This window comes from Lathyrus oleraceus, chromosome 6 (genome assembly GCF_024323335.1).
Source record: "Lathyrus oleraceus cultivar Zhongwan6 chromosome 6, CAAS_Psat_ZW6_1.0, whole genome shotgun sequence".
In the NCBI taxonomy this organism is placed as follows: Eukaryota; Viridiplantae; Streptophyta; class Magnoliopsida; order Fabales; family Fabaceae; genus Lathyrus; species Lathyrus oleraceus.
The window spans coordinates 351,308,540-351,380,628 of record NC_066584.1 but is presented as its reverse complement, the minus strand read 5'-3'; the positions used below and the strand labels follow the sequence as shown (position 1 = coordinate 351,380,628).

Here is a 72,089-nt window from a genome sequence, read left to right as displayed (position 1 = left end):
ACTTCAAAAGGCCATATCTCTCAAACCATTTGGCCAATTTGGGTGGGGTTTTTTGCAACAAGTCATATTTGACCCCCTCTTTCCAAATATGTCATCATCATTCACCAAAACATCATGAATCAAAATGGCATTTTTGGAATGGCATTGAATTATTTCAAGTGTGGTACAAAAATGAATTTTTGAATTAAACACTTCCAACCAATCCTACCAATTAAAAAGGGTCTGAAATGATATTTTAAACATGTTTGAAGCCCAAATTCGCAGCTACCACTCATGCACCTCACCACTTAAGTGAACTTGACCAAATTAGCAAAACATGTCATTTTTCCAAATTCCAATTACCACCTTGCTTAATCATGCTTAACACACTAAACAACATACATATAGATCATTTCACTCTGTATCAAACCCTAGCAGCCACAATTCCAAAAACAGAAAAAATCACTCTCTCTCAAATTCTCATTTTCCATCCATTTGAACTGTCTGCTAAGAAACCTAAAAGAAATCGAGCCTGGTTTGTTTTGCCATCATCCACCAACTTCTGTTAAGCCTTTGCAAGCCTTAAACACCAACTGTAAAGCCATTCCATGTTGCTGTTTCATCAGAGCTCCATCAATGGCAGAGTTTGATTTAAGCAAAACCAAGCATTCCTGAGCTAAAGTCTTTCCCCCATTCATCATTTGAAGCTTGAAGCAACAACTGTTTCGAGCATTTGACACCTAATCATCACTGAATCACCATTGCCTTGCAGATTTGGTAAGTTTTTGCGTATCACCATTTGCTAAATCTTGACATGTATTAGTTAGGTCTTTGTATGCTGAGTTCAATAGTGGTTATGGTTTTGAAAATGATTGAGTATTTGCAAAGATATGTTGATCTGAAGTTTGGTGTTCATATATGTTTTTGCTCGAATCTTCCATGTTAAGTTGATTTAATGAAAATGGAGTTTGGATTATGCATGTGTGTTGTTTGCTGGTCATAATGGTATGCTCAATTTGATTTTCTGGGCCAAAATATTTTTCACGAATTTGGATGAAGAAGAAGATACACTGTAGACACAAACCCTAGTTCTTCATGGCTGCCCAGAATTGTTCACGTGTTTTGCATGCTGTATGTCACTGTTCCATTGCCTGGCCAATCACAACATTTCATTCGCCTTGCCTTGTACGCTGCGTTTCATTAAGTTCTCACCATATTTACTAAACTGCCACTCTGTGTCCAATTATTTAATTAAATCATGTTTATTTTATTTTTTTCTTCAATAATTATTTCACTTTGATGCTCAATCTTACAAAAATCATAGCTCATCCATTTTTAATCCAAATTTCATGAGAATTTTTGCATTTTGTTCATCTGGATCTCTAGTATTTAATCATGATTTTTCCTGATTTTTTGCATGAGTAGATTTTAATTGGTGCTAGGGTTTGTGACATGTGCTCATATTTTGTACACTTTGCCAAAACATTTGTGAAATGATGATGCTTTGTCCAATGGCTTTGAAATTTTTTGTGCTTAAGCTAGACACATTCATGGTGATTTTGGTATAGAGTTTGTGAATTTATCATCTCTGGTTTGTGAGTTATGATTTTTTGAATTAGGGTGTGACAATTTGTGTCACACCATTGATGTGCAACTTCATGATTTTCTTTACCATGCTTCTTGACCTCAAATTGCTTTGAATTTTTGCATGATTGAACTTATGAATGTCTATTTTACATGTGATTTTTTGTGGAATTATTTGTGGCATTTCCTAATTGTTTGAGATTTTTCTCCCCTGTTTGGTCATATGTTGACTTTTTGTGATACATGTTCCCATTTCATTTGTGAAATTCTCATACTTTATGGGATGGTCATGAAATTTGATATGTGATTAGTAGACATCTTAAGCTTTGCCATGGTTTTGATCCCATTCATTTCTCATATGCTATCACTGATTTATGATTTTTTCAAGTTGATGCATGTTTGGTTGACTTCTTTGAGCATGTTTGGAATTGCCTTGCCTTTCTGATTTTCATTGACCACCTTCTACTTGTCCAAATGAGTTGAAATTTGACATGCATATCGTGCTATGGATTATGTTTGACCATGATTTATTTGATGATTTTTGGAAATGTTTGAGATTGGTTTTGAGCTAAGTCTTGCTGTTGACTTCTATGAGCTTCCATATGCCATGCTTTGACTTCTTTTGCTTATAAAATGATGATAATGATTGATATGAATGTGAACCCAATTGAGTTTGTTTCTTGATTGTTTGAATATGATTTTGATTGGATTTCATTTGCTGTTTTGACTTTCTCATCCCCTTTTGACCCTAGGCTTGTCCTAGTGGTCCTGTTGCTCATGTTTGAGTTCATTTTTTCAGGATAAGAAGCAGTTGCCTTAGAGAGATCAATACAAATTGATTGATGCTTGATTTGATTATCATGACTAACTTGTTTGTTTTGCAGCTTGCTTGGCTCACATGCTTTGAGCCTTATGCATTGCACATTTAACTGACTATGTTGTCTGTTGACTTTTGCTGTTTTGTTTTAACTTTATGTCTGGTATACTAACTGTGCTTGACTGATTTCAGGTACTTTAGTTGCTTTCAGTTCCTTGTGAACTTTGCTTTGCTTTGCTTAATAGCAATTTGCATTGAGGTATATTTTCTTATCTTCATGTAGTCTGGAAGACCTGGCCTGTTACTTGGCCAGGCAACTGTCTGAAGTCCTCCTTAAGAGGCAATGTTTGTGACTGTTTACATTTGTCCTTGTATAGAGTCAAAGACCTCCTAAGTGAAGAGGCAATTGGCAGAACCCAAGGGATATGCAATCTATCCCCTGCTATTCTGTGTGTCATCTGCTTTGCTCACACCATTGTGTTGATGCATTGCAGATACAAACCCAAGATCTTGTACAATTGTACAGTTGAATCAGTTTCAAATGTGTAGAAGGGTTCCCCCTTTCTGAACCCACACATTCTTGTCTTAAGCTCTCCCAGGCCAGGGATAAGAGCTGTGAAGTCTTATCTTCACTCACCTTTCATCTGCTTCACCTTAGCCCCTCAATGGCAAGGTTAAGAGCTAACACTACCCAGTTCCAGTGGTTTGTTTGTTGAGGTTGATATGACCCCTCGACTAAAACCTAGCCTTGATGTTTGAGCCCCTTGTTGGTGTGTTTATTTCATGCTGTATGTGCTTGTGTGGTGTGATTGTATCCCCTAGGTTTGTTAGACTCCGTGTAGTCTCGTTTGCATGTCAATTAAGGTAGCACGGTTCCTTCGTATAGGACTTCCTTTCTTGCTTGAGCTTTCCTAAAACACAAACAAACATTATTCCCTCTTAAGGATACGTTAACTCCTTCTACTACAGGTGAGTAAGTCTCCAAAGGTCGAGCATCAGGTAGATTGCGCAGTGACGTTGTCCACTTAAAAAACACAAACCAACGGGAATAGTTTAGCCGAACTACGGCAACTCTGATTCTCATGTCCAGATGAGATACGTAGGCACGAGATGCGATGTCTTGTCGAGTTTGACTAACAACTAACACTAATTCTTTTCTCTCGCCCTCGTTGCGATTGAGACCTCCCCTTTCTCTTGCCCTAGTTGCAATCGAGACCCTTCTTCTTCCTGTGCAAGTTGGGTTAGGTGTGGTTTGCTTCCTGTGCAAGTCATGTTTAGGATAGGCTTGCTTCCTGTGCAAGTTAGCTAGAAACCTTAACTTAGGGACGATTTTGCATGACAACATCTAGGCTCGAGTCGTAGTCTCCCTAGTGTTGTGTCTCCCTCTGTTATCTGGTTAGGCTAGTCCTTTTTTCCCTGCGTAGGGGAACTACGTCGCCCTGATTCTCATACCAGATGAGATACGTAGGCAGGAGATGAGCTGGTCTCTCCGGGCACCTTTTTTCTTTTTGTGTGTGTTGTTTGACGATTGCTAGGCTCGAGTTCCTGACTCCTTAGCAATTTGTTGTCTGTTTGTTCTTGTTGTGTGCTTGGAAGCCGGTATAAGTCCATCGAGTGGCATCTGGGTTCCAGTGTGCGTGTGTTGGTTTGGATGCTGATGTAAGTCCAGTGATTGGCATTCGGGCTCCACGTTTGCCTTTGCCTGTTTTTGTGTGCGTGTCAGCCGAGCTACGAATGCTCTGATTCTCCTTCGTCCAAAGGAGATACGTATGCATAGGATGCGACATCCTAGCGAGCATGTGTCGTTTCCCCCGTCCGAACTACTTTGACTCTGATGTCTATGCTTGATAGACTAAGTAGGCCCAGGATGCGATATCCTGCCGAGTCAGTCTTGTTTGCTTCCTGTGTCTCTTTCAGCCGATGTTTGTGTGTGTGTGAGCAGTATTTTTAGCAACCATTTTCCCTTCCTATTGTGCGTGGATCCCGTCGAGTACGACGGATGCGTAGGGGTGCTAATACCTTCCCTTCGCATAATCGACTCCCGATCCCATTCTCTTTGGTCGCGAGACCATGTTCTTTCCAGGTTTACTCTGAGCGTTTCCTTTCCCTCTTTTGGGATAAATAACGCACGGTGGCGGCTCTGTTGTTCTTGTTTTCCCGCCGGTTTTTCGCGTAACGCGACACTTACATCATACAATCCATAACTTCACAATTCAAATAAGAAAAATATATCATAACCAATGCAATTTCATTTTCTTTTTAACAGTTAACATACATAGCATACCAATAATATTTAGCTCACTTTTTATTCTAACGGTTAGCATATCAATTAACATTCACTATCACAAATCAAACTAACACTATGTTCACTAAACTTCCAATTCAAATCCACCTATAACAGTCCACAATCCTAAAATAACTCACTAATCCTAATTCATTAACTTCAATTTTCAATTCATCAAACAATTACTAATAGCAAAAACTTAACATAGTCACATTCATTAACCACACCATTCTAACCAACTTAACTAACCTAGTTATAACAACTCCAATCTCAATTCAAACTAACTAGCTCATTTTATTTTTATTTTACTAACAGCCTGCATAATCTTTGTTAACAAACATAACATACTAACATAAAATCACTCTCTCTTTCCAAAATAATCAAGGTAGTCAAACTCGAGATCCTATGCAAGATCGGGTTGGGGTAATTAGATCGTGAATCGGGGGATCGTAACACGGATCGTAAGATCCTACCAAATTTAAAAATTCACATATATTTTGCATATAGATTAATAATATGCATATGACACTACATAATATAAAAATAAAATTCAAATAACACTAAAATTACTTTTAAAAGCTGAAATTTCATAGGATAATATTCATTAAAACTAATTCAAGACAACTCCAAAACACCACAACATTCAAAACAATAGCAAATAATAATTGAAAACTTATAAGAAAAACTTAATGATAACTCACTCAATTTCTAAACAATTCATGTTGGAGTTGGTCATAATCATTCAATGGATCATCGTTGTCTTCATTATCTCCTTCATCTTCATTTTCATCTTCAAAGTCATCATCAAATTCATTTTCATTTATCCATCCATCATGTTCATCTTCCAAATCATGAACAAAAATATCATCCTCTTGAATTTGTTCTTGATTCATTTGAATAAAGTCTTCATCCGAAATTTCAATGTCTCCATCTTCGTCCATAAGCCAGTCATCATCAGATCCAAGGTCATCGAACTATATCTCAAATGTTCTTCTCCCTTTCTTTTTTTTGGACAATCTTGAATTAGCCATGACAAATACAACATCATTCATCATTTTTTGTTTCAAGCGGTTCCTTCTTTTTGTATGGACCTTAATTACAGTAAATGAAAAAAATTAACATAAGCAAGATGAAAGCCTTATACAATTAATTATAAATTCTTAAAGTCTTACCATCTCAAAAGCACTCCAGTTTCACTCACAACCCGATGAAATGCATGTCAAGCTGAGTATGCAGATAGAAAATCTTTGCAGTTCTGTACACTCAAACCCAACTGAATCCCACCAATCTGCCGGAGTAGATTTTTCAAGTGTTCATTTGGCCAATTATGTGCCAAAATACCCTAATTGTTTCTTAAAGTCATGCATTTGGACTTCAATCTTAGCCTGTTCTTCAGGATCATCCACCATTTTAGTTAAACAGTCCATTTAAACCTTTTCTAACCTCAATATCAGCTTTGAATCTAGAGCCGTAATGTATTTGTGGGTTGAGATAATAGATTGCAGCATGTAGTGGTCTATGTAGCATTTTGTCCCATCTATCATCAATGATATTCCAAATAGACTTGTAACTACAAATTATAATAATTTGAGTTATTTTTAACATTTGATATCAAGTACAAACACAAATAATTCAATAAAATTAAATAAAACAAATATACCTTTTTTTTACACCATTAAAACTCTTTTGAATTTCCTCCTTTGCCTGGTCCATTGCCTCATAGATTAATCCAATGGTTGGTTTTTAATCTGAATAAACTAAACGAAGCACTTTAATGAGAGGTGTAGCACCCCTCAAACAAATAACAATATTCTTCCAAAAATATTTGTCCAAAACCACATCTTCAATGGCTTTTCCATCTCTTAACTTTGCACATTTGCTCGACTTCCATTCTTTGGAGGTGAACATTCTTATCAAAGCTTCCTTGTTCTCATACAAGCACCCTAAAGTAAGGTAAGACGTGGCAAATCGAGTAGTGCCTGGCCTCACCAAATCTTTGTTTTTTGTGTGATGATGCAAAATAGAAATGAGAGAAGTTCTTGAATAAATAAAAGTTGTAATTTTTTTACCCTTTGGAATTGTCTCTTCATGAACCGATATCTTCTTCTCCAAATCTTCAAGCATCAAATCAAGACAGTGTGCGGCAGAAGGTGTCCAAGATAATTTGTTCCTCTTTCGCATCAGCATCTCACCGGTAGCCTTGTAGTTTACCGTATCATCTATCACGATCTGAACGACATTATCTTCTCCAACCTCTTCAACAACAACATCAATCATTTCAAAGATTTTATCGGCTATTTTGTATATGTTGGATGCATCAACAAACTTCAAAAATACAGTACCCTTTGGACTGTTAACCAAAAAATTCAAAATTGTCCTCCTCTTCCGATCAATCCATCCATCGGTCATTATAGTGCATCCAATATTCCTCCATTCCTTTCTAGGTTCTTCCAAAGATTCATGTGTCAACTTCATTTCTTGATTTAACAACTTAATTCTCAAGTCATGATAAGATGGTGGTTTGAATCCATTACCATATCTTGAAATCATATCACACATGATAGTGAACTCCTCACTCCTTGCTACATTGAATGGTATGGCATTATTGTAAAAAAACCTTGCAATTGATTGACATGCATCATCTCTTAAACCCTTCTTTAGAACTGCATTGATGCTAGGTTGTGAGCTGAAACACCTTTTCTTAGATATTTTTCCAGAGTTGTTACTGGTCATTCTTTTTTAGCACGGCTCTGACATCTCTTCCTCCACCATTACCTCTGTTTTTTTATCAAACTTTCTTGCAATATTGAACAAACTTGCAGTATTTCTCTCTTGATTTCATCAGGGACAGCCTTACATGTTTCAACATCTTTTTGAGTTCCATCTAAGTGATGCTTTAGCCTGTAGACTCCTCCAGTTACCTTTTTTTGACAATACTTGCATTGGATTTTTCTTGGATTATCAGGATCAGCAATGCCATGTTTCCATGCCATATCAGTTTGGTTAACAGGAGCATTTTTTGGTAGTTTTTTCTGGCATGGTGGTGGTGCAATTGCAGCGGGAGCAGTGAAAGCACCAACAACTAAAGTTCCAATAGCAGAACTTGAAGCCATGGGAGAAAGGTCGAAATTGTTTTTAATAGAGAATGAAAGGTTATTTTAACCGTGAGAGAGAAGATAGAGAATGAAATATTGAGTGAGACAACGACTTTATTTAACGTGAAAGAGTTTAACGTGAATAAATTGGAATAAATAAATGTATTTTGGAAAGTTACCCTAATCATGATATATTTTAGGAAGTTGAATAAATTCTTAATTATTGGGTGACTGAGTATTGATTACTCCTAGCTATTATCATTTATCCTAGTTATTAGGCAGAAAAGAATCGTTTCAGATTTAAAAAATAATTTTTTTTTAGGTTTTTTCTGAATAGGGTCGCGGACCCGACCCACGAACCCGAATTCACGAGGGCTTTAAACAAAAATGGAATTTTTCAACAGAAACAGCGATTCTACCGTTTTCACGTGATATCACGGCGATTCTGGCCGTGCCTACCAAAAACGATTTTGATCATCCTCTAGCACGGTGGGGAGTTGCAAGATCGTAAAATCGTACGATCCTACGAGTAGGATCGTGATTTTGACTACCATGAAAATAACCTTCAACACTAGTCTCTCACAAATCAACTAACTTCAAACTCATTCATTAACATAACACAAATATTCAATTCTAACTACAACTAAGAGCCATTTCAATTTAACAACACAACTCTAACTTAGAATTCAAACTAATCACCCTAACACAATTCTAACATTCAACAAACAGTTGACTTAATCTCACGCATTATATCACAAGTTCATTAACACTAACACTAAATTCAATCCTAACTTCAGTTCACTAATAACTTGTAATAGAACTTAACAGAGTTAGCATTCAATAACTAACTTCCTCGTTGAGATTAACCAACATTTTACGGTGCCCTAACCTCTAACAATCACTGCCCAACCTTCCCTAAGTTGTTATAAATCATCTCTCTATAAATTCCTCATTTCTTCTTCAATCACGAAACAACAACCATTGTTGCAAAATTCACTCTCTCTCAATTCGACTCTCTGGGCATTTTCCCCTGCAATTCCACTCACCAACTCATCATTCCACTCTATTCCACTCTCAAAAGTACATCAACAACAACAACAACTATCACTAAGAGGGCTTGAGGAAAGAGAAAAATAGGAAGAAGATTCATACATAACTCTCAATTTGAGCAAGAAATCAGAGGCACGTTACCTGAAGAAGGAGATCTCTGGACTTTCTTTATCAACGCCAATTTTGAAGAGTCGTCGGAGCTACTCCGGCATGTAATCCCTCCTCCACACCTCTATGCCTTTTTGCATTTTCTCTTCACCATCATGTTGATCATGCCTTGTGGACCAGAAACCCTAAGCTTCTTCTTTAAGCTAAGCCACATTCTTTGTTTAATTTGAGATTTAGGTTTTTAGGTCTGGTGGCTCTAAATCCTTGATTTTGTGGTTTGAGGGAAGCTTAGGAGTGTTAGAGCAAGAAAAATGATGAGAGGACGGTGAGGCGAGTATTCTATTAGTTTATTTTCATGGATTGGAGGAGCTCTGCCACCAGAAGCGATTTTCAGCGCGGCGGGGCATTTTTTTTCTAGTGACGAGAGGCATTTGAGAGGAGAGAGTGAAGTGGAACAAATTGAATTGAAAATGAAGTGCTGCTGAATCTTCACTCAGCCTTGCCTTTACAATATTGGGCCTCTCAACCATCTAAGCCCATAGAAATTACTACTCACACACCCCTGGTTTCTTAGAAACCCCCTTTGGATAACAATAGCCAACATTGCTTTTGGCCTTCTATTTGGGCCCCTGCACCAATTTCCAGGCCACACACCCCCTAGCCATTCACACCTCCCTACATAAACCTTGTTTACTAATTAATTGTTGCTTTATTTTTCTTTACTTTTTGTCTCACTTTAATGCATTTAATTCTTGAGAAATACATAAAAAAAGGCTCATTAATACACTTTTTACTTGAAAAATAATAATAGTTCAGATTATATTTTGATTAGGTTTTCATTAGAATTAATTTTATATTAGTTCTTTTTATTTTCATTTTATTCATTAGAAATTAGGGTTTCATGTTAGTTCCAATTTTTAATGTGTTTAGTCTTTGAATAAATTCATATGCTTAGAATGACCTTAACAGGATCATCACCCCTTAATTGGTTGATCGAGTTCATGCTTGATCAATTGGTTACACTTGATAGTGGACCCTGTCTTAGACCGGTCATGAATAACTTGTATGTTTTCTTTATCCAGTCAAGTGATCATAAGTATATTCTAATATTTCTTGCTTCTCCCTCATCTAGTGGAAGTTTGCTCGACTATAGATAATGTAGTCTGGGTGACATCCAACTGGGTTCGGGTACGAGTTCTAAGGTGTATGTTTCATCTGCCTCAATGTTGGGGGAGGAAAGAGTCTCTTGTATTACTATCCTATTAAACCCCCATGACCTTTGAGGTGTCTAGCTTGGACAAGAGATCTACCCTAAGGTTATATTCGTGGGGGATGTGTTCTACTTCAAAAGAGAGGAAACACAAGGATAAAATTCGTACCTTCTGTAGATATTTTATCACCAACGACTCCTTAGCCTGATATTGCATCGAGACCTAATTAGCGACCAGATGAGAGTCACTTTTGGCCTTCAGTCTGGTAACTCCCATTTCTAAGGCGATAATGATACCGACGATGAAAGCCTCGTATTCTACCTGATTGTTGTTGGCGGTGAACCCAAACTTCAACGCCTCTAGATTACTATATTACCAGGTCCTTCGAGAACTATTCTTGCACTGCTTCCTTTTATGATGGAGGTGTCATCCACGGATAACGCCCAATCTAAAGGAGGGTCCTCGTCTATGGGTGGGTTGAGTTCAGCTATGAAGTCGACTAGGGATTAAGATTTTATGCTTCCCCTCGGGACGTACTGGATGTCATATTCTAAGAGCTCCACCATCCACGATACCATTCTTCCTTCCAAGTCGGGTTTTTTCAAAACTTGTCGAACAAGATATTTGGTTTTTATCAAGATGGTATGCCTTTGGATGTACGGCCCGAGTTTTCTCGTCGCAGAGACAACGACCAACACTAGTTTCTCAATCTTCTAATAGCGTATCTCGGTGCCTTTAAACACTTTGCTTACCAAGTACACATGTTTCTCTTCCATGTCCACTTCTTGGACGAGGACCGAGCTCATCAATCGCTCGGTGACCAAGAGGTAGAAGAGCAAAGGAGAATCTTCCTTCGGGCGAGTGAGGATCGGGGGCGATGTGAGGAATTACTTGACCTTGGTGAAAGCCTCATCACACTTGGAGGTCCATTTGAACTTCTCATTTTTCCTTAGGGCGACAAAGAAAAGGAATGCTTTGTCGCCTATACAGGAAAGGAAGTGAGACAGGGCGATAAGGCGTCCAATAAGTTGATGTACTTCGTTCACACTCATGGGAATCCTCATGTCGACGACCACTCGACAATTGTCTTGATTGGCTTCAATACCTCTCATTGTCAACATAAAGCCCAGAAATTTCTTTGTTTGAACTCTGAAAGAGCACTTGGTGGGATTTAGGTGCATATCATACCTTCTTATTGATTGTGGGATGTCCTCTAGGTCGTCCGTGTGACTATGTTTTTCCTCTGTTTTAACAATCATGTCGTTAACACATACCTCCAGGTTTCATCCTATCTGATGGGCAAAAATCACGTCCATGAGTCACTGGTATGTGGCGCAAGCGTTCTTGAGACTGAAGGGCATGACATTCTAGTAGTAATTGCCATGGTTCGACATGAAGGTAGTTATGGGCACATCTAGAGGATCCATTTAGATCTGATTGTATCCTAAGTAGGCATCCATGAAACTTAATGTATTGTAGCCTAATGACTCGTCGATTATACAATCGATGTCTGGCAGCGAATATGGATCCTTGAGGCAGGCATCATTTAGATATGTGAAGTCTGCACACATGCACCATTTATTATTGGCCTCTCGTACCAGGACTATGATAGCCAACCAGGTGAGGTATTTCGTTTTAGTGATGGATGTGATGTTGGATAGTTTTTCCACCTCTTCATCAATGGTGATCCTCTTTTCCTCGCCTACCTTTCGTTTCCTTTGCGCCACTTGTTTGGCGGATGGACGGATGGCAAGGCAATGGCTTACGACTTTTGTGCTTATACCTGGCATCTCTGATGGGCCAAAACGAGTTAACGTTCTTTTTAAGTCGATCGACTAACTCCCGCTTCTCCTCTGTAGACAAGGAAGTGCATATCTTCGTAACTTGATGGGTGTGGGGACCTATTTGGACTTCCTTCAAGTCTTCCATGGGCGTGATTCATTCTTCTTCCACGTCTAGTCTAGGGTCCTAAAACTCAAAGTGAGTGTTTGAAATTTCGAAAGGATGGGTATCAACGAGTGCAAACTCTTCTCCGATTGTCTCCAGGATGCTTCGGTAGCATACGGGAGCCACTTGTTGATCTCTTCGGATGGTGCACACCCTGGCATCTATGAGCGGATATTTTAGGGTCAAATATCGGGTGGACACGACCGCTCTAAGGGCATTGATGGTTGGGCTCCCCAGGATGATTTTGTAAGGTGACATGGTATCTACGATGAGGTAGCTGATGTCAATGGTCTTGGCATTCGCTCTTTCGATGCAGGTGGTACTTAGGGTCACATGACCCATTATTTGTACATGTTCGACCGATAATCTCATCAGAGAGCCATTGAACATATATATGTCATTTATCTTCAATTGTAATTTCTAGAAGACATCCCAAAATAGGACATCGACGGAGCTACCCGGATCTATCAGGACGCGCCTGATATCCAAATTGTCATGCTGGACGATGCTGACCAAGGGATCATTGTTTTGAGGGATGATGCCCATGGAATCCTCCTCGAAAAAACAATGTCAACCCTTGTTTTCCCTAGGGCGCTTCTGGGAAAGTCAATGGATATAACGTTTGTCGCAAACACCTGTTTCGCGTATCTCCTTTGGACGGATCTGGAGTTGGCCCTCCCGGAGATACCTCTGACAATGGTGTTTTATTCCTAACGTAGGTATCTTTTAAACATTTTTAGAAGGGAGATGGAAGGGTTGGAGTGGAGATGTGACTCAGGTTAGTTTCATTGGGAGCCCACGGTGGGCGCCATCATATTGGTCGAAAAGTACATGTGTATGTCCCCCCTGTAAGAGCAAGAAGACTCATAAGACTTAGTAGGTATATAACATATTTTGGCGATGAGAGCTTTCTCACGACGATGACAAGCCATGTACGGTTATGTTTGAGGCTATTTAAGGGTACAAATCACATGAGGTGAGAAACCCTGTTGGTGGTCGACGCTGCTAGGATTGTAGGTGTAACGAGGGTAGTGATCTTTGAGTTGTGAAAAATGTGTATGACTTCCATTTCCCCCTTGAGGGTTGACGTATATATATGGATCTCTAGGACGTAGAACTTTCTCAGAAAAGGTCATCACCCACCTAGTTAAATAGTGAACAATTAAATCCCAATTTCTAAGGGAGTAATGAGTCAGTAATGATCATAACTTTCTCTTTATCCAAGACATGTCTTATCCCAAGTTTTTTTCCCGTATGGACGAGGGAAGACTCAAGGGTGAGGTGATACCTAAGCGACATTTCGTCTCCGCCTCTCTAAGGGCGGTCTCAGAGCATTGCCATATACAAGGCCTTTTGCAAATATGACACTACAATAATACAAGTTACTTTTTATTAAATTAAATAAAGTGAAAATGAGAAAAAAAATTGTTCCCGTTGTGTCGTGCCATGATATTGAAGAGGCAATGGGAGATACATTGTTAAAGTGAAGTAAAAAATCTAACACTGAATGAAGGACACAAAACAAACTTGTATGATTGGTTCATTGGGTGGCTAAAGCTTCCATAAAAAACACGAAACGAATAAATGGAAACAAGATTGCAAGGATAAATAAGAGAAGACAAACATTTTTTCAGAGTTTTCCTAGTTGAGCAAGTGAAAAGAGGCTAACAATAAACGTTAGAATGGTTTTCATAGAAGAATGTAGCAGAGAAAGTGAAAACCACTTCCTAGTCATATTAATCAACAAGAACGTAGCAATACCTTACACACTTATTGTGTTTTCCTATATGAGAGGAAGATACAGAGATGTTAAGGCTAGTAAAGCGGTTTTCATAGAGATCATCAATAGTCATGAATTATCAAACTCATAATAGCCCAAATGGTTCAATGTCATTGGGAAGGTACTACATAAATAAGAATGTAATAAAGGAATATTTACATTATTTACAAGTGTAGAGAGTTTAATAATTATCATTATGTGTAGTATCCAAAGATTTTCTCAGTGCTATAATACATGTAAAGAAACACATCCTCGTCCTTGAATGATCTATAAACAGAGTCCATCACACTAGCTGCAAAACAATCATAAACACAACACAATTCAAAATAAAATAAAACACATTAGAACAAGATTAGGATAGTGCAAGTTTATTACCAGTTTGAGGTAAAGTATTCTTCACAAATACAAAAAGAGCTTTTCTGGCAGGTAAATCAAGTCTAGAACTCAAAATATGAATGAAATGCCCAAAAGAGGACATCGACGAAGCTACCCGGAACTATCAGGACGCGCTTGATATATCAATTGTCATGTTGAACGATGTTGACCAAGGGATCATTGTTGTGAGGGTTGATGCCCATGACATCCTCCTTGGAGAAAATGGTGTTAACCACTGTTTTCCCTAGGGAGCTTCTCGGAAAGTCAATGAATATAACATTTGTCGCGAACACCTGTTTCACATATCTCCTTCGAACAACTCTAGAGTTGCCTCTCCCGGAGATACCTTGGACGACAGTGTTTGCTTCCTAACATAGGACCATTTCAGACATTTTTAGAAGGGAGATGGAAGTGTTAGAGTGGAGATGTGGCCCAGGTTAGTTTCACTAGGCCCTATGGTGGGCGTCACTGTATTGGTCGAAAAGTAAATGTGTGTGTGTTCCTCATGCAAAGGCAGGGAGACTCATAGGCCTTCGTAGGTATATAACACGTTTTGGTGGCAATGACTTGCTCACGCCGACGATAAAGTGGTGTTTGAGGCTATTTAAGATAACAACTTACATGAGGTGAGAGGCTCTGTTGGTGGTCGGCGCTGCTAGGATTGTAGGCGGGTGGTTAAGTTGATCATGTATGTTAAGACACTAACAAGTGGGGTGATCTTTGAATTGTGAAAAGTGTGTATAACTTAGAGTCCATCCTTTTCCCCCTTGAAGGGTGGTGTATTTATATGGATCTCTAGAACCTAGAATTTTCTCAGAAAAGGTCATCGTCCACCTAGTTAAATATGGACAATTAAATTTATATTTCCAAGGGAGTAATGAGTCAGTAATAACTCTGACTTTCTCTTTATCCAAGACACGTCTTATCCTACGTTTTTTTTCGTACAGACGAGGGAAAACTCACGTTGAGGCGATACCTAAGCGGCCTTTCGTCTTGGGAAAAGATTCCGTTCCGTGGAAATTTAACTGGAGTGGGAGCAATTGAAATCTCCACCTTTCAATCTCCACTTTTTCATGTTTTTTAGATTTTCAATATTTTATTGTATGGTATATATTTTATTGGATGTTGAATTAACTGGAGACAATCCACACCCTTTCGTCTTCACCTCTCTTAGGGCGGTCCAAGAGCATCGCCATAGACAAGACCTTTTGTGAATATAACATTACTTTTTATTAAATTAGATAAAACTGAATGAAGGACACGAAAGGAAACTTGTATCATTGATGCATTGGGTGGCTAAAGTTTCTATAAAAGACACGAAACAAACAAATGGCAACAAGATTGCAAGGATAAATAAGAGAAGACAGACATTTGTTCGGAGTTTTCCTAGTTGAGCAAGTGAAAAGAGGCTAACAATAAATGATAGAATGGTTTTCCGTGAAGAATGCAGCAGAGAAAGTGAAATCCACTTCTTAGTCATAGTAATCAACAAGAACGTAGCAATACCTTACACACTTGTTGTGTTTTCCTATATGAGAGGAAGATACAGAGATGTTAAGGCTAGTAAGAGCGGTTTTCATATAGATTATCAACAGTCATGAATTCTCAAACTCATAGTAGCCCAAATGGTTCAATGTAATTGGGAAGGTACATAAATAAGAATGCAATAAAGGAATATTTACACTATTTACAAGTGTAGAGAGTTTAATAGTTGCCATTATGTGCAGTATCCAAAGGTTTTCTCAGTACTATAATACATGTAAAGAAACCCATCCTCATCCTTGAATGATCTATAAACAGAGTCCATCACACTAGCTGCAAAAACAATCACAAACACACCACAATTCAAAATTAAAAAGAAAAAAAACGCATTAGAACAAGATTAGGATAGTGCAAGTTTATTACCAGTTTGAGGTAAAGTATTCTTCACAAATACAAAAAGAGCTTTTCCAGCCGGTAAATTAAGTCTGGAACTCAAAATATGAATGAAATGCCCAACAGACAAGTCTCGTGGAACAAGATATCTATAACAAATAATACAACAAATTCTAAAATTACTACTAACATAGTTTTATGCATTTATCAAATCAAATTTAATCATATTGCCGTAATTTTTATTTATACAGCTATAGTGATTCTGGTCTTACTTTTTCTTCTCCAATTCAGGTAGATCGCATTTCGAATACCGTTCCACAATCAACTGAAAAAGAAAATGATTATTATTATTATTATTATTATCAACAGTGAGCAAAAACTGAAATTCAATTTGGGGAGAAACTAAAATCGATGAACGCTAGGGTTTATTTATGAGGAAAGGGACTTACAGGGATTCGATCTGGGAACTTTGCAATAATATCACGCGATTCTTCGAGCCTTTGATCTGCAGAACCCAAAACTGGCGTTAAAATTGATGATTAAATTGGATGATTTAAAAAGGAATTAAGAATTGAACGAACCGAAAGTATACTCATCCTGGAAACAAGAGGTTCTTCCCATTTTAGAAATTTCCTCTTCAAACTTGAGAGTTCAGATCTATTAATAGATCCAATGGTCAACATAAAAAATGTTATGTTATTATAGATGATGATTGTTATGGATAAGCACGACCTAGAAAGTTATGAGTCGTATATCTGACTATTAATATTTTCGAACAAGCGGGGATAGCTCAGTTGGGAGAGCGTCAGACTGAAGATCTGAAGGTCGCGTGTTCGATCCACGCTCACCGCAGTTTCCTTATTTTGACGTTTTGGGCTTGTATGAGATTGTGACGTGGGTAGAAATATGACAGATGAATGTTCGTCTAAAATCATGATAATGATATTGCTAATCCTCCTTATCTCCCATTGACACGTTCATACTATTTGTAGCACCACTAGAATCAAACATCCTTCAAATTATTTGAATGATTTGCTCCACTACAATCAAATATTTGAAAGATTTCTATCATAATCTTGTGCATCACAATCATTTTGTTGATGCTCAGAATCAAGGTAAAACATCACTCTTTACTTAATTTTCTTAGTTATAACAATATTTCTAATCTTTTTTACTTTTACAACTCTTCGGTGGAAGTTTTAAGGTAAAAAAGCTCATGTAGATAGCGATAACTGACTACATGTATTGTTATTCTCCTAAATAGTACTGTTTCAATATGTATTGGAGATTTAATTATTAATGAATTTGGTTAGACAAGTATTCTACTGATTATTCCATTCAAATATTACACTTAAATTACGAAGGATCTAACAAATTGAGTTTTAACAACAGAGTTTTTCACATTCATTTTACAAGTATGTCCATAGAAGGATAATAAATAGGAGTATGTAAATAATATTTGCACAATTTACTCAATACAAAGAAAAGAACCAGTCCTAAATCTCGGTCATTTAGTTTATGAACACATCCATACATGACCTATCAAGTTTTATTAGTTGCAAATCAATGAAACCTTAACTTGTCCCAAAATCCAATGATTCCCATCTGAAAGGACGGAACATGTATAGAACTTCAGGTGAGCTTTTGAATAGAAGAGCCACACAAACACAGACTGCTGCTATGGCCACCATAGAGAGCATTGCAGGTCTGTATACCATAGACCTCCCTACTGCAGTTCTACAAGAAATTTTAGTATCACAAAGTTTACAGTGCCCTTGGCCACGTTTTACTTCAGCTTTTCCAATCTCAAATCCAGTGAGAGACTCAATTTGCTTCTGTTTCTTATTTGTATTGCACTCTGTCTGATTGCTTGGAATCTCAACTACCACGTGAGCTCCTCCTTGTCTCTTGTTAATTTTTTTCTGCACTAAGTGAATATAAGTATAATGGCCGCGTAATCGTGCATAATCCTCAGGTGTGGAGCCTGTGCTGTCACGGGCATTCTTCCATGCTTCAATTCCCACCTGTAATGAAAAACACGTTACCAATGCTGCGCTCTGGAATGCATGATGTACTATATTTCTAAAAGGACGCAATTAGGGGGGAATGGGGTTGAGGGGTTCATAATTCTGCTCATTCACACAAAACACGGTACTGTATCAAACATGAGAAGTCAGACAATTTTAGTCATCAAAATAGTTTGGCAGGTCATCCAACGATACGATTGGTAGTCTCCATTAACTAAATCCAATCAAATTTAAAAACGATTCAAATGTCCCTAGCAGTAAATAAATGTGACAATAATTCAAGTAATTGAAGTTGTATAAGTTATAAGCAAGATTCAGATATGATAACTCACAGAATAAACCAAAGTTAAATGCAGCTTTGTAAATATAAAAAACAAAAAGAGTTGGATGCAGCGAAGGTCCAAATAAAACACACAAGTGTTAAACATATTCTTATAGTGATATAAGTTACAGTGGCAGAAATTTTACCATGCTAGGATCATTAGTAAGAGCATCCAGTACATCCTCAGAACCATCTTTTCCTGCCGCTATATGGAGTGGTGTCAAACCAGCAGGACCAACAGCATTAGGTCTAAACAAGAAGCTAAGAGTATCTCCATCACCTAGTGCCTTGACTTCGGGTCTTAGTTCTTCAGATGTATTTTTAGGAACATATCTCAAGAGCAACTCCACTAACTGCTTGCTATTTCTCCTTACGGCTCTGTGAAGGAGGCCCATTTCTGTAAGTGCTTGATACAGGGTAGGGTGATTTCCTTTGTTCACAGTTTCATCAAGCAGTACATTCAACAGTTTTTTCACCACTGCACACCAATCATGGTCCATGGAAAACTCCATAAGCCACGTGAACCGTTCTAATGGAAAGAGATCTACATCAGAGTTCAAGTGAACCATCCTATATTTCAATTGACTTCTGTGAAGAAGCCATCCCATTTCATGAATGAAATCCATAGCTTGACTTTTGGCTTTAATTTTTCCAGTCCCTTCAATATCTGGATCAGTTTCACTTAGTTCAAGTAAAGGCTCAAGCACACGAATCTCTGAGCAAACATCCTCCTCTGCCACTATGAAAGGAAAGAAGCTGCTACTCAAGCCCTGGTCCTCAATCTAACAAATCAAAAAATGAAGTGGAAAGCTTAGGCTCAGCCACATAGAATTGAGGCAGGAGTGCTTATCTTCGGTAAAAAATATGACACTCGAAAATGGATGCATTCAAATTTGAAGACAACTTATAAGTTAGGATATCACTGACACTCAACAGTAATCAACGTGTGTGAAAGTGTACCATAAAAGTTTAAAATGGGTAAAAGAGGAAATTATCCCCTCACTTAGTAACAACTAGCCTGTATTCCCTGCCTACTTTTTCTCGTTAGATAATTTGTGAGAGAAGAAAAGGCACCTCAATAAATCCTCTTCCATTCGTCACAGGGACCGAACATGAAAATTGAATGCACTGAAGTGCATCAAGCTCCTTGGAGTTTTGATCTGTTGACTCATGAGCATCTTCACACACCAGATAGTTTCCTTCTAAAGCACACATTAACCTAAGGACAAATTTAAGGGTCATATAAACACCAGTCCAACAAAAAATACATATATTAAAACAAAATCCTGGAACTCAGAGAGTAGGTTCAAGTCATTTTAAAAGATAGCATTAAGGGCCCGTTTGTTTTGGCTTTTCTTAAAAATGATTTTTAAGTGTAACATAATTTTGTGTAAAAAAAATTACAAAGAAACTTTTTATAAAAGCTTCAAATAAAAATTTTGTTTGAATAGTTATTCTTAAACTGTTATTTTAGATATTTCATCATTTTATTTAAACTTTTTTTGGATATCAAAATTTCAAATAGGTTTTTGTAAAAATCATTTTTGAGATACAACTTTTTGAGAAAATTGCGATTTCGACTATGTTTTGATTTTCAATAATGTAAGTTTATGTTATAGGATGTCAAAATTAATCCTTCAATTTAGAAAAACGAATATAAAAAAACTTGTAATATTTTGAAAAAGAGTTTTATAAAATCTATTTTTGAAAATACAAAGAAAAAATCCATTACTTTAAAGTTGAAACAAACTAGCCCTAAGGGCGCATTACAAAGCAACAGAGACTACCTTGTGGCAGGGCGCATTAGGTTTACACCTTTAACAGAAAATTGAGCTCTCTTTGATGCTGGTACAGCAATTGGACTAACAGTCAAAATCTTACTATAATTGTTGCTTCTAAAAGGTAGCGATGTATCTATTACAACTTGACCTGCACCATAAAAATAGAATAAACCTAGTCATATAAATAAATTTTGACTCATGTTAATTTGACCCCTAAGAACTACAACAGAGACATGAGAAGAGACCATTGAAAATGAATGCCATTTGATGCTGCACCCTGAAATGAACCCATCCAGTTCTCCAAAATGTATTATCTGAGACATCCAGCAGCTTACTCAAACTGGAAGTCAGATCACAGCACAGCTGCAAAAAAGTAATCAACTCATCTAAGGTGAGGATTGTTACATGTTAGCAGAAATAACTGCCAACGTATACAGGTTAATAGTCTTAGAAGGAAAAAAACTTACATCGTCCCACACAGCCTCAGCCTGACGCAAATAGATAGTCAAAACAATACAACCAGGTCGTATGTAGCTCTCGATGTCGCTAGGACTGTGGGATAACCAATCAAGAATCTGCCAATTGAAATCCTCAGTATGATTAAATTTCAAAAGAAAAAAAATGAGAAGTTAATCTTAGCTGCTGTAGAAAGTTTAAAGTACCTGTGCTCTAAGTACAAGAGGAAATTCATTTGGCTCTTTACCAAAGAGTTTAAAAACAATCCGGTCTGTACGACTCTGAATGGAGGAAACAAAAAACTAACAGTTAAATGATGGTAGTCTCAAATTCTCGGTTTATATAAATTTAATGTAAAAGTATTGTTCAACAGCGAAGGCTAGAAACGAGAAATAATCACCAATTCTTGTTGATTTAATCTGTGGTGTTTTCCACTAAATATCCTATTTTATTTACATATTTGGCAGGCACTTTAGGTTTGATCAAAACACTAAAAGGAGCAATGGCTGGAATTTTACAACAATAAAAGAAGGCATAGAGCAAGCAGTTGAGAAGAAAGCATAGGAATCATGCAAACAAACCAGTCAAAGGCCCTGAGCCATGTTACTTGTTACAGTCACGGCATCAAGGCAGCGCCTCAAAACATGTAAAGCATCACTACTACACTGGTAAGTTCAAGAACCAACCAACATCATAAATTGCCTTAATAAAACATCCTTAATTCTATAAATTAAGTCAAATAATCTTAATCATGGGGACATGTTCACTTTCATTTGAGTGCAAAGATGGTAGATAAAAGCATGAGTAAAATAGACGATTTGAAATAATGCTGCAAAACAAACACACCTGAGCTTCTCCACTAGAACTAGAAGGGGACTGGGCAGATGCAGAATCTGAATTTCCACTTGTTTGAGGTGGACTTGACTGATGAGAATCTTGTTGTGTCCATGGGTAATCAACAGAGCTAGTGCCAATATTTGTAGAGACTGGCAATATTTCTATATCTTCCATGCCATCATCTGAGTCAATGTATATGTCATTCAAATCAAAATTATTCATCTTTATTTGTGCACTACTATCTCTGATTTCTGAGTAAATAGGAGGACTGTTTGAAATGCTGGGCTTTATTGAAGATACGAGGTGATGATCAACGGTCCTAACATCATGAGTATGCATCATTTCTTGTTGCATTTTATTCCTAGATATTTGGTTTTGTGCTATAACAGTTGGAGAGCCTTGAGAACCATTGGAGAATAAAGCTGACACCATCTCTGACTTCCTAGAAGAATCCCCTTCTCTCAACAAAATCTCTTGTTCATGCAAAAGGTTTGACAAGTTCTTGCTCCCTTGCTCATCATTCTGACTAGCAAGACTCCTTAGAAGATGAGTTAGAAGATCCTGATCTGTAGGCTGATCTGACCTGTCAGCTGTAATTAATTTAAAATGTCAATATATATCCCAAGAAAACCTCAGTCATAACATAAATAGCAATCAGAGGAAGAGAAGATGTGAGAATATTCTTACTAAGTAAACATAGATATCATCATTCGATCCCAAATGTCATTCTAGCTATATGATGCAATATATAAGTGCCTCATTGTTATAAAAATAATCAGTTTCGTAAAGCATAAGTTTGCCATCACACAAGATTGACACTTACAAGTGAAAATTTTACAATTCCTAAAAGTTGATTGCACGTCAATTGCTGAAACATGTGTATTATTCTCAAAAGGAAGAGAACAAAACTTATAGTATTAGTTTCAATATAAGTGCCCATTAACATTGTAACCCCCATATCCTCTTTAGAGGCCATTCGTTGATCTATCGGGTCAATTTAACGCCAACATAATAAAGAGATGATGAATACTCATGTTAGTTGTTAGGAGTCCCACATTGGACGAGATAAAGCCTTAATATATGTTTATAAATGGAGTCAGTCTTCCCCTTACAGGCTGGTTTTGTAGGGTTTAAGATGAGATCCGGCTCTATCCAAGATCTGCTGGACCACCTATTATCAGGTTACCGCTATCAAGTCACTCGTGTTACGCGCCCGATTTCTAGTCTAAGGCATGAGGAGTGGACTTAAGAATCTCACATTGAATGAGATAAGGCCTTATAAGTGAGGGCGTTTTCGTTTGCCTCTTCTAAACTGTTATTTCAAGCCTTTTCCTCTGGGAGACAAAAGTATTCTATGATATAAAACCATTCTAGGCATCCAATTTTATAACTCTTAAGAACCAACAATAGAAAAAGGGATGGACAAAATTTGAAACTAACTCTTTTGTGCCCATCCTGTTTTCCATTTGACACACTATTTTTCATAGAAATCAAGTGAACAACCTAAACCAAAGTCTTCAACATGATATGAAATAGAAATTTGAGGAAGAAGATAATTTCTTCCATGCATCTCTCTGCAGAAGCAATGTGCTGACCTAGTTTGAACTTATAAGTGGTTCTGTGTGAAAAAACAAACAAACTACTCCATGTACAGGTGTAACTTAAAACCATGGCTGTCCTTATTTCAAACCAATTCTTCTGGGCTCTAGATACAAAGATAATGATTTAAAGAAATCAACAAATACTTACAATGCATATTTGAAAGTATCTTCAATAAACTTATCAAGAGATAACTACTGGTCTGATCATCATTTGTTGGACTTCCATTAGGAACAACTTCAGTATTTGTTTTCCTTCTCCGTTTATTATGGCCAGCCAAGCGTCTTCGACAGCTTCTCTTTCCTTCATCGAACTCTTGAAGCATGTGAAACCTATTGATGGAGTAAAAGAATGTCATGCAACAGTGTTATTCACATCAAACGCTTAACTATCAGATACGGTTTTCAATTTCAGCTATGTGTTACACTTAGGAATTGTAATTTAACTAATAGCAACAGTATTTATTTCTTTTACACATAATTATCAACCAAAGCAAAAATAGAAAGCAATCAATAAGAAAAAAAATTACCTACTACACTGTTGACAAAACCTCTGCATTGCATTCCCCACAAGTGCTCTACTAGCCTTAGAATGCATCTCACAAACTTTATGACGTCTGTGATAATCCTTACCTCTGCTCAGATCTGCACCACAATCTTTAACCTGACAAACAGCTCGACTCGAAGTACCTCCAGCTACTTTGCTTTTCTTTCCATTTATACCATCCCAGCTTGTAATCTCCCTTTCCACCACCGGTGAAGCATGTCCTGCAAGATTTAGGCTAAGAGCACCAGTTTCCTCATTCAAACCATCATCTTCCAGAACAATAACTCTCCTTTTCCTCTCCCCTTCTTTGTTTCTTTTGGGATTCTCAAGATCTCCTTCCTCAGAGCATGAAGAAGAGGTGTTGGAGGAACCCCCGGCTACCGAGATCCCAGACCCAAGAGGAAAAAATTGCTGTCCCACTCTCAGACTATCCGCTGGCACCGGATTCACACGGCTAGCTATGAACAAATCACCATCCCATCTCCAATCATTCAAATTCCATTCTCTAGACCTTTTCCCTATACTACTCAAATTAGAGGAACCACCAACACCATAAAAATTATAACCCTCAGCACCCAATCTAGCTTCCATGATCACAATTCACAATCAAAAACTCTCAATCTTAATTCTGAACCTAATTATTAGTCCACATCACAAATAATCAACCCTAAATTTAGTTAAAAGTACAAAACCAATTAATTCAACAACACAAATCAAAGTCACCAAGCTTCAATTCATCCCCAACAGTCCAAAAAAAGGACACGCACACAACCATGGTTCCAATTAAGAGCAATCCACATAATCAAGTACAACAACTCTACAAGCAACAAATCATCAACTCTTCCAATTTCCCAAATCAAATACTCTGAAACAGAAACCTAACTGACCTCAAAGTAATACTGAAAACAAGCTCTTCCTTCCTATTATTCAAAAAGAACAATTAAAAAAAAAAGATTAAGATAAAATTGAACAACAAATTGATGAAAACTTAAATTCTCATACTGAGCAAGACGTACGTCAGAGAGGTAAAATTAGAAGCAAGCAGATCGGCGGCAAGTGAATGTCGAAAATTACAGTACACAAATGACCAACAGGTTATGTGGACGGAAACGGCGTTATTTTTTATGATGATGACGACGAATTAGTACGTTTCAAATGTTAGTTTGTTTTTATTTTCGTTTAGGGAGAAAGAAAGAAAACGGTGTGATGGTATATTCTGTTATAGAGCACTACTTACACAAAAGATAGGTACACAAATTAAAAGAAAGAAAAACTTAGAACAATACTAATTACGAAATTTAAATAGTATGAAATTGTGTCAATAATTCCGGTTATATCAGTTAAGTTGCGACTTTGCAAGATATATACAACAGATGAGTGTAGATTCAAATCCGCCACATTTCAACTGTGCGAGATATATCCAACCGATGAGCGTGGATTCAAATCCGTGACATTTTAGATATTTTATTTATTTGGAGTTTTAATGAATACAAAGTGGGGGTTAAGGATTGGGAATAGTACACCCCACCGGCTTGAAAGTGGTGGGGCAGTAGAGCACACTGCGTGTCTGTAGCACTTTACCTTATGGGATGAGGACCCAAAAAAAGATGCCATTTGTTGGCGTAGATCCACACATTGCTCAAACTTACACTACAAATTCTCTGTATCTTAGCTTATAGTAGTATAACTCACACCGCGTTTCGTTAAGTAAACGTCACATTCCTCCACTTCTTTCTTTGCTCTGTTTTTTTCCCTATCACCACATGCAAATTGCCAACCCCAACCCAACCGCGTGTGACCACAACACGACACCCTCTTTTACTCCCATTATTAAATTGATTGTATAGCATACATATGATGACACTTTTTCATCACAAGCTTTGTAATGTGATTTTTTTAGTCTAATGGAATTGTATTAGGCGACATATAAATCTTAGTTATTGAGATTAATGTTTTCCTAATACTTCTTTAATAAAGTTTCTCTTTCTTCATTGTGGCATTATTAGCAATCTTTCACATGCTTTGATACTACTTACCGTCCAATGCTCTTTGACACTACTTTCACATTACAGACAGTCAACGTCTCTGTGGATTTGGTCATCGATTATGGCCAACAGGCCAAGAGATATGTGTATAAGAGGCGAAAATAACGCTAATTGATTAGAAATAACACAAACTATTTTAATAGAAAAAAGTGAACATTATTTATGTAACCTTTGAATATGTTGGGTACATGTGCACAATACTACTGAATAATATTTTTTTTAATCAAATAAGTTACTACGAACCCATTAAAATTGTTTTTCTTAAATAATCAATATTTTCAATTAAAATATCAAAATAACTAAAATTATCAAAAAAATATACTAAAATAGTCATCTTTTTTAACTGATGCATCAGATGAATTGGCGCATCCAATTAAGATCTAAAGGAGGCGTCATTGGAGTTGGCGCATGCTCCTAATGGCATTGCACTTAGACGTCATGCTTCTTGGCGCATGCATGTGTGGTTTAGTGTGTGCGCCCATGCATCTGGTGCATGCATTGTCATGTGTGTGTAGCGCCTAGGGCATTGGCGCATACATTTCATGGTTCATCTATAAATAACATGCGCATCTCCCATATTTTTACAGACTACTTCTTATCCTCCAAGTCCATTTTCTTTCATTCTACTTCAATCTCCTTCAATTTTTTGTTCTTTAACATGTCTGAATACATTCACAAGAGAAATGTCGATTTAACTTTTTCAGCAGTCGCACCTCCGATAAAGATTCGACTTTGGAATATATAATCGTTTGAACGTCTTAATCGGACGTTGAACCGTTGGTTAGATGGAGAAATTACAGATGGTGAAAGGATTAGAAGAAATTCAATGGCTTGAGTCCACGTTCAACCAAAATGGAGAAGTGCATGTCTGGGTGGATATTAAGACTGACAGAGACGTTCACAGGATGATGTATAATATGTTCAAAATTATTTTGATGCTTGTAATCGTTTAGTTATAGTAATGGTATTTTATTTGTTGTAGTCTGTTGTTTTGTTGTTTATGTGTTGCTTGTGTGTTGAATGTGTTGTATTTGTTTGTTATGGTATTTCCTCACTAGTTATCATATGAAATAAATATTATTTTTAATATAAAGCAAAAGAGGTACATGTAAAATTATTTTGTTGTGCTTGTTCCAACACTAGGACAATTAGTACGATTGTGACCGGGCTGACGACATGAACTACATAATCGAACCATTTTGTTTGCCGTATCCATTTCGGTTCGAATACGGGTACTGTTTGGGCGGTCTTTTTTCTTTCTTCGCATAATTTCATTGTACCAGAGAATGTCCCCTTGGTATTCATGTCAGTAATCCTCTTTTGCAACAACTAAAAAGCTAACTTTGTAAACATTGGATAGGCTTGTGACTTTGTAAACGTCGGATAGTAAGTAGGATGGATACCTTCGAACCTTTGAACATGCCACAATGACATGGGAGCAGGGCATACAAAAGGCTTGGAAATTTCCGCAGTCGCACCAACCTCTATTTAGTTCCACTTTGTATTGTCCCATCGACATGCCTTCATTATGATTCATGGACTCAGCAAAACTGTATCAACCTTTAGTACGGTCAAACACTGTGACCACGTGTGTGTTAGCTTTGGCAGCTTCGTGTCTAATTAATTTCATTGAAGCATCACTGAACAACTGTCCAGATTGTAACACCGAACACCATTTGGAACGTCTAGTCTCAAACATCGCCCCTAACTTGAAATATATTGCTTGCACTAAAGCGGTAATAGGTAGGTTTCATATGCCTTTGAAGATAGAGTTCATTGATTCCACAAGGTTTGTTGTCATGTGACCCCAACGTTGACCGTTGTCGTATGCCCTAGTCCACTTCTCCAATGTAATATTATCAATCCATTGTATTGCATCTGCGTTAGACAATCTGATGTCTTCACGGTAGTGTTTGAAAGAAGGTTCTATTAATGCATAACCTACGTTGACAACCTTCTTCCGCAATGTTTTGTCTTTGATCTCTCGCATAAAATTTTGAGCGATATGTCTAATGCAGTAGACATGCATCGACGGAGGATCCTGCCAGCCATTATCAATATTTTTGTAGGCACTAGCTATTGAAGGGTGTTGGTCAGAGATCAAACATAAGCTAGGTTGAGGAGCAACGTGCAATCGGAGATTTTTTAGGAAAAAACTCTATCCCTCAGCAGTCTCTGTAACACTCTCTAATTTAAATAATTAAATAGAACTCCATATTTCTAATCTAATTATTTTGTGGCTATTTTAGTGAGATTTATGATAAATAAATAAACAAATAAAATAATAATAATAATAATTTAAGGAAAAATAAATAATCTTAAATTTAAGTTGTTGATACTTTTAATTTAAGTTTGAATGGACATATTTTCTATAGAATATAAGTATATGTGTCGTTATTAAATAATTAAGTTGAGTGAGCAGAGTTAATTAAACTAGAATAAAATATATACGTTGATAATATTACTATTACTAAGTTTAAGCATGGCTAGATGAACATACGTGGAATAAACCTTAATTTCTCCTATACCCATTCATGCCATAAATTGTGGAGTCAAACTACCTCTCATATTATAAATATTTGTTCCAATATCAACCCACATTCCCTACTTTGAAAACTTACGGTTATTCCTAAACTTTTTTCCTACTATTGTTTCAATCAGTGTCACTTTTATTCCTATTTTCTCTCAATTTCCAACCTAATAAAAATACAGTATATTAATTTAGGTCTCACACGTAAACATATTTTAGTCTACAATCTTCCAGCCTCACAAAAAGATACACACAAAAAACAGTCATATTCTCTTAACTATCACATTTTTCATGCATTTCAATACTGTAGAAACTATAACCTTAAAGGTACCATACTTCCATTTATTCTATTTATTTTTTTATAGTTCATACTCTTTCTAATATTAAGAAGAAAAAAATTATCCTTTTCAATCAATCAACCATATGATATCAAAATTCAATGTTGCTAAAGAAAGCGTTAAAGATAAGAGCTTTTTCCCCATACACTCATACTACATAAAGATTGTGTTGTTGAATATTTTTTTAAACCTGTACCTATTAAAATAAAAATATAAAGTTATTAAAATATAATTAAATGGAAAATAACAAGTTAGAAATAATTCTAGATTTGATTTCTATGTGTATCTTTTATTAATAATTATGTTTTAATCTTATTATCCTTTTAGATATATATTAATGCATTGTTATTAATATGTATAAATTCGTTACTGATAGGTGTTACAAATGTATTGTTATTAATATCTAAAAATTTGTTACTGATGGTGTTACAAATGTATTGTTATTAATATCTCAATTTTTTACCGATGGTGTTTGTAACATTTCTATTATGATCATAAATTCTAGCTATGGCAATATTTTCCTTTCCATGATATACATGTATCCCTCACTTTCGGTTTCCTTATTTCTTGCCGCACCCAGAATAGGATAACAATGAAACAATTTGTAATTATAATAAGGATATTATTTAAAATACAAAGTTGATAGCTTTGAAAGAAATAGAATAAATACTGTGCAGAAATTATCTAAGAGTTATGTCCAAATTAAATATAATTTAACTATTGTATTCATTTTTCTGTATTAATATTTACACATATTATTACTGTTGAGTTCCGACATTGAATTTGTGAAGTAGCTGCATATATTTGTGAATAATTAGTTATTGATAGTTTCTAGTGACTTGTATCTCTAACAAATAACTTTAATATATTATTGAGACATTCATCATATAAAATGTATAGAAAAGTCATTGTGTTATGCCTTTGTGGCCAGCGTGATGTTTTCGGCATTTGTGGCAAGTTTGACGCTTTTCGGGCCTTTGTGGCAGGAGCCTTTGTGGCAATTTTTGCCATTGGAATGAGTTCACTTATCCGGATTATCTGTGCCTCATATAGTAGTTTAGTCATATTGCATTTCATATAACGTAAGCAATTATAAAAAAAAAGTATTAATTATATTTTAATTGGTGGAGTTATAACGTTTTCTTATGGTGAGTATGATTCAATGTGGATATGGAATTTGACCCTTACAATTAATATTTTAGGTACTCAAGGAGAAAGACATGATTGAATGTGTTGTTTGAAGCGCGTGCGGGGGAGAAAACTGGGCTTTGCAAAATTAGCATTTTATTTAATAAGAGAAGAACGTCACTTTATTTCACTTATTGTTAGCACCCGAACTCGTTTAGAAATGCGGATATTGATTTTCTTCGATTATGGATTTTCCAACTATTTCTAAATTTTATTAATTTTATTATTCTCTAAATTTTATTTCAGTTATCCTTATAATTATTCCATTTTATATATAAAAAAAAACAACTGAAATTTTGATAACATCCATTAAATAATATCTTGGAAAAATTTGGGATGTTATATTTGGTATCAGAGCAATAATCCTTGGACACACATTTTTGGGTGGGACGATCTTGTATGGCGTATGAGTATGAAAAATTTGTGATGCCTGAGTTATTTAGTCTTCTAATATTTTATATAAACATTATGACTTAAAAATCCTTCTAATGCAAGTGTAATTGTAGGAAGTTACAATGAGTCGACGAAGAACTTCTACCGACCCACAAAATACCCAGTTAATTGCTGACATGGCAGACGCCATTCAAGCAATTCACGCAATGGCTACTGCTATTGCAAAACAATCGGCCACTACTATTCAACAAGCGGAAACTTCTGCCCAACAAGCTGCAATTCGAGCTCAACGTGAGGCGCTAAGGGATCAAAGAGAAGAAGCTGCTGCTGCTGCGAGAGAACTGACATATTTTAATCGTCAAAACCCACCAAAATTCAAAGGGGAACATGACCCAAACAATGCTGATCTTTGGATACAAGAAATTGAGAAATTTTTTGAAATGTTGTTTTGCATAGATGCTAAGAAGGTGGAATATGCAACCTTTTTGCTTAGGGCAGAGGTTGAATCCTGGTGGCGGGGTGTGAAGCAGCTAATGGAGAGTAACAATGAAGCACTGAATTGGGCAACATTTAAACAGAAATTTTTGGACAAGTATTTCTCATCAAGTGCTAGATCTGAGAAAGAAGCTCAATTCCTTAGACTTTACCAAGGTAATATGACTATCTCTGAGTATGCTGACAAATTTGACTCACTAGCCAAATATTTCCGCTATTTTCGTGACCATGTGGATGAGAACTATAAGTGTGAGAGGTTTGAGCAAGGACTCAGATATGAGATTAAGGAATTTGTGGAGCCCTTTGAGATCCATCAGTTCCAAGTGCTAGTGGAGAAATGTAAGAAGGTGGAACGGATGAAGCAAGGATGTCTGAATAGATGGGTTGCTGGAGGACCGTCTAGACATCAGGTAGAATCTGAGAAATTCTATTTAAATTTGTTTAGAACTTTATATCACTAAGCCTTTTTAAAACAGGGACATCAAGACTGCAATAATAGGGGCAAGCAACAACAACCATACATCCGACCTCAACGGGGTGGAAGAGACCAACCTCAAACACAGTTCAAGGGAGGTCAGAGGCCACAAAATTCAAGTAGTATTCGCTGCTACAACTGCAATAAGGAGGGACATGTGAGTACTTAGTGCCCAGAAAGAGCGAGAGTCTGTTATCTTTGCCAGCGACCGGGACATTTTGCTAGGGATTGTCGAGCACCAAGGAGAGATCATGTTCCATCTACCAACAACAACAATGATGTTATCTGGCCTACTGCTAAGGGACGTGCCTATCACATTGGGGGAGAGGAAGCTTCGAATGCCTCAGGATTAATCCAGGGTGAGTGTGAAATTGCAGACAAACTATTCCCAATATTATTTGATTTTGGTGCTACTCATTCTTTCATCTTTGTGGAGTGTGAAAATTATGTACAACTACTTGTTACTTCACTGGCTTTTGATTTGGTGGTCACAATACCATCTTCTGAACCTGTAATACTTAATGAAGCTTGCTTATAATGCCCCTTAACTATCTTGGGAATTAAATTCAAAGTCGACCTGATCTTTATTCCCCTAAAACATTTGGGAGTGATCCTTGGGATGGACTGGTTATCTAGTCATCATGTTCTTTTGGATTGTGCTTGAAAGTCTGTAATCTTTCCAGACCCCGATGTTTCTCGATTTCTAAATAGAAACAGAATGAAAATATCTTTGAAGGGAGGCATCTAGAAGTATGTGTTCTTAAATTCTATTAGCATGAAGCCAGAAGTAACGATTAATGAGATACGAGTGGTAAGAGAGTTTCCAGAAGTATTTCCATTAGACGTGTCGGGGTTACCTCCAGTACGTGAGGTTAAATTTGCTATCGATGTGATCCCAAGAACTGCACTTATTCATATTGCTCCATATAGAATGGCTCCATCTGAGATGTTAAAACTAAAAAGACAACTTGAAGACCTGCTATCAAAGAATTTTATACGACCAAGTGTCTCACCATGGGGAGCTCCTGTATTATTGGTGAAGAAGAAGGATGGGAAGTCGAGATTGTGTGTTGACTATCGACAACTTAATAAAGTCACTATCAAGAATAGATACCCTTTACCACGCATTGATGACTTGATTGACCAACTTAGAGGCGTTGTGATATTCTCGAAGATTGATTTGAAGTCCGGATACCACCAGATTCGAGTGAAGGAACAAGATATATCCAAGATAGCATTCAGAACGCGATATGGGCACTATGAGTATTTGGTGATGCCTTTTGGAGTGACCAATGCACCAACGATTTTCATGGACTATATGAATCGTATCTTCCATCCTTTCTTAGACAAGTTCGTGGTGGTTTTCATTGATGACATCCTTATATACTCCAGGAGTAGAGAAGAACATGAGGAGCACTTACGTCTAGTCTTACAAGTGTTAAAGGAGAAGCAGTTGTACGCTAACCTGGGGAAGTGTGAATTTTGGTTGGAGGAGGTGAAATTCTTAGGCCATGTAATCTCAAAGGAATGTATTGCAGTTGACCCCTCCAAGGTTGAAGCCGTAGTTTCTTGGGAACAACCAAAAACAACCACCGAAATCAGAAGTTTTGTGGGATTGGCAGGATATTACAGAAGATTCATTGAAGGATTCGCCAAGATTGTAGCCCCATTGACACAACTCACTCGAAAGAATCAAATTTTTGCATGGACGGAGGAGTGCGAGAAGAGTTTCCAAATAACGAAGGAGAAACTGACTACATCACCTGTGTTAGTACTACCATAACTCGAAGAACCTTATGAAGTTTATTGTGATGCTTCATATTAAGGTTTGGGTTGTGTACTTATGCAACATAAACAAGTTGTGGCTTATGCTTCAAGGCAACTGCAAATTCATGAGAAGAATTACCCCACTCATGACTTGGAGCTCGCTGCTATAGTATTTGCACTTAAGATCTGGAGGCATTACTTATACAGTTGTAGCTTTGAAGTGTCTAGTGGCCATAAGAGCTTAAAATATTTATTTGATCAAAAAGAGCTTAACGTTAGACAAAGGCGATGGATGGAATTCATCAATGATTATGACTTCACCTTGCAATATCATCCAGGAAAAGCAAATGCCGTGGCAAATGCATTGAGTAGAAAGCGAGTTCATCTCTCGACTATTTCATTGAAGGGGTTGGAACTGTTAGAGAAGTTTTGAGACTTGAACTTAGATTTAGATTCTTCAAACGAGAGAGTGCATTGTGGAATGATCACTATCGATAATGAATTGATGATTAAGATTGCAACCCTTCAGGGAGACGACGAAGAAATTCAGGAGAAGAGGAAGTTGATGGAGACCGAAAGAGCACCAGAGTTCAAATTAGGACCAGACAACATTCTGCGTTGTAATGGGGGTGTGTGCGTTCCTAATAATGCAGAGTTGAGAAAGACTATTTTGGATGAGGCCCATACAAGTAAGCTGAGTATTCACCCCGGGACGACAAAAATGTATCAAGAATTAAAGCAGAGATTTTGGTGGTCAGGAATGAAAAAGCAGGTGGCCGAGTATGTAGCTTCTTGTTTGACATGTCAGAAAGCTAAGGTAGAACATCAGAAGCCAGCTGGATTATTACATTCTCTGGATGTTCCACAGTGGAAGTGGGATAGCATTTCTATGGACTTTGTAGGGGCGTTACCGAAGACTCAGAGCAAGTTTGATTCCATTTGGGTGATCGTGGATAGGTTGACGAAATCAGCTCACTTCATACCCGTGCGAACCAATTATAATGTAGCCAAGCTTGTAGAGATATATATATTGTCGAGATTGTGAAACTACATGGGGTACCTTCTAGCATTGTGTCAGATAGAGATCCAAAGTTTACTTCCCACTTTTGGGGAGAATTACAGGAGGCCTTAGAGACGAAGCTAAGACTAAGTTCTGCTTATCATCCTTAGACAGATAGACAAACCGAGAGGACTATTCAGACCTTAGAAGACATGTTAAGGGCCCGTGTCTTGGATAATGGAGGTAGTTGGGACAGTGTATTACCACTTATTGAATTTACTTACAATAACAGTTACCATTCAAGCATTGGTATGGCACCGTATGAGGCTTTATATGGACGCAAATGCCAGACCCCATTATGTTGGTATAAGGATGGTGAGAGCATGTTAGTAGGCCCTGAATTAGTCTTGCAAATAACTGAGAAGGTCAGGTTAATCCAAGAACGAATGAAAACAGCCCAGAGTAGACATAAGAGTTATGCAGATCAACAGAGGAGACCTCTAGAGTTTCAGGAAGGTGATCATGTATTTTTGAGGGTGACGCCTACAACTGGGATAGGTAGAGCGCTGAAATCTAAGAAGCTTACCCCTAAGTTTATTGGGTCGTACCAGATTCTTAAGCGTCTAGGTCCGGTGGTGTATAAGATTGCTTTGCCTCCAAACTTGGCTAACCTTCACAGTGTATTCCATGTGTCCCAGTTAAGGAAGTATATGGATGATGCTTCACATGTTATCACACCAGATGACATTCAGCTGAAGGATAATCTTTCGTTTGAAGTTCTTCCGATGAGTATTGGTGGTCAATCCAGTGGACTTTTGAGAGGCAAGGAAATCCCATTGGTCAAGATAATTTGGAACCAGAAGACTGCCAACGCTACATGGGAGCGAGAAGATCAAATGCGAGAACTTTATCCTGAACTTTTTGCATCTGTCTAGTTTCAAGGACGAAACTATTTTAAGGGGGTAAGTATTGTAACACTCTCTAATTTAAATAATTAAATAGAACTCCATATTTCTAATCTAATTATTTTGTGGCTATTTTAGTGAGATTTATGATAAATAAATAAATAAATAAATAAAATAATAATAATAATAATAATAATAATAATAATAATAATAATTTAAGAAAAAATAAATAATCTTAAATTTAAGTTGTTGATACTTTAAATTTAAGTTTGAATGGACATATTTTCTATAGAATATAAGTGCATGTGTCGTTATTACATAATTAAGTTGAGTGAGCAGAGTTAATTAAACTAGAATAAAATATATAGGTGGATAATATTACTATTACTAAGTTTAAGCATGGCTAGATGAACATACGTGGAATAAACCTTAATTTCTCCTATACCCATTCATGCCATAAATTGTAGAGTCAAACTACCTCTCCTATTATAAAGATTTGTTCCACAAATTTAGCTTGTTTTTAGCAGTTCAATATCAACCCATATTCCCTACATTGAAAACTTACGGTTATTCCTAAACTTTTTCCCTACTATTGTTTCAATCAGTGCCACTTTTGTTCCTATTTTCTCTCAATTTTCAACCTAATAAAAATACAGTATATTAATTTAGGTCTCACACGTAAACATATTTTAGTCTACAATCTTCCAGCCTCACAAAAAGATACAAAAAAAAAACAGTCATATTCTCTTAACTACCACATTTTTCATGCATTTCAACACTACAGAAACTATAACCTTAAAGGTACCATACTTCCATTTATTCTATTTATTTCTTTATAGTTCATACTCTTTCTAATAATAAGAAAAAAAAATTATCCTTTTAGAAAGGTTAAGCACTCAATCAGTCAACCGTAGGATATCAAAATTCAGTGTTGCTAAAGAAAACGTCAAAGGTAAGGGTTTTTTCCCCATACACTCATACTACATAAAGATTGTGTTGTGGAATATTTTTTTAAACCTGTACCTATTAGAATAAAAATATAAAGTTATTAAAATATAAATAAATGGAAAATAAAAGTTAGAAATAATTCTAGATTTGATTTCTGTGTGTATCTTTTATTGATAATTATGTTTTAATCTTGTTATCCTTTTAGATATATATTAATGCATTGTTATTAATATGTATAAATTCGTTTCTGATGGTGTTACAAATGTATTGTTATTAATATCTAAAAATTTGTTACTGATGGTGTTACAAATGTATTGTTATTAATATCTATAAATTTGTTACTAATGGTGTTTGTAACACTTCTATTATGATCATAAATTCTAGCTATGGCAATATTTTCCTTTCCATGATATACATGTATCCCTCACTTTCGGTTTCCTTATTTCTTGCCGCATCCGGAATAGGATAACAATGAAACAATTTGTAATTATAATAAGGATATTATTTAAAATACAAAGTTGATAGCTTTGAAAGAAATGGAATAAATAATGTGCAGAAAATATCTAACAGTTATGTCCAAATTAAATATAATTTAACTATTGTATTCATTTTTCTGTATTAATATTTACACATATTATTACTGTTGAGTTCCGACATTGAATTTGTGAAGTAGCTGCATATATTTGTGAATAATTAGTTATTGATAGTTTCTAGTGACTTGTATCTCTAACAAATAACTTTAATATATTGTTGATACATTCATCATATAGAATGTATAGAAAAGTCATTGTGTTATGCCTTTGTGGCCAGCGTGATGTTTTTGGCCTTTGTGGCAAGTTTGACATTTTTCGGGCCTTTGTGATAGGAGCCTTTGTGGCAATTTTTCCCATTTGAATGGGTTCACTTATCCGGATCATTTGTGCCTCATATAATAGTTTAGTCATGTTGCATTTCATATAACATAAGCAATTATTAAAAAAAAGTATTAATTATATTTTAATTGGTGGAGTCTTTCTATATTATTTTATGACATTTTCTTATGGTGAGTATGATTCAATGTGGATATGGAATTTGACCCTTACAATTAATATTTTAGGTACTCAAGGAGAAAGGCATGATTGAATGTGTTGTTTGAAGCGCGTGCGGGGGAGAAAACTGGGCTTTGCAAAATTAGCATTTTATTTAATAAGAGAAGAACGTCACTTTATTTGACTTATTGTTAGCACCCGAACTCGTTTAGAAATGCGAATATTGATTTTCTTCGATTATGGATTTTCCAACTATTTCTAAATTTTATTAATTCTATTATTCTCTAAATTTTATTTCAGTTATAGTTATAATTATTCCATTTTATATATAAAAAAAAACAACTGAAATTTTGATAATATCCATTAAATAATATCTTGGAAAAATCTGGGATGTTACAGTCTCCCCTTCAACTATTATACCAATGGGATTATTCTGACTGGAGAGACTTCGCTAAAGAGATATATCGTCATTGGAGGAATCGACGAAAACACATCTTAAATGAACCAGTCATACAAGGTGCTAAACCAACTCAACAATATATAACATGGTTTAGGTTGGTTACAACGCCACAATTTGTGTCTGAGCCAAGCAAGATATTTGATTGATCCACGCCAACTAGCTTTGTCATCATACATCCAACAACAAATCCCCGTCTAAGAACAATGTCAGTCCACCCAAACCCAACGACCAATCTCACACCATCACCCTACCATATACACCCAATAACCAAACACCCAACCTCGCGACCCATTCATGCCACACACCCAACCTCAAAACCAAGAATCAAACTCTACTCACGAACAACCATACGCAGCCACCACAATAGTCTATAGCCTAGATGATTCATATGATTCATGTCTTGGGCTATAGGAGTCGGATTGACATGTTCTAATATACGTTGGAAAGCTAAGAGAAAGAACTACAAGTTTCATGTTGAAGTCAAAAGCATATTCAGAATGAAGAAGGGTCAAATAATTCGTTGAAGTTCCAAACTTAATTAAAATAGTTAGTTTGAGCCAGTTTTTGTAATTTTCGGGCCGAATCCTATAAGGGCCCAAATTTGCCTTTTATTATATTAGGTCTTTCACTACTATAGTAATCCTAGTTATGAATTTTGATGAGACAATATTGCTTAGAAGATTTCATAGAGAGCTAATTCCCAAAGAGTTGATCTGTTGTATTCGAATTCCACTTTGAGGTTTTTATTAATTTCAATTTAATTTCAATTTAATTTCAATTTCTTTTCAATTCTTCCTATAAACTCGTTTTCTTAATTCGATTACTTTCGTTTTCTTAATTCGATTATTTCTTATAGGATAGAGTTGATTAAATTTGATTGTTTATATGATCCTTAATTATAATCACGTTAGCATAGCTTTTTCGTTATCGTGTTTGATTAAGTCGCGTTTGCTTAATTCGCGTCTGCTTAAATCCGTTTGCTTAATTCGGAAATTGGGAACATACATCATATAATACCAATTTACGCTTGTCAGTGGGTATTGTAATCGAATGGGATTGAATCCGCTAGGGAATTGAAATTATAAGAATCGATGATAAGTCAGAAATCGATACAATAGATTAGCTTATTTATCAATTTTGATTTTACCTTTAATTATCTTCTTTTGAAGTTTTGAAACTTTAAAAACCCCCTTATTTTCATTCGTTTGGTTATAACATTCAAGAGTCCTTGTGATACGATGTTCGAGTGTCGCTTCCGTTTTACTACACTTTTAAACTCATTTTCGACCCGTGTGTGACAGCAGATCAAATTGGCGTTGTTGCCGGGGACTCTTGTATATTTTAACCATTATTATAGTCTAACCATTATCATACTCATATATGTTCTATTTTAACGTTTTTTTTGCCCTAACTTTCTTGCGTTTTGGTCTTTAGGCGTTTTAGGATAAAAAAATCTATTTTTTTAAGAAAATCATCTCAGATTATTCTGATTCTTTGCCGATTCACTAGAAAAAAATCAATAATCAAAAGCCTTTATTTATTGAATAAATAGTGGAAGCGCCCTAAAAAACCAAAATTCCTTATTTTTCTATTTTTTATGATTTTGTTTATGTTTTGGTAGTTTCAGAAAATTCCGCGAAAATTCTCAAAATTCTTAATTGACGTTATTAGATTAATTTTTGTGTTTTTGTATTTTTTTTAATCATTTTTTTTTCGTATTTCAATTGTTTTTATTTAATAGGGACATTGTCGGTATTTTCCTATTTGTTGCTGCATTACTGAATTACTTGTGTTTTCTCATTGTTTGTTAATTTTTTTTCTATTGAGTTTAACATGGTTGACCAAAGAACTCTAAGAGAACTTGTTGCCCCTGATGTTGATTATAATGCTTTGGGTATTGAATATCCAGTTGCTGCCAAATCATTGATTGGGAACATGTCACTTAACTCCCAACAGTTCACAACAAGGGATAATTTTGTGGTCCAAGCAAAAGGTGTGAATGAGATTCAAGTTTCTTCATCCAACAAGGCTCTAGAAACCAGAATTGATGAACTTACCTCTTTAGTGAAACAATTGATGTTACCCCTTCCACCACCACCACCACCATATAACCCTCCACAAGTAACTACCTCTTCACCTCTCGGACCTTCATTAGAGGATCTTGTCAAGCAAATGGTTGTGAACAATCTCCAATTTCAGTAACAAACAGATTCCAGTATTCAGACTTTGCAAACACAAATTGGACAACTTGTCACTTCAATGAATGCCATGCAACAAACTCAAGGATCGAACCAACTACCTGCCCAAACAGTAGTTAATCCAAAAGGCTCTAATGTGAGTGCAATTTCCTTTAGATCCGAAAAAGTTACAGAACCAGCCCTAGAAAAAGATAGAAAATTTGTTAGTGTAACACTTGAAAATAAACCTGAACCTTCTATTGATGTTGAGGTTGAAAAAAAGTATGTATCATCAATCCATTTCCCACAAAGAGTACTGAAAAATAAGAAGATTGACGAGGAAGAGCATTCTGTTTTTCAAATAGAGTTGCTTTCTGAAGTTGTTGATGAAGCTTATTCTGATTTGTTTTCAGCTGATTTTCCAACTTTATCTGGTTTTGATGATATTTACTCATGTGATGATTGTACTAACACTAACATTTGTGTTGTTTGTGCTGAGATTGATGATGCCTTGCAGGGTGATAATGTAAATGAAGTTGTTTATGTAGCTGAAGCTCTTGACATTCTGGATGCCCCAAACATACCATCCATTGAACAACCACATTCTTTAGAGCCTAAACCACTTCCCGAGGGTTCATATTATTCATCAAAACTTCAACTTAAGCAGAAACATAAGAAGAGAATTGGATGGACCTTGGATAACACTCGTGATATTAGCTCATCCATATGTATGCATATGATCTCACTTAAAGATGAAACAAAAGTAGTGAGGCAGCCCAGTAATCCTTTGATTCTTGATGTTGTGAAAAAGGAGATCACTTTCACGTGCCCATTCAACACTTTTACTTATCAAAGATTCTTCTTTGATCCTGGAATACAAGGCAAATGCACTAATCAAAATTTTAAGGTCAATGGACACTACCCAAAGCTACTCCATGAGAACCCGACTTTGAAAGAAGAGACTGTAGAAGAGCTCTCTTTGGGAAATGCTTCTTATGCAATCACTTATCCGCCTTGACTCCTCGGGTGTGTTCTTTCCTTTCTCTCACTCTTATTTTATATTTATGCTCTTTCATTGAGGACAATATATGTTTTAAGTGTAGGGGAGGGAAACATCTATTTGTTTTGTTTTCTTTGTTTTTTCTCTGTTTTGGTTTTGGTTTGCTTTCTTAAAAAAAATTGCATGTTTTTTCCTTTGGTTTTTGAGTTACAATTATGAGTATTTTCCTTAGTTCTCTTGACTAAAGTCTTGTGGTGTGATGTAAAAAATTTGATGTGCATTTTCAGTATGATAGGAATGACTAAGCTCTAAATTGTACATCATTTATGGTAGATCGATTAACCTTGTGAGCTTTGAGCCTTATATGGATAACATACAAAAATCCATCTCTTTCTTTCTTATGTGATTCACTCATGTCTGTTAGTCTCTAGAACTTGAATTGACTCTTGTTGGTGCTGTTGTTTACTTGTGCACGCTGATATGATAAAGACAATTTTGTTTTCTTTTGTTTTCTTTAGCCAGTTAGCCAAAAAACCAACCCTGAAATAATATCATCCCTTGTTTGAAACCCCCTTGAGCATATTATCCTTTTTTTGTTTAAAACTCATTGCAAACCGAGAAGTGAAAAACAATGTTATCGTCCTATTCAAAGGATTGAAAGAGTCTTGTTTGGAGTTGTGTGGGGTTGAATGATTATGTTTGTAATATTTCAGAAGTTGGTAGAAAAAGAAAAGAAAAATAGAAAAAGAAAAAATGAATAAAAAAAATAGAAGGATGTATACATGTCAATACATACTCCTTATGAAAAAAAAAAGAATAAAAAAAAAGAGAAAGGAGAAGAAAAATATGAATGAAAATATTTGATATAGAGTTGTTGGAGTGAATGAAATCTTTTGTAAATTCAACTCCCACAGTTTCTTTCAAGTCTCTTTTGTCTCTTTAAATTTTAGCCTAGTACCCCCTTAGGATTTATCTCACCCTTACCTTGGCCACGTTACAACCAAATAAAAGTCCTTTTGATCTTTGTGTGCATGTATTTCAATTATGGATGTTAGAGTCTTTTCAAGCTTATGGTAGTACTAACTTTCATGTTGTGCTTTGAGTGTAAACAGTTAATCTAAACACTTGAGAGTTGAGTGAATAATACCCTGTGAGGATCTTACTATTGTTGATGTACTCTTTGGTAACCTGTTTTCCTATTTGCTTTGAATGTCACAAAAATTGCTTACTAACACCATATTCTTGAAACTTAGACTTAGAACTTTGCTTGCACCTTGTATCTTGATAACCTTTGGAATTGCATGTTTTGTTTGTTCTCATTTTTCTGTTTTTTCCTTTTATTTTGAATTTATAATTTTGCTCGGAGTGCAAAAGTTCAAGTGTAGGGGATTTTGATCAGTTCATTTTGATTCACTTTCTTCTACTATTGTACTTAGGCAAATATATAGTTTATTATATTATTTTTAATATTTTAGTGTGTTTTAATATTTAAATTTATTTTTGGCTTTATTTTATTTTCGTACTTTATTTTCAGCATAAATAGTTATTTGATACCTTATCACTATGCAGATCATAACTTGGGCTATAGGAGTCGGATTGATACGTTCTAATATACATTGGAAAGTTAAGAGAAAGAACTACAAGTTTCATGTTGAAGTCAAAAGCAGATTTAGAATGAAGAAGGGTCGAATAATTCGTTGAAGTTCCAGACTTAATTAAAATAGTTAGTTTGAGCCAGTTTTTGTAATTTTTGGACCGAATCCTATAAAGGCCCGAATTTGCCTTTTATTATATTAGGTCTTTCACTACTATAGTAATCCTAGTTCTGAATTTTGATGAGACAATATTTCTTAGAAGATTTCATGGAGAGCTAATTCCCAAAGAGTTGATCTGTTGTATTCGAATTCCACTTTGAGGTTTTTATTAATTTCAATTTAATTTCAATTTCTTTTTAATTCTTCCTATAAACTCGTTTGCTTAATTCGATTACTTTCATTTTCTTAATTCAATTGTTTCTTATAGGATAGAGTTGATTAAATTTGATTGTTTGTATGATCCTTAACTATAATCACGTTAGCGTAGCTTTTTCGTTATCGTGTTTGATTAAGTCGCGTTTGCTTAATTCGCGTCTGCTTAAATCCGTTTGCTTAATTCGGAAATTGGGAACATACATCATATAATACCAATTTGCGCTTGTTAGTGGGTATTGTAATCGAATGGGAATGAATCCGCTAGGGAATTGAAATTATAAGAATCGATGATAAGTCGGAAATCGATACAATAGATTAACTTATTTATCAACTTTCCTTTTACCTTTAATTATCTTCGATTTAAGTTTTGAACCTTTAAAAACCCCCTTATTTTCATTCGTTTGGTTATAACATTCAAGAGTCCTTGTGATACGATATTCGAGTGTCGCTTCCGTTTTACTACACTTTTAAACTCGTTTTTGACCCGTGTGCGACAGTGGATCAGGGACAAATGATGACACATCTATCAAATACTGATGGACCTTCACACCAGCCACCATTGGATCATGTCAGCACTCAAAGACCCCAAACACCTCAGGAAAATCGTGGGAGACCTCGAAGACAGACTAACGCACCTGGATGTGGAACATGAGACGTTTCAATCGGGCGGATAATTGAATTTCTTGTCAATTCCATGTAATTTTTCATTATAATATAATTTTTATTTTTAGTGTTTTTTTTATTTATTATAAATTTAATATTTAAAATTTTAAAAATATATATTAAAGGTGCATACACCACATACATTGGCGCATACACTATGTAGTATATGCATGTGCCAATGCATGTGGTGCCAAGACATACATGCCCCAATGCATGTGGCGCCTACATGCATTGGTTTTGCATGCATGCGCCTGCACTTTAGGCATCTCCTTTGAATCTTAATTGGATGCGTCAGTTCAACTGACGCATCAATTAAAAAAAATGGTTATTTTGATATATTTTTTAAAATTTTGATTATTTTGATATTTTAATTGAAAATATTAATTATTTAAAAAAATCATTAAAATTATATTAATACATAAATTCAAAAAGGCATCAATAGAATATCAGTGTCATGTCACCGTTTCTACACCTATGTCAATGCTACGGTCTCAAAAAATAATAAATATTTATGAAAATCCAATCCTTCATTATTTGAAAATGTTCACATTGTTGATATCATAGATTTTGTTTCATTAAATATATGTTTCAAAATGCCAACAATTATTTTTTTAAATACTTATATGTATTCAAAATTTCATAAAATCATTAAAAATCATTCAAAAACAACACTATTACTTTCACATGTATCAATCAACTCATCATTTCCACATAATTTTCCCCCAAAACACAATTTCATTAACGTTTCAAACTTCACTCCTTCTCTCTTTCTTTTTCTTCCGCAGATAATGAAAAAAGGGGTTCTATCAAACCTAGATATCAAAGTGAAACTTCTCAATCTACTCCCTCTCTATTTTGTTCATCCTCTTTTCCTCTTATATCAAACCCAGTATAAATTATTTTCTGTTCATTACCACCATATTTCTCCTCTACAAAACCACAATTAAATTTCATATTTTCTTCTTTACTTTGGTCATTATGGAGATCATGATGATAATAATATTTTGTAAAATTTCTCACTATATAACTATGTCTACTGTAATGCATGTGCAGTGAAGAACTTGCTTCTAGAAAGGCATGTAAATGGTTTATGAAGTTCGGTCAGGCATGGGAAAATCAAATTACTCTTATCTCTTATTATTTATGAAGTAAATTTGTTATTATAGATAATGTTTCTTTTTTTCTGGTGTATCTTTAAATGATTTCTGTTAATAATAGTCAATAGATACTTGAAGCTAAAGCTTATTTAACGGTTGGTTTCAATGAATGGTTTAGAGAGCGAATTTATCTTTTGGTATATCTTTCAGATTAAAAAAGGCAAATCCATCAATGTGGGAACAATGTCTTTTTTGTTGTTTGTGTCTATTACCATCCTGCAAATGTTACGAAATGACAAAACAAACAACCTAGTTGCTCCATATTTGTTGCCATTGTGAGTGTGACAATTGATTGTCGACCTTTGCATGATTCATATTCCTGCTATGTTTCTGTGACTTGTGAGTCGCTGTCGTGTTTTTGTCATCATCGGTAATTCTTGAATGCATAAATTGAAATTATGATTTTATTGCATTTGTTCGGTCAAATATATTGATATTGATTAGTGATGAAGTTGATATATTGTGGGATGTTAAGGATCAATATCCCAAATACTTCAAAGCAGAGGTAAGTTATGATTACTCTTCTGCAATAAAACATTTTCTTAAGCAGTAGGAGCTGAAGCATACCTAAATGACAACATCGTCTTTTTTTTTTTTTTTTACGTTGATGGAAGTTTGTGAGGGCCCGATAGAAATTGATATATGTATGAATAACACGCCTGACAACTTAACGAGATATTCATATCAAAGAAATGGGATTTTAACACAAGCTTTGAATGTAAGTCCTTTAATCCTAATTCCTAGATTCAATGAGATTGTTTATTAATTGACCTCAAATCATTTTAGTCATTATCAAATATTCAATCATTTATCTTGAGAAATGAAAATAAAGAAATATAGTAGTACAAATATTTGTTTGAATTAGTAAAACATATTAGTTTTGTACAACTTCTCTCCCTCTTTCGTTTTCATTCTTGTGTAGGGATCTAGCTACACAATTTGCTTTTTGATGTATGGTATACGCTATGCAAACTAATTTTATTTCTTAAATTTGTATAGTCTCACATCATGAGTGAAAGTTTGAGGAGGAAAAAATGAAAGATAATTTTGATGTCACTTGTAAAAGGGAATGTAAGATATGTTTGCGTGATTTATCTTCTCATTTGTTGGTTGTTCGTGTTCAAATGACAATTTTGTGTTCTTCCGATAGATCAAAACAAACCTCAAAGAAGGTAAATGGTTCAAAAGGTTTTTCCTGCTGGTTTGAGTGACCTCCACACAGTTGGATGTGATTCCAATTTTCCATTAGATGTATTTTATATGATGTCAAAACTATGATACTCTATCGTTTATGTATATTGGAAGGTATCCTCTGAGTTTCAATGTGCATCTTAGCATTAGGAAGCATAAAAACATTTTGAAATGAGTTGGAAAAGGTTTCATGCATCAAAAACAAGTTTTTATTGGCAAAACAATATATATGTCGACACATATGTGCTTTAGGTCGACACATAGACCTAAACAGGTCGACACATGCATCAAACAGGTCGACATGTGACTTACATAGGTCGACACATGCAACATATTTTTTCAAAAAATCATGATTTTTTCAAATCTTTTGCATTTATTTTCCCTCCAAACATGCATGCATATGAATACTTCATACATGCATCATTTCTAGAAAGGTTCTAGAGTAAACCTATATGAAACCGGGATTTCAAAGTGTTCTCATGATCTTCAACCTTATTCTATACATACACACAAACAAACTACACATAATCATTCTTTGTTTGGGTGCCATCTAGAATCGGTTGATAACGTATAATTTATGTTGATTGAGTTGTAAATTGGGTTGAGATCTTTGAGGGTTTCAAATAAGAAAACCAAGGTGGTATTTTCCTTCAAGATCAATTAGGTATTTGAAGGTTTTGGACAAGGTTACGCAATTTGGATCCGTTCGAATGAAGGGTTTGAAGAACATAAGGTTTTTACAAAGGAGTTGCGTGAGACGATGGATCGTATTGGTAAATCTTGGGTTACAATAATTCACAATTTGGATTTGATCGAGTGAAGGATTTGAAGAACAGAAGGTTCTTGCAAAGGAGTAGTGTGAGACGGTGAATCAAATTGGCATTGTTGGGTTACTTGATCGAGCTTTGATCAAGGGAAGAGAAAGTGTCATAATCAACATCAAACTTAGGGTTTGTAGGGTTGGATTGCTACATTTCTCTTGTATTCTACTTTTGCAAAGTAAGGTTAATTTCATTATATCAATTCAAGTTCGAATTAAGGGCAGACATACCCATAGCGAGGTCGATTGGGGAACTAACTAAACAAATCCTTGTGTTCTCTCTCTCTCTCTCTCTCTCTCTTTTATTTTCACATGCAAATTATTGAATTCATCGATTATACGATCAACCCGTTTGGATAAAAAAAATTATAAACCTTTTGAAAGAGGTTTTGTTGATTTGATCACAATCCTTTAGATTGTGATTGAATTTGAATATCAAAAGAACTATACATAATTCTAAACGAAATCGATTGAACACAAGGTATTCGATAATTTGACTCAATAGTATTTTTGTGTGTTTTATCATTGGAAATAGTGTCTACTTGTAGCACTGCATTCAAGAGATTCTAATTGAAAGTGTTTTCATTATCATCACATTGATTCAATATACGCATATTCGAGTTTTTCGATAGTGGTTCGGTTAGACGATTCGATCCGGGTCACTTCCGCTTGCCATAAAAAAATTTAATATAGTTTTTGTTAAAGTTTTTAACTTGTGATCTATTTCCCCCACCCCCACCCCCTCTCTAGATCGAAGCCTATCATCTAACAAGTTGTATTACGAGCTCCGATTAGTTTCTTGCTTCAGTATTCGCTTATTAGAAAATTGCTATCAAACCTAAAGGGGGAGTACAATAGAGCACCTATTTTTACAGGTGAAAATTATGGTTATTGGAAAGCCTATATGCGTATACATATCGACTCAGTTGATAAAGGTGTTTAGGACGTCATCACCAATGATCTATTTAAATTACAATGACCTATGGTGAATGTGTTATCGTACTAAAATCGAAAGTACAATGGAATAATAATGACAAGAAATTATGGTCACATGATTGGAAGGCACAGAATATTCTCATATTTGCACTTGGTGTTGATGAATATTATCGTGTTTCCCATTGTGAAACCGCCAAAGCTATGTGGGACGCATTAGAAGTTGCCCATGAGGGAACGAATGAAGTCAAATAAGCTAGGATCAATACCTTGAATCAAGAGTTTGAACTATTTCGTATGAAGCACGGTGAAACCATTTCCGACATACAAAAGAGGTTCATACATCTTATAAATCGATTGAATGCTCTAGGTAAGCCTATATCAATGATATTGCTACTAATAAAGTTTTGAGGTGCCTTAATAGGGAATGGCAACCCAAGGTTACCGCAATCAAAGAAGTGAATGATCTTAAAACACTTGATATCACAATTTTATTTGGAAAGCTAGAAGAACATGAGCAAGAACTCACTTGCTTGGAAAAACATGAAAAAAGCATGAAAAGAAGATGAAGAAGGAGAAAGGTAAAGACAAGGAGTTAGAGAAGAAGTTTATTGCTCTAAAGACTTCACGATCAAAGTCCTCAAACAATGAGCAAAGTGATTGTGAAACAAGAGATGACAAGAATTTTGATGATGAAGATATTGGGTTGTTTGTTAAAAGGTATCAAAGGTATATAAGGAAAAATGGAGTCAAGCACTCCGACAAGAACCTAATCAAAGGAAGATGAGAATAAGAAAGGTAAACTTAGAGGTTCATGCTACAATTATGGAGAAGTTTGTCATTATAGACCATATTGTAATATGATCAAGAAAGACAAAGAGAAAGGCCATCACAAGAAATCTAGCAAGTATAGAAGAGCATATGTTTATTGGAAGAGTGAAAGTGATTTCTCAAGTGATGAAAGCTCAAGTTCAAGTGTCAAATCGGCCCAGATTTTCCTTATGGCAAACAAAAATAAGAATAAAAATATATGTCTTTCTAAGCTTGAATCTGTTAATGAAATATCTTATTCTCAATTACAAAAAGCTTTTGAAAATCTACATAGAGAATCCGCAAACACTTTTAAAAAGTTAGCTTCACACGAAAGAATTTTTTCACACTTAGAAGCTAAAGTTCTAGAATCTGAATAGATATTCAAAAGGATAAGAACGAGGATGAAAAAAATTCATGTATTAGTTGTGAATCTTGTCACCTTTTCCAAAAAGAGGTAAATACTCTTCAATCTAAATTGGACAAAGCATTACAACTAAAGACATTGGGTCCTTGAGAGTGAGTGAAATCAAAGTTTGAAAGGTCTTTGAACCCTTCATATAAAAAGTATAAATATGTTCAAAAGGACTCAAATATCAAAAGTACATATCATCACAACTTATCTTGTCGCTATTGTTGCAAGAAAGGTCATACTATTGGAAAATGCAAGTTTAGGAGACTTTTTGTTCCTAAAGGTGATTTTCAATGGTTGCCAAAATGCAACCTTTATTTCACTCACTCTCAAGGACCCAATGAAAATTGGATACCTATTTGTCTTGTTTGATTATATAGGTTAAATGTCTTGACTCTATGGAGAAAATGTGGTTTCTCGATAGTGGATGCTCAAGACATATGACGGGTGACATTTCTCTATTCATTGACTTTGTGCCAAAGAAGAAGGGGTTCGTTACCTATGGAGAGAACAACAAGGGAGCAATACTTGGACAAGGTATTATAGGTAATCCCTCATCTACTACTACCTCTAATGTTATGTAAGTTGATGATCTTAAACATAACCTCCTTAGCATTAGTCAACTATGCGATAAAGGGCTTTAAAGTTACTTTTACAAATACTTGTTGCTTATTTGAACATAATGAAAAAAAGGATTGTATGTTTAAAGGCTTAAGGGTTAATAACACATATATGTTTAACTTAGATGACGTATCCTTGGTATGAACTAAGAGTTTAGTGACCATGAGTGAAGACTCTTGGTTATGGCATAGACACTTAGCTCATGTCAACTTTGATTTACTAAACAAAGTGACTTCAAAAGATTTAGTAATTGGTCTACCAAAAATAAAGTTTTCAAAAGACCATATATGTGATGCATGCCAAATGGGCAAGCAAACAAGAGTCTCATTTAAATCGAAAAACATTGTTTCAACTTCGAGACCTCGTGAGCTTCTTCATATGGATATCTCTGGTCCCCTAAGGACCAAAAGCATAGATGTTAACTATTATGGTTTTGTGATAGTAGACGATTACTCAAGATTTTGTTGGGTCATGTTTTTGTATAGTAAAGATGAGACTTATTCATCTTTCAAATGATTTGCAAGATTATTCCAAAATAAGATGAATTTGAAAATTGTTGCTATCCGAAGCGATCATGAAAGAGAATTTGAATACCTCCTCTTTGATAAGGATTGTGATAAACATTTCATTGATCATAATTTCTCTGCTCCAAGAACTCCACAAAAAAATGGTGTCGTGGAGCGCAAAAATCGTGTTTTAGAGGAGTTGGTTAGAACTATGTTCAACGAAGGTAATCTACCTAAGTATTTCTGGGATGATGCCATTAACATAACATGTTATGTCTTGAATAAGATAATAATACGTCATATTTTAGACAAAACTCCATATGAACTACTTAAGGGTAGAAAACTTAATTTATCACATCTTCACGTTTTCAGATGCAAATGTTTTGTTTTGAATAATGGAAAGGATAATCTTGGTAAGTTTGATGCGAAAGCCGATGAAGGTATCTTACTTGGATACTCTTAATCTAGCAAATCGTATAGGGTTTATAACAAAATATTACTTATTATTGAAGAGTCGATACACGTCACTTTTGATGAATCTTATCCGAAAAACTTAGGAAAAGGTGTTTCTTTTCATGATGTAGGTGTATCTTCATAATACATTCTCAAGGAACCCGAAAAAGGAATTGATCAGCCTAAAGCGGTGGAACATGAGAAAGAAGAAGATAACGAGTGTGAAGAGGAGAAGGTTGAAAGTCCAGCTGCAGTGGACGATCTACCTTTGGCTTAGAGAACCTCCAAAGATCATCTTATCGACAACATACTTGGAGACATCACCAAAGGCGTGACAACATGATACAAGATAAGTAATTTTTGTTATCACTTTGCATTCGTTTCACAAGTTGAACCTAAAAATGCCAAAGATGTATTACTTGATAAGCATTGTCTTATGGCCATGCAAGATGAATTAAACTAATTTAAAAGAAATGATATTTTGGACCTTGCCCCTCATCCAAGAAATCATCAAATCATTGGCACCAAATGGGTTTTTAGAAATAAAATCGATGAAAATGGAGTGATAATTAGGAACAAAGCTCGGCTAGTGGCTCAAGGTTATAACCAAGAGGAGGGAATTGATTATAAGGAAACTTATGCCTTGGTTTCTCGCCTTGAGGCTATACGCCTTCTAATAGCTTATGCTTGCTCCAAAGATTTCAAGTTATTTCAAATGAACGTGAAAAGTGTGTTCCTTAACGGATATATTGATGAGGAAGTGTATGTGGCTCAACCTCCCGGTTTTGAAAATCACGAGTATCCTAATCATGTTTACAAACTAAAACGATCTTTGTATGGTCTCAAACAAGCACCTAAGGCTTGGTATGAGTGATTTAGTAAGTTTTTAATAAATCAAGGATACTTTAGGGGAAGGTAGATGTAAGAACAAAAATAGTTCTACAATAGATTCCATGATTTTGATGATAACAAAGGATGAAACCAAAAGTGGTACCCTAACGAAAAGTTTCTAAGTGTGCAGGGTTCTAAAGAAAGAAGAAATAAATCTGATGATGTCATCAGATGCAAAACAAGATCAGATGCAAAATCTCAAGTATCAGAAGCATCTAAAGAGGAATCTCATTCAAGAAGCTCTAAACTCTGGACAAAACTGCAAGTATCAGAAGCATCTGAACAGGAAGTAAAGTCTAGAAGCTCTGACTCTGAACAAATGTCTTCTGCAAACTCTGAAGTTATCAGCGCCATCTGAACATTCAAGAAATAACATCAGAAGCAATTTCTCCAGATACACAAAGACTCTAATCAGAATTGTTAATCATGATGAAGTAACGTTTAAGCCAAGTTAAAGTTCTGCAAATGGATTTCCTCAATTAGAAAGAGACGTTAATCTCCACTTCCAAGAGAAAAGATACTAATTGTGGTAAGTAGTCACTTCTAAGTGAAAAAGTCTACTGCAGAAGCTATTAATGGAATGGCGTAATTACATCTCAATATCCAATAGATTCAACGCTACTTCAACTCTACTTCAACTCCTATAAATAGAGAAGAAATCTCATTCAGCATATACGAAGAAATCACCAGCCAAAACTATACTGAAATTATATCACGCTCAAGAAAAACATCTTTGTTCTTCAAAGATTTTCACTAAGCTTTTGCTTATCAAGTGAAAAATTTGTTCTTAAGTTTGTAATATTTGCTTTCTTAGAAGCATTCTAGATTACACATCTTGTATCTATTTTTATTTGATTTCCTCAAGTGACTTGTTGTAGTCTGTAGACTTGAGAGGACTAAGAGATTTTCTTTTCTCTTAGGGGTTGTTTGTAATCTTTCAAGATTAGTGGATTAAGTCCTTGTTGAAGGCGAAATCACCTTGGCCGGGTGGACTGGAGTAGCTTTGTGTTATAAGCGAACCAGTATAAAATCATTGTGTGATTTCATTTTGCAAAAGCGCTTATTTTTCAAACAATTCAAACCCCCCCTTTCTTGTTTTTCTCACCTTCAATTGGTATCAGAGCTCCGGCTCTGTTATTGATTTTCAAATCAAACACTTAACCGTGTAGAGAGATCCAGTGCGAGAAAAACAAATGGCCCACTCAAATGAGAAAGATTCTTACAATGCCAAGCCTCCTGTTTTTGATGGAGAAAAGTTTGATTACTGGAAAGATAGAATCGAAAGTTTCTTTCTTGGTTATGATGCTGACCTCTGGGACATTGTCACAGATGGATACAAACCTCCAACCTTAAATGGAGCTGAAGTTCCCAGAAGCAAAATGTCAGAAGATCAGAAACGTGAGTTCAAAAATCATCACAAGGCCAGAACAATACTTCTAAATGCCTATCATACAACGAATATGAGAAGATCACCAACAGAGAGACAGCCAAAGATATACTTGACTCTCTAAGGATGACCCATGAAGGAAACTCCCAAGTCAAGGAGACGAAGGCTCTGGCGTTGATCCAGAAATATGAAGCCTTCAAGATGGAAGATGACGAAGCTATAGAAGCTATGTTTTCCAGATTCCAAACTCTTATTGCAGGTCTTAAAGTGCTAGACAAGGGATACACAACTGCAGATCATGTTAAGAAGATTGTCAGAAGTCTGCCAAAGAAATGGAGACCTATGGTTACTGCTCTGAAGTTATCAAAGGATCTGAACAGTATCAGCCTTGAAGAACTTGTTAAGTTCTCTCAGAAGCCATGATATAGAACTAGAGGAGGATGAGCCTCAGAAAAGGAACAAGTCAGTGGCGCTGAAGTCCAGATCTGAAAGACGGAAGTTAGACAGAATCAAAGCTCTCCAGGCCGAAACTGCAGATACTGACGACTCTGAACCTGAAGACTCTGATGATGAAGAAGAACTGTCCTTACTAACCAGAAGAGTTAAGCAACTCTGGAAAAGAAGGAACAACAACAACTTCAGAAAATCAAGACCCAGAAGGGATAGATCAGAGTCAACTTCAAAAGGTAAACCTAATAAAGATATTACCTGTTTTGAATGTAAAGAAACAGGTCATTACGAAATGAATGCCCCAAGCTGAAGAAAGATGACGCTAAGAAAGAAAGCTTCAAGAAAAATGCCTTCAGAACAAAGCAAGGGATTAATGGCCACCTGGGACGATAGTGAATCAGGATCATCAGAATCTGACTCTGATGAACAAGCCAACGTAGCATTTATGGCTACCACATCCAGCAGCTCAGATGAAGAATCTGAAGAGGTATTTTCTGAACTTTCTAGATCTGACTTAGAATCATGTTTATCAGAAACTCTTACCTCTCTTCAGAAATTAAAACAAAAAGTTAAAAGTATTAAAGGCCTTCTTAAAGCAAAATCTGAAGAATGTAGTGAACTTGAGACAACAATTCTAGCACATGAAGATACAATCAAATCTTTAACGTTAGAAAGAGATGGAGCTAAAACAAAAAGCTTAAAATTAGAAGAAGTGTTGTCTCAAGCACCACAAACTTCAAATGAAATTATTTATAAGTATGAAGAAGCCTTTCAACAATTTCTGAAGAATGGGATAAATAGGAGTATTATGGCATCCATGATTTATGGAGTAGGTCAGAATAATAAAAGGGGAATTGGGTATGATTCTGATTCTGATAAAACTTCTACCAGTAACCAAATTAAATCACCTTTTTCATACCACTATACACACACACAAGAACACAAATTTAAAAATGCTAGAAGACCCAAAGTTGTAAGAAACTCTGGGAAAACTAATCTGAAAGGACCCAAGAGATTCTGGGTACCGAAAGATAAGATTATCTATGTTGCAGATATCCTATGCAGCAAAGTTCAGACACCAGTCATGGTACCTGGACTCTGGATGCTCGCGACATATGACGGGAAGAAAGTCTATGTTCCAAAGCCTGGAACTTAAAGACGCTGGCTTTGTAGGCTTCGGAGGAGATCAGAAAGGAAGGATCAGAGGCTCCGGAACTATTGGTAATGGTACTCTTCCCTCTATATCTGATGTTCTTTATGTAGAAGGATTAATGCATAACTTGTTATCCATAAGTCAATTAAGTGATAACGGTTATGATGTAATCTTTAATCAAAAAACGTGTAAAGCCATTAATCAGAACGATGGCTCTGTCCTTTTCACAGGCAAGAGGAAAAACAACATTTATAAAATAAATCTTTCTGATTTAAAAGATCAAAATGTTAAATGTTTAATGTCAGTTCACGAAGAGCAATGGGTATGGCATAGACGCTTAGGCCACATTAGCATGAGGAAACTTTCTCAGCTAACTAAACTTGAGTTAGTCAGAGGCTTACCTAAACTGAAGTTTTCTTCAGATGCTCTGTGTGAAGCTTGTCAGAAAGGAAAGTTTTCAAAAACATCTTTTAAAAAGAAAAATGTTGTTTCTACCTCCAAGCCTCTGGAGCTTCTTCACATTGACTTATTTGGTCCTGTGAAAACAGCATCAGTCAATGGAAAGAAGTATGGACTAGTAATCGTTGATGATTACAGCCGCTGGACATGGGTAAAATTCCTAAAGCACAAGAGTGAGTCTCACTCTGTATTCACCAGTTTCTGTTCTAAAGTGCAAAAAGAATTTGACTCTAAAATTATTAGAGTCAGAAGTGATCATGGCGGAGAATTTGAAAATAAAGATTTTGAAGAATTATTTGATTCTAATGGAATATCCCATGATTTCTCCTGCCCTAGAACTCCACAACAAAATGGAGTTGTAGAGAGGAAGAATAGGACACTCCAAGAAATGGCCAGAACCATGATCAATGAAACAAATGTAGCAAAGCACTTTTGGGCAGAAGCTGTAAATACAGCGTGTTACATTCAGAATAGAATCTCTATTAGACCTATTCTGGATAAGACTCCCTATGAACTGTGTAAGGGAAGAAAACCCAACATTTCTTATTTTCATCCTTTTGGATGCATTTGTTTTTATTAAATACTAAAGAACATCTGAACAAGTTTGATTCCAAAGCACAGAAAGGTATTATGTTAGGATACTCAGAACGCTCTAAAGGCTACAGAGTATACAACACAGAAACCAAAATTGTGGAGGAATCAATTCATGTTAGATTTGATGATAAGCTTGACCCTGAAAAGTCAAAGCTAGTTGAAAAGTTTGCAGATTTAGAGATCACTCTGGTAGAATCTGAGAAAATTCCAGAAGCACCTGTCACTCCAGACTCTGAAGAAATTAAATCTCCAGAAATTCCAAGGAAAGTCAAGAGTCGTAGCAACGTATCTGAAGACTTGATTTTGGGAAACAAAGATGAACCTGTTAGAACCAGATCTACCTTCAGAACTTCTGAAGATATTCCTCTGGGACTAGTGTCTCTGATTGAGCCTACGTCCTGTGATGAAGCTCTTCAAGATAACGATTGGGTGGCAGCTATGCAAGAAGAGTTAGATCAATTCTCCAAGAATGATGTCTGGGATCTCGTTCCTAAACCCAGAGGCACTCATGTCATTGGAACCAGATGGGTTTTCAGAAACAAACTGAACGAGAAAGGAGAAGTTGTCAGAAACAAAGCACGACTGGTAGCTCAAGGTTATAGTCAACAAGAAGGTATTGATTATAATGAAACTTTTGCTCCAGTCGCAAGGTTAGAGTCTATTCGTCTTCTTGTATCATTTGCTATTAATCACTCTATAAAATTATACCAAATGGATGTCAAGAGTGCATTTCTAAATGGTTATATTTCAGAAGAAGTGTATGTAAATCAACCTCCTGGTTTTGAAAACTCAAATTTTCCAGAACATGTTTTCAAACTTAAGAAATCTTTATATGGACTTAAACAAGCTCCCAGAGCTTGGTATGAACGCTTAAGTAATTTTCTTCTGGAACAAAATTTTATCAGAGGGAAAGTTGATTCTACACTCTTCTGTAAAAATCATAAAAATGATCTCATGATATGCCAAATTTATGTTGATGACATTATTTTTGGTTCTGCTAATATTTCTGTTTGCCAAGAATTTTCTAAGTTAATGCAGGCAGAATTTGAAATGAGTCTAATGCAAGAACTAAAGTTCTTTCTGGGAATTCAAATCAATCAAACTCCAGAAGTCACGTACATTCATCAAAGCAAGTACATTAAAGACGTTCTAAAGAAGTTTGATATGTCTGAATGCAATTCTGCAAAGACTCCCATGCATCCAACTTGCATTCTGGAGAAGGAAGAGGTAAGCAACAAGGTTTGTCAGAAGCTCTATCGAGGTATGATAGGCTCTCTTCTCTATCTGACTGCTACTCGTCCTGATATTCTCTTTAGCGTCTGTCTTTGTGCCAGATTCCAATCAGATCCTAGAGAATCTCATTTAACAGCTGTTAAGAGAATTCTTAAGTATCTGAAAGGTACCCCTAACCTGGGCCTGATGTATGAGAAAACATCAGAGTATAGGCTTTCTGGTTATTGTGATGCAGATTATGCAGGAGATAGAATAGAACGAAAAAGTACATCTGGAAATTGCCAGCTTCTGGGAAACAACTTAATCTCCTGGGCTAGCAAAAGACAGTCAACAATTGCTCTATCAACTGCAGAAGCAGAATATATCTCAGCGTCACTATGCACAACTCAGATGCTCTGGATGAAACATCAGCTAGAAGATCTACAAATCTTTGAGAGTAACATTCCTATCCTTTGTGATAATACTGCTGCTATTTGTTTAAGTAAGAATCCCATTCTACATTCCAGAGCCAAACACATAGAAATTAAACATCATTTTATTAGAGACTATGTTCAGAAAGGAATAGTAACGCTGAAGTTCATTGATACAGAACATCAATGGGCAGATATCTTTACTAAGCCTCTAGCTGAAGATAGATTTCGTTTCATCTTAGAAAATCTGAACATTAAAAATTGTCCTGAGTAAAATTTGGCTCTGAACATGTAAAATGAGACTCTGATAAAAACAAATATACTTCTGCCTCTGACTCTGATACTTCTCCCAAGTTAAGAAGATATCTGAGTTAGAAATCTTCAGAAATCCTTTTGTATTCCTGAAGATCAGAAACATCAACACGTGGGGAACATGCGTCTAACCCTAGAACTTCTAGACAGCTGTCAAGAAATCAAAGGTCAGAACGCTTGAAATCTCCTCGAGCAGTGTGCTTACTGTTGGGATTAGACATTCATTAATGAGCTGTAATCATTTTTTCCCCAAACGTGCCATTTTGGTTTTTGTGCTAACGCTGGTATGTGTGTCGTTTTGCATGTGTTTTTACCCTTAGGTATATAAACACTTTTCTCACATTTCACACACTTATCACTCTCACTCACTCTTAAACCCTAAACCCTCTCTCGAAGTTTTCTCTGCAACCTTCTCAGTTCTTCATCTTCTTCATCAATCTTCATCATGAATCCTCAAGAACAATCTGTTTTTGACTTCTCCCAACAAATGGAAGCTGCTTCTACCCCCCAAACCTCAAACACTCAAACACCCATGGTTGTAGATGTTACCACAACCCCAGTTTACAAAGAACCTCATATTTTGGAACGCGAACAACACATAAACCTTTCAACTCCCTTTGAAGGTTTGGATGTTCTATGTGAATCGCTGGTAGATTTTGAGAATTTGAGAAGAAATGGCGTTGATTTAACTGAAGATCTTCGCAAGCAAGGTTGGGAAAACTACTTCAACAGATTGTATGGTCCAATCTATCCTCTTCTGGTGAAAGAGTTCTGGAGATGTGCAGATGCTGATGATGAGTTCATTGTTTCTTTTGTTCTGGGAGTGAAGATCATCATCACAGAAGCATCTATTGCCTCTTTGCTGAACATGGAGAGAACTGGAGGTAAAAGGATTTACAACATTCCTCCAAGGTCCAAGCGCATCACAGAAGTCATTAACCCTACAATCTTCAAAGCAAATGTTGAAGGAAACCCCTCTAAGAACAAGGAGCTTCATCAGAACCTCCGAGTTTGGTTGAAGATTATTCTGGGAACAATCCATCATCGTCCAGCCTCCAACTCTTCAGATTATATAAATGCTGATCAGAAGTGCATCCTCTACTGTATTCAGAAGGGTATTCCAATCAACCTCCCTGTTCTTCTCTTCAGATATCTGAGGGATTCAGTCAGAGAAACAAGGAACAATATGAAGCCCAGATCCTACATCCCTCTGGGAAGATTGCTCTCTGACATCTTCATTGAGCATGGGCTGGTAGATGCTCTGGAAAAGACCAGATGCATGGATGATCTGGCAATTGACGTTGGAAAGCCTCTGAATGCCAGAAATCTGAGGAGTATGGGAATCATCAAAGACATCAGAGTCAAGCCCACTATGAATGTGACCTGGGAAGCTCTGAAGGATCAGAGGAAGATGCCTCATGGCCTTGAAAGGTTCTTCAAAAATGAACCCAGAGATGCCATTGCCATCTACCTTCAGGATCGTCTGGATGAAGGCATTGACGTTTCTGATTTCCGCCTTGAAGACTGTCTGGATTCTGTAGAAGATCTGGTCAGATACAAAAGAGGCCTTTCTGAGAAGAAGATAGCTGAGGAAGCAAGGAAGGCAAAGAAACCCAGAACTGGAGAATCCTCTGGAACCAAAGCTCCTCTGAAAGTCTCTTCTTCCTCTGGTAAGTCCATTCCTCCTGTCTCTTCTGAATCTGTAATGGCTTCCTCTAACCCTCTCTCCTCTCAACCAATTTTTACAACCTCAGAAATACCACCTTCTACCATTAGAACCTCTCAACCTCCACCTGTTCTAAATATTGCCCGTACTTTTACAACCACCTCTGACCCTAATCAACTATATCACCACAGTTCTTCCTCATCCTCTGAGTATGAGTCACCACCTTACCTTTCCCCTTCTTCTAACCAAGAGTCCTCTGATCATGAGTCTTCTGATCAAGAACACTCTGACCCAAACTCCCCAACAATAGCTGAAATTTATGCTAAAAATTTCGCTCCACAAACTCAAACACAAACTGAAGTAACCTCTCCCCTCCGAACTTCTATTCCACAACAAACACCCACCATTACCTCTGAAACTCAAACTTCCCTTCCACCACAAACAACCACCACACCCTCTGAAACCCAACCACCTGTGATTCAACCATCTGAACCTTATATCACTCCACCACTTATTCCCGCTGTACCTAGCCCAGACTCTGACCCATTAGATGTAAACCCACTCTATGCTTCATCCCCCAGTCTTCAACCAGACCCAGATTCTGAACTTCAACCAGAAGCAGAATCTGAACCCCAGCCAGAACCAGAAACTGAACCTCAACCTCTACATCTCAGCCCTCAAAACTCTCCACCTCATTCACCTGAACCTGAACCTGAACCTAAAATTATCACACCTACCCTTGAGGAGGCCATTATGCAGGTTGCAGAATCCTCAGTCCAGAAGATCAAGTCTCTGGCTAAAAATTCTGAAGTCAGTGATGATCCTAAATCTGTTAGGACACACTGGAACAGAGTTATTAGTTGGATGACCTCTGAGTCTTATAGGCTGAAGAGTATCTCTGAACAAGTCAGAAATGGCTACATCAGAGACTCTGAGGAAAGACTCCAGGAAAGACTGGCCAGAGAAGCTGAGGCCAGAAGATTAGAGGAAGAGAGACTGGCTAGAGAAGCTGAGGCTAAGAGATTGGAAGAAGAAAGATTAGCTAAGGAAGCTGAAGAAGAAGCTAAGAGGTTGGAAGAAGAACGCCTGGCAAAGGAAGCAGAACTTCTGAGAATTCAGGAAGCAGAAGCCAAGGCTAAGGCAGATGCAGAAGCCCAAGCTGCTGCTGAAGCTGAAACTCAGCAGGCTCTGATTCAGGGGGAGTCTTCCTCTGCGATCCCTCTGATTCTTAACACTCTGAAGGAGATCAAGCAAGATCAGAAAGAGATCAAGCAAGATCAGAGTGAGCTCCGGGCAAGGATGGACAAACAAGACGCTCTGAATGAAAACCTCCAGAATATGTTTGCCATGCTACTACAGAGACTTCCTCCTCCTCCAAACCCTTAGGCACTTAGGATTTATTTTGGTTGCCTAGTGTTTTTTTTTGCTTCTGTCTTTTCTTTTTTAGCTCTGATATTTTCTTTGAATCTGTTGTTTTTGACTGCTGTTTGCCTTTGTGCTGTTTAATGAAGTGTTTTTCTCTCTATTATTTTTTTATGCCTTTTTGATTATGCCAAAAAGGGGGAGAAATTATTAAATAGCTCTGATGAAAACTATGTCTAAAACCTTAAGCATTCTGCAACAATTGTAGAAATAGTTCTGATATAAATAGCTCTGATTAAATAATAGCTCTGATTAAATAACTCTAACTTTAAAGTTAAGCATTTGCAGAAAGTTTTCAGAAACCTAATTACTTGGAAAGCTCTGGTAAGAACTTCTGAACTCCCTAGTACTAACTCAGGGGGAGCTTTTGTTTATCTGATCTAATATTTTTCATGTTTCATCTGATAATTTTATTTGTTTTGTCATCATCAAAAAGGGGGAGATTGTAAGAACAAAAATAGTTCTACAATAGATTCCATGATTTTGATGATAACAAAGGATGAAACCAAAAGTGGTACCCTAACGAAAAGTTTCTAAGTGTGCAGGGTTCTAAAGAAAGAAGAAATAAATCTGATGATGTCATCAGATGCAAAACAAGATCAGATGCAAAATCTCAAGTATCAGAAGCATCTAAAGAGGAATCTCATTCAAGAAGCTCTAAACTCTGGACAAAACTGCAAGTATCAGAAGCATCTGAACAGGAAGTAAAGTCTAGAAGCTCTGACTCTGAACAAATGTCTTCTGCAAACTCTGAAGTTATCAGCGCCATCTGAACATTCAAGAAATAACATCAGAAGCAAATTTCTCCAGATACACAAAGACTCTAATCAGAATTGTTAATCATGATGAAGTAACGTTTAAGCCAAGTTAAAGTTCTGCAAATGGATTTCCTCAATTAGAAAGAGACGTTAATCTCCACTTCCAAGAGAAAAGATACTAATTGTGGTAAGTAGTCACTTCTAAGTGAAAAAGTCTACTGCAGAAGCTATTAATGGAATGGCGTAATTACATCTCAATATCCAATAGATTCAACGCTACTTCAACTCTACTTCAACTCCTATAAATAGAGAAGAAATCTCATTCAGCATATACGAAGAAATCACCAGCCAAAACTATACTGAAATTATATCACGCTCAAGAAAAACATCTTTGTTCTTCAAAGATTTTCACTAAGCTTTTGCTTATCAAGTGAAAAATTTGTTCTTAAGTTTGTAATATTTGCTTTCTTAGAAGCATTCTAGATTACACATCTTGTATCTATTTTTATTTGATTTCCTCAAGTGACTTGTTGTAGTCTGTAGACTTGAGAGGACTAAGAGATTTTCTTTTCTCTTAGGGGTTGTTTGTAATCTTTCAAGATTAGTGGATTAAGTCCTTGTTGAAGGCGAAATCACCTTGGCCGGGTGGACTGGAGTAGCTTTGTGTTATAAGCGAACCAGTATAAAATCATTGTGTGATTTCATTTTGCAAAAGCGCTTATTTTTCAAACAATTCAAACCCCCCCTTTCTTGTTTTTCTCACCTTCAGTAGATACTAAAATTTTCATTAAGCGTCAAGGAAAACATACACTTATAGTTCAAGTTTATATAAATGATATCATCTTTGGTTCCACTAACATGCAACTTGTTAAGGAGTTTTCTAAGCTTATGCAGGATGAGTTTGAGATGAGTCTCATGGGGGAGTTGAATTACTTCCTTGGTCTTCAAATCAAGCAACTGAATGAAGGGATATTTGTGTGTCAAACAAAATATTACAAAGAATTGCTAAAGAGATTTGGTATGGAAGATGAAAAATCAATTGACAATTCAATGCCCATAAATGGAAACTTGGAAAGAAATGAAAATGGTAAGGATGTTGACGTCAAGAAGTATAGAGGTATGATTGGTTCTCTTCCATTTCTTACTACATCTAGGTTGAACATTATGTTTAGTGTGTGTATATGCGCTCGTTATCAATCGTCTCCTAAGGAATCACATTTAAAAGTCGTAAGACATATTCTTAGATACCTTAATGGTACATCTACGTATGGACTTTGGTACTCCAAGGGAAGCAATTATAATTTGGTTAGCTATACCGATTCCAATTTTGTCAGTTGAAAATCGGATAGGAAGAGTACTAGTGGAAATTTCCACATGTTTTCAAACACCTTAGTAAGTTGGCATAGCAAGAAACATGTTTCCATTGCTTTGTCAACTGTCGAGGCAGAATACATAGCAGTCGGTAGTCGTTGTGCTCAAATCTTTTGGCTCAAACAATAACTACTTGATTTTGATATTAAACTACAATGTATTCCTATTATGTGAGATAACACTAATGCTATTAATCTTACCAAAAATCTGGTGTTACACTCTCGCACTAGGCATATTGAGATATGTCACCACTTCCTACGTGACCATGTTGAAAAAAGGAGACTTCGTATTTGAGCACGTTGATAGCAAAAATCAACTTGCGGATATCTTTACAAAACCTCTTGTGACTGAACCATTTTTCAATATTTGAAGGGAATTAGGCGTAGTTGATATCACAAATGTTGCCTAAATATGATTTGCTGCATTCACTTTATATACTTTTTCTCTAAGTTTCCTTGGAAGTTCAATTGCATATGAGTGTGTCACACCCCAATTTTGACCCTGAATCATTAAATCAATACATTTATCACAACAATTACATCACCTACATATCATAACATTTATTTCATATCGTATAATGCCCAAAATATCAACCAGGATATATTTTTGGATCTACAGACAGACCGTTTTAATCAATTTTCAAATTCGTGTCAAATTAGTTGGCGAAAAATTTTAAGATCGAGCTTGCAGGCGCTAATTTTATTAATATATGGTTCACGTAGTTTAATTTGGTGTGCTCGAATTATTTTTTCTACTACTTTTTCAGTCACTTTTTGATCAACTTGATCCTTTTCAATCAGGTGAATTTTACTTCAAAATCTGTATGCTTTCCAGAAGTTTATTTCACGCTGATCATTTTAGTGCGTTCAGTTTAATTTTCTGGACATTCTCACGCCCGATTTTAACTCATTTTTGATCCGTTTATTTTCCATTTTCTAGTCAAAATAACAAGGATAATTAATTAGAATTAATCATGGTTTTTAGTTTGATTTTTAGATGTTGTCGTGTCTCGAAAAATAAGAACATGATGCTCGCAAAGCTCAAACTCACGCTCGCGGGATGGACTGAACAGAGTCGCCATCGAACTTTATTTATTCCCAAAAGGGAAAAGGGAAAATATCGATAAAACCTCTAAAAGAACAACAATAATATTGGTCGTTGCAACCAAATCAGATTCGGGAGTCGGTTACACAAGAGGAAGGTATTAACACCCCTCACATCCGTTGTACTCAACGAGAACCATTTAGTTAGTTATGCACGTTAGTGTTTGCTTAAAAATGTTAGGCTTATCGAGATTATTAAAAGGGAAAAAGAATAGGACAAAAAAGTTTATTTTTTATTATGGTGCTTAACGAGACTTTGAATCTCGCTCCTACTTATCTCCGGGTGCAATAGAGAACTCAAGGCTTACGTAGTTAGGGGTAGAAAATGTTTGTTTGTTGATCGATTTTAGCGAAATCTATTTTGTGTCAATTGATAGAAAATATTACTTACCCATAAAAGGTGAGGAACAGATGTTTGCATCACATTGAATGAATTTTTACATATCAACATTCACGGGAAAACATCACTTATCTCGACTCACGTGATTGTGGACGAAGCATTGTCTTGCATCGTCTCGAGACAAAATATCTTTCCTTTGTGAAAAGGGTTTGAAAGTTGTGTCAAGAAGCAAAAAGGTTTGAATATGTTTGGTGTATTTTTGGGTGATGGCAAGTGTTTGGATGGACGAGATATCCATCTTGAATTCTAGCCTCTAGAGCTCGTAGTATCCACCATATTCCTTTTCCATCTTTTTTACAAAAGGGTTTGATATTTTTAGATGTTTTGAGGTTTTGATTGAGAAAAGGGTTGCGAAAGAATTGAAAGTTTTATGGATGGGGAGAGCTTAGATGGGCGAGATATCCATCTCGAATCCTAGCCTTTGGAGCTCTTGGTATCCACCACATTCCTTTTCCATATTTATTGAAAAGTGTTTAATAAGAATTAAGTTTTTTTGAATTTTAATTTGGGAAAATGAGTTTGACGTTGGATCAAGTGTTTATTTGTGTTACAAATGGATTGAAAAAAAGTTTGAGGGTTAAGTGTTTTGAAAATGATTGAAGGTGAAATGGATTTGAAAATGAAAGGTGGAAGCTTGGTGTTGACCAAGTGTTTTTTAAAAGTGGAACTTGGTTTTGACCAAGTATTTTTTATTGTTTTGAAAGGTTGATTTTATTTTTGACTATTATTTAATTTATTTAATTATAACTAATAGAAAATAAAAACAATAAATAAATAAACAATTATAAATAAAGGGATATGAGATACACTTGACAATTGGGGATAAGACAAAAATAATAATAATAATAATAAATAATACTAAAAGTGAAAATAAACACGCAACATAAATAAACAATAACAAAAATAAGAGAAAATCAAACATAAACACAAAGATAAAATAAAAATAAAATAAAATAAAAAACTTATTCTTCTTTGTTATTTTATTGTCATCATTTTTATTTTATTTTTAAAAATTAAATTTGTTATATAAATTTTAAAAAAAATACCAACACAAATATTTTTGTAATTTTTATATATTTTTTCTTAATTTTAAAGTTTCTCATGATAAATGAAAGAAACAAAAACTTTAAACACCTAATTAAATAAAACATCTAAGAAAATAAAATAAGTTTTATCAATTGTTTTTATTAAAATGATAAAATTATTATTATTATTTTGATTTTTTTAGACATTAGGATATTTTTTTGATTTTTAAGTCTAAGCACACATCACATAAATCTAAATAATAATAAAAAATAACTCTAACTTTTTTTTGAAACTTAATAAAAATGTATCATTTTGTTATATTTTATTGTCATTTTTAAAATTATTCTTTTTTTAGAACAAAAAGGAAATAATGGAAAAAATCAAAATAAACATAAATGAAATGGACCCCAATACACAATTTGTTTACTTTCTTCCAAAAAAAATTTATTCTTATTTTTTAATTATTAAAACCAAATAATGATCACAAAATTTATATTTATTATTATTTATTACTTTCTGATTCTTAAACATTAGATCTAAACACAAATATATATATTATATAATATATATATATATATAGATATATATATATATATATATAGATATATATATATATAGATATCTATGTATATATATACATATGTATATATATATACATATGTATATCTATATATATATATATATATATATATATATACATATTAGATTATTATATATACATGTATATAGATAATATATATAGATATATATATATATATATATACATAATGTATATAGATATATATCTATAGATATATATATAGATAATATATATACATATATATATATATATAATATATAATAGATATATATATATATATATATATATAGATATATATACTCATATCTACATAGAGATAGATATATTATATATATAGATATATATATATATATCGATATATAGATAATATCTATATATATATATATATATATATAGATATATCGATATATAGATATATATACATATATATTATAGATATATATATAATATATCTATATATATATATATCTATATATATATATAAAATATCTTTGAAAAAAACTTTTCTATTTTATTAAGAGTAAAATTAATATATTTTTTATTTTTAGATACTAGGGTTTTTGATTTTTTTTCAAAAGAGTTGAATTTAATTGGAGAAAAATAATTATTTATTTTACTAGTTTTAATTAACATATTTTAATGAATAAAATAAATCAAAATAAAATAAAACAAAGGTGAAAATATGAACATGGATGTTACTAAAAAAAAGGTCAAAGGACCTCCCAATACCTAATTTCAAATCTAACCACAATCATAATAATGATATAATATAATAATAATGATAATACTAATAATAACATTAATAATAATAATAATAATAATAATAATAATAATATTAATAATAATAATAATGATAAAATAATAAAAAGAAGAAGAAGAAATGATCAAGGAATCACGCCCTATTTTTAATAAACTTATTATTTATTTATTTTTCTTCAAACAAATATTAAACCAACTATTTAGTAACACTTGACAATATCCTAAAAAAATGAAAGGAAAGAAAAAGGACACGATCCAAGAGAAAGAAAGTGAACTTCCTCAATTTACTGCTTGTTTGCCCATCTCTGTTCTCTCTCAAACGAAAAAAAAACAAGACCAAAACCTTAAAACTAGATCCAAACCATAAACCAAAGACATGAAAGAAAACAAACAAGACATTTGAAGAGAAAAAACATGTTTTCTCTCTAAATACGAACAAACAAAACTGGAACCCTTTTCAAAATACCATATCCAAACCCCAAAACAAAATAAAAATCAAGAACAAAATGAAGAATTGCATATGTGTTCATTGTCCCCCCTTTCCAGATTCCGTTCAAAAACCCCAGAAAACAAACAACATGAAGTAAATGTGTTCTTGCTGTAGTGACTAGGTTTTTGTGTGTGTTCTTCTTAGCTTGCTTACTGTTGAATATATAGTGTAGAGGTTAGGGTTTAAGATGAACTGGATGTTGATGAATGTGGAATGGTACAGAGGAATCAAAGTGGTCAATTGTGTTTTTGTCATTTTTTGTGAAACTCTATATTGTTGTATTTTACTGAGTATTGAGTTTGTTTTGTTGTTGTGATGGATGTGGGATGGGAAAAGGGAAAGGAGAAAATGTGTTTTATGCTGTAGAAAAAACATGTCCATTTTGGTGAAAGTTCAAGTTAGCTGTGTTATTTTGTCTACTATAAAATCCGAGTAAGAATTTGAATTTACTGAGTAAAAATGTTTTCCTTCCCTCTCTCCTTCTATTTAAAATATGAAATTTGGGCTGATTTGATTTATATTTGAAATGGTAACAATGGATTGTGTTGAAAAGTATATCTTCGGCAAATATTTTTATATCGTATCCACAGAGATTGGGTAATATTACCGCCGTTCTATAATTCAAATGTTATAAGTTTAGAAAGTAACAAGGTTGTTTTGTTTGGAAAAATATCTTGTTAATAAATGTTAACAAAAACTATGAAATGGTTTTAGTCAAATATAAAAGCTTGGCAAGATTGGAGTTTACTATTTCAAATGTTTATGATTCCTTATGATAAATAAATAGATTCAAGATTATTGATGATGTTCAAGTATCCTCTCAAAGTCATTTATGTCTAAATGATATCGTGATAATCACTATATTGATCCTTAGACGATCTCTCCACCTAACTATCAATATAGCAATCTTTAATGTTTAATACCAAAGAAGAGTAATGAATAAATCTATCTCTACAACTTATTCACTACTTGAAAATCTGTTTTATGTCTAAACTCAAGTAATCTCTCTCGACAACTACTCAAATCTGGTTTTCAACTTAAAGCAAAAACAGTATTCAATACATCAACAATCTTTATCACATATATAAATCAAAGTGAATACATAAACAGATGAGAATAGCTACTACCTCCAATCTTGACAAAAGGGAGTTTAGCTCCTCATCATCATTGTTACAAAGCAGAAAGTTTAAGCAGAAAAACTCTGTTTTTCTCTCTTCCAAAAGCTCTCAAGAACAATGTTTGAATGCTAATGAATTAAATGTGAATAATGTGTTTTTCTCTCCTAAAAGAGTTGACATTTCCTTAATTGGTCATTCTCATCCAATGCAGAAAAGCAATCCCAAGGCAGACCCAAAATGGCAAAAACAGCTGGCCTTCAAAACAGCACTTTTGACCCAAAAATCAGTTTGCTGGATTCGCAGGGTTCGCGGGGCGAACTTTGTTCGCGGGGCGAACTGATGCTGTCATGCAGTTCGCGGGGCGAACTTTGTTCGCGGGGCGAACTGAAGCTGCCTCAGTTTCCTTGCTTTGCAAGCTTCATCCAAAATCTTCCATATTATGATGCTGCAATCCAAAGCTTTCTCATCCAAAAATTCTACAAAACTAACAAATATGTGAAATAACTATTCAAAACAAAATAAATTAAACCTAATTGCATTTATACAAAATAGTGAGAATAAAAGTGTGTAATTACATCAAAACTTGGTAAAAGGGACCAATAAAATGATATAAAAAGTAGTACTAATTGGTCCCTAACAACTCTCCCCAACTTAGCATTTTGTTTGTCCCTAAACAAAAGTTTCCACCCTTACAACCAAAGCAATGACACAAAATATTGAAACAAGGATTTACCAAGAACATTCAAATGGTTCAAAAGTGTTTGGCATTTTCTCAATTCACCTATCTCAATTCTAGACAAAACATGAATAAGGGAAATGGTAAAGTGCAAAAATCATTCCAAGGAATTCAAAGCCATATATGTCAAAATTGAATCAAGCTTACACACACATCATAATAATGATGAATAACATGAAGGGTTACTTTCACTCATCCAAGCAATTAAATCAACAACAACTCAAATCATGCGGTTATCACAACAAGTACCAAATCATGTGAAAAATGAGAATCAAGAGGTCTTTCAAGGGTTGTAATGTGGCTTAGGTTACAAGAAAGGATATGATTAAGAGAATCCAACCAAATTGCCTATCCTAAGGGAGCATTCCCAAATATTCAACTCTACACAATTTCCATTTCTTTGATCCCTATCTTTTTCTTTTTCTTTTTCTTTCCACATCCACACAACCATGAGCATTTCCTTGTTTTTTTTTTCGTTGCTCTATGGTCTCAAGGGTGATTTCTTTTCTTGTTTCTTTTCAAATTTTCACCCTTTCATAAGAAACTCACTTTTCCAAGTTTCTAATCAACTTTTCACTTTACTCTCCCCAACTTTGGATTCCAAAACCAAATTTATTCAATAATGCTCCCTACTTAGACATAAGAAAAAGGCAAAATTTTGCAAACAACTCGGTTTGAGGTTTCAACTGATACGAAAGAAATTAGGATTCATTTATTCCACAATTTTCAATTGATTTTACAATGATCAATCAAATGAATCCTAAAATAAGCTCAAAGGGGTTTAACTAAGGATTATTCCTCACAAGGTTAGTTGATTCAAACTTTTTGGTCAAGTGGTTTTTCTCACAAACAATGCCTCTATCATTTTCAAAATTTTCACACAAAAATAGATTGATGCATGATTTAGCATGATAAGAATGAGTTAAAATAATGCTCGGTTTCCCGCTTTTTAGTGTACAATGGAAAGCCTCCTCACAATTGGTTAAGTCCTATTTTAGATTCAAAAATGACATATACTTCAATGAATTTATGACATGGAATTTGCATACACCATCAAACTACTCATGTTAAGTCTAGAAAGCGATAAAGTGTACCTTGAAATGCCAACACTAATTCTTATCATCACCACTCGAAGTGTCCTATGCTTCTTTCTTTGCGAACATTTCTTGGTTGCTTTAAGCTTGACTTAAGAGTAAGACAATTAAACAAAAATGTTGGTAAACCAATTTGATTGTAACACACTTAAATTTCAAACATTGTTCATGCAATTATCAAAACAACTAACAAACCAAATTTCAAAATTCAACAAAAACAGTAATAATACATAGAAAACTCAAAATAAAAACAAACTCTAAAATTCAACAAACTCCTCAATCTTCCTTCATTTCATCGCCATGGGTTGCACCACCTCCTACACCCCCCAAAAAATTTGGCCTGCCCTCAGGCTACTTAGCATAATCAACAAAATCCTCTTAGGAAGGGAATGGAGAGGGGAAGTTTTGAAATTTGGAGGTTTGGACGTGGAGTAGCGAGGTTGTTGAAAGAATCTCCTAAGTTCGTGAAAATAGGAATGAAACGAAAATGATATAAAACAAATTTTTTTTTTTTTTCAGTTCGCGGGGCGAACTGAAAGAAATTTCAAAAATAATTGGTTCTGCCATTCACTGTTCGCGGGGCGAACTTTGTTCGCGGCGCGAACTGAAGCTGTGAATTCAGTTCGCGGGGCGAACAGTGTTCGCGGGGCGAACAGTGTTCGCGGGGCGAACTGTAAAAAACAGAACCCAATTTTTTTCAAAATTTAACATAGCAGAAACTCACACAGCAGAAAAAAATTAAAAATGCAGACTTACAACGTTGGGTTGCCTCCCAACAAGCGCTTTGTTTAACGTCGTTTAGAGCTCGACGGTCCAACGGTCTTCACAATCCGGCTTTGTTGAGCAACTTCCTCAAGGGCTTTGTTGTCTTTAAGAGGTTCTTGATGAACCTTCGATGAAATCTAATACCACCCGTTTTCGGAACTACTCGCACAACACTCACCCATTCACCATCGGGGATAGAACAAATCATCCCGGCCTCCAATAGTTCGACAACTTCCTTCTTTTTCAGCACTTGAATCAATTTGTCTTCCTCTTCTGTGGACAAGGTGTTGCTTATAATCACCGGTTTAGTGCATTCGTCACCAAGGAACACATACTTCAAGTGTGACGGAAGCATTTTCAACTCTAGCTTTTGCTCTTCCGTTTTCTTCTTCGCATCCAAGTCTTCCGTTATTTCTTCTTGATAGGCCAGCTCACCACAAGATTCTAACTCGTGCAACATTGCTTCGATCTCTCGTTCCTCATTGTCGGTTAACACGTTGTATGCTCCGATAAGGGATCTTTCTAGAGGATTAGAGATATGAATTTGGTTCGCGACCTTCACTACTTCCTCTTCAATTGCGTCAATTCGGAAAGAATCATGTTTGTCATTTGGATGCTTCATAGCCTCAAAAAGATTAAAGGTCACCTCTTCGTCTTGCACTCTCACCTTCATTATTCCATCATCTATGTCAATCATCATCCTGGCTGTTTTCATAAAAGGTCTTCCAAGAATTAGAGGCACATCACGATCCTCGTCCATCTCTACTATCACGAAATCCACCGGAAACAAGAATTTGTCCACTTTCACTAACATGTCTTGAGCTATTCCGTATGGTGAAGTGGTAGACTTGTCGGCTAGTTGCAGAGTCATCCTTGTCGATTTGATCTCCAAATTTCCCAATCTTTTCACGATGGAGAGGGGGATTAAATTGATGCTAGACCCCAAGTCAATCAAACCATTACCGATGTATGTGCTTCCAATGGTCACCGGTAAAACGACTCGGCCCGGATCAGACTCCTTACTTGGAATAGTCTTTTGGATGATGGCACTACACCGTGCATCAAGCAATATGGTTTCGTCTTCCACGTGTCTCCTTTTCTTGGTAAGAATGTCCTTCATGAACTTTGCATACCGCGACATTTGCTCTAATGCATCGGCAAATGGAATATTGATTTGAAGTTGTTTGAATATGTCCATAAACCGTGCATAGTGTCTAGCATTATCCTTCTTTGATGGTGCGTGTGGATATGGTAAATGTTGAACTGGATTGACCTTCACTCCTTTCTCTCCTTTCTTCTTCTTCCTTGGTTCGATTTCCTTATTCATTTCCGCTTCACACTGCTGCTCTTCCATCAATTGCTGGTTCTGCTGTTTTCGCGGCGCGAACTGAGCAGTTTCTGCCACTTTCTTCTTTCCACAAGCCACATACTCATTTTCCATCACAGCATCCATATCATTCTCAACTGTAATTTCCTCACTTTTTTCACTTGTCAACTCTCTACCGCTTCTAGTAAAAATTGCTTTACAATGCTCCTTTGGATTAGTTTGAGTATTAGCGGAGAAAGAAGATCCTGCAGTTTGTTCCGACAGTTGTTTTGCAAGTTGGCCTACTTGAGTTTCCAGATTTTTAATTGCTGCTTCGTTACTCTTCTGATTTGCCATGGAAGCTTGCATGAATTGTTGAAGAGTATCCTCTAGCTTGGAACTTCCTCCTTGCGACTGCTGTCCTTGAGAATTTGGATGTTGGTAAGGACTTTACTGCTGAAAATTTTGATTGTTGAACCTTGATGGTTGATAACCTTGATTGTTCCTTTGATAGCCTTGATTTTGATTGTTCACATAGCTTACTTCTTCTAGTGGAGGACAAAAACCAGTAGGGTGATCTCCTTGACATAATTCGCAACATGCTACTTGATGTCGAACCTGAGACCCTTGAATTTCCTTCATTTGTTG

The 72,089-nt window shown here is 35.5% G+C and overlaps 3 protein-coding genes, 1 non-coding gene and 1 pseudogene across 7 annotated transcripts; 2 read left to right on the top strand and 3 right to left on the bottom strand.

The window, feature by feature from the left end:
- Positions 1–5,249: 5,249 nt before the first annotated feature.
- LOC127096706 (uncharacterized) lies at positions 5,250–7,881 on the bottom strand (annotated as a pseudogene).
- A 5,903-nt stretch (positions 7,882–13,784) lies between these two features.
- On the bottom strand, positions 13,785–25,401 carry LOC127097259 (squamosa promoter-binding-like protein 1). 3 transcript variants are annotated; one of them, XM_051035761.1, is made up of 15 exons: positions 25,255–25,401; positions 23,657–24,593; positions 23,278–23,459; positions 21,538–22,118; positions 20,898–20,972; positions 20,703–20,810; positions 20,481–20,598; positions 20,242–20,383; positions 19,529–19,673; positions 18,601–19,236; positions 16,698–18,129; positions 16,555–16,610; positions 16,378–16,430; positions 16,136–16,254; positions 13,785–14,147 (listed from the first exon to the last, which is right to left on the bottom strand). In XM_051035761.1, the coding sequence occupies exons 2-11, from the start codon at positions 24,262–24,264 to the stop codon at positions 17,680–17,682; spliced, it is 3,045 nt and encodes a 1,014-aa protein (XP_050891718.1). In that variant the 5' UTR covers positions 24,265–24,593; positions 25,255–25,401; the 3' UTR covers positions 13,785–14,147; positions 16,136–16,254; positions 16,378–16,430; positions 16,555–16,610; positions 16,698–17,679. The 3 variants fall into 3 exon arrangements, with proteins under 3 accessions (XP_050891718.1, XP_050891717.1, XP_050891716.1); XM_051035760.1 differs by lacking the exon at positions 25,255–25,401 and adding an exon at positions 24,676–25,144; XM_051035759.1 differs by lacking the exon at positions 25,255–25,401 and adding an exon at positions 24,690–25,144.
- On the bottom strand, positions 15,785–16,788 carry LOC127097260 (autophagy-related protein 8i). Of its 2 annotated transcripts, none has more exons than XM_051035762.1 (5): positions 16,698–16,788; positions 16,555–16,610; positions 16,378–16,430; positions 16,136–16,254; positions 15,785–16,045 (listed from the first exon to the last, which is right to left on the bottom strand). In XM_051035762.1, the coding sequence occupies exons 1-5, from the start codon at positions 16,786–16,788 to the stop codon at positions 15,948–15,950; spliced, it is 417 nt and encodes a 138-aa protein (XP_050891719.1). In that variant the 3' UTR covers positions 15,785–15,947. The 2 variants fall into 2 exon arrangements, with proteins under 2 accessions (XP_050891719.1, XP_050891720.1); XM_051035763.1 differs by having other exon boundaries at positions 16,687–16,784.
- On the top strand, positions 16,885–16,957 carry TRNAF-GAA (transfer RNA phenylalanine (anticodon GAA)). Its single transcript has one exon. It is a non-coding gene; the product is annotated as a tRNA-Phe (tRNA).
- A 4,972-nt stretch (positions 25,402–30,373) lies between the features above and the next one.
- On the top strand, positions 30,374–31,675 carry LOC127095592 (uncharacterized). Its single transcript, XM_051034263.1, has 3 exons — positions 30,374–31,072; positions 31,139–31,294; positions 31,343–31,675. The coding sequence occupies exons 1-3, from the start codon at positions 30,374–30,376 to the stop codon at positions 31,673–31,675; spliced, it is 1,188 nt and encodes a 395-aa protein (XP_050890220.1).
- Positions 31,676–72,089: the final 40,414 nt, after the last annotated feature.

Coding starts and splice junctions, on each gene's coding strand:
- LOC127097260 (XM_051035762.1), bottom strand. CDS start 16,788: ATGTTGACCATTGGATCTATTAATAGATCTGAACTCTCAAGTTTGAAG. Junction 16,255..16,377: donor CCTGAATTGGAGAAGAAAAA/GTAAGACCAGAA, acceptor TATTTGTTATAG/ATATCTTGTTCCACGAGACT. Junction 16,046..16,135: donor GAATACTTTACCTCAAACTG/GTAATAAACTTG, acceptor TTGTTTTTGCAG/CTAGTGTGATGGACTCTGTT.
- LOC127097259 (XM_051035761.1), bottom strand. CDS start 24,264: ATGGAAGCTAGATTGGGTGCTGAGGGTTATAATTTTTATGGTGTTGGT. Junction 20,811..20,897: donor CTCTTGTACTTAGAGCACAG/GTACTTTAAACT, acceptor TTCAATTGGCAG/ATTCTTGATTGGTTATCCCA. Junction 20,599..20,702: donor CTGAGGCTGTGTGGGACGAT/GTAAGTTTTTTT, acceptor ACTTTTTTGCAG/CTGTGCTGTGATCTGACTTC.
- LOC127095592 (XM_051034263.1), top strand. CDS start 30,374: ATGGCTACTGCTATTGCAAAACAATCGGCCACTACTATTCAACAAGCG. Junction 31,073..31,138: donor GAGGACCGTCTAGACATCAG/GTAGAATCTGAG, acceptor TTTTTAAAACAG/GGACATCAAGACTGCAATAA. Junction 31,295..31,342: donor ACTGCAATAAGGAGGGACAT/GTGAGTACTTAG, acceptor TATCTTTGCCAG/CGACCGGGACATTTTGCTAG.